This window comes from Mangifera indica, chromosome 1 (genome assembly GCF_011075055.1).
Source record: "Mangifera indica cultivar Alphonso chromosome 1, CATAS_Mindica_2.1, whole genome shotgun sequence".
Lineage (NCBI taxonomy): Eukaryota > Viridiplantae > Streptophyta > Magnoliopsida > Sapindales > Anacardiaceae > Mangifera > Mangifera indica.
The window spans coordinates 19,418,708-19,490,796 of NC_058137.1; the positions used below are offsets into that span (position 1 = coordinate 19,418,708).

The window sequence follows — 72,089 nt, forward strand, 5'->3', positions numbered from 1 at the left end:
TTCCAGATCGCAACAATATCTAGATATGAACACTTTTGCTAGGCAAAATCCAAAATATTAGAAGGCTACAGTAACAAGCGTGGTGACACCGAGGAAGAAAAACTTTGAAGTTGGAAATACTAGTAAAGGGAATTTTGATTCTCGCTTGAATTCCAACAAAATGAGCTTTCAAAGAAAAGGTGAAACTGTTGTAAAATAGGATACTGCAAAAAAGCAAGAGACTACCAAAGGGTAGGAAAAAGGAATGAAAGATTTACAAGAAAAGTTCATCTATATAGAGAAATTCGACATTCTTGAAAACTTGAAGTTTACTGAAGCTAGCAGAGCAATATTAGAAGACCTAAACATTTAATGCCATATAGCCCTAGCTATGGGACAAGGTGAAATGGAACTCGGGTAGATATTGCAAAAACTAGCCAATATACTAGTTTAGGATCTATTCTTCGAAAACAATTACTTTTAAAGTCTAGACTACTTACAGATATAGTAGACTTTGAAATGTCTTATCTTGAAATAGTCACTTTAAAATGATTAATAATATCCTTAAAAGAAGAAGACAGAAAAGATCTATAAGAAAGACTTTTTGTGTTCTCAAATGGACTTATAGAATTACATGTTCCATAGAAGCTTTTTTGAAAAGGATTCTACAGATCATTTCTAAAAAAAAAGGTGGATAGATGTAATTGAGATTGATGTACAAGAAGCGATGGTGAACCCCAAAATACCAGATGCTGTTATACAAGTATTTTGTGTATTTGATAGAAGAATTCATATGTTCACCCATGTGATAACTTCATCGGTTCAAGAAGATGACAACGTGCAACCTATACAAATTTGGGAATTTGTTGTAGGAGAACCATGGTATAACATAATAGTTCGTAAAAATGTCTTAATGGGACAAACAACACTGCAACAACTTCATGAACTTAACAAGGTAAATGGATATTAGATGAGACTACATATAGTAAAGTTACTAATGGTCTAATCCAGGTTAGAAGAACTCTTGAGAAAAAATGAAATAGTTCATATTGACAAGTGAGTAATAGTTATCTTGTCAAAGAAATACACAAGAGTTCCATACACTTTGTTTAGGGAAAATTGAGCCCAAATCCAAGATATGATTGAAGGGTTTAAACCTCATAATATATCTAACCAAACTCTAATTGAAAATACAAAGGACATACTTCGGCTTGTTATTACTCAAAAGGTTGAAGCTCAAGCCCAAATTTTAGAAGCCTAGCCGGAAGAAAAAGGAACCTTTGGAGACTTCATGGACTCATTAGATCAACCCATAGAATGAGCTCAAGAAGAGGGAGATCTGCTCAACCCAAAAGCAAAAAGAGCAGCACATATAAACGCAACATGTATCAAATATGTGAAAGACAAATGGAAAGTGAAGACAAAAGTTCAACGGAGGAGATCTTAACTACACTCTAAAGATCAACAACTGATAAAATGCCACTTGGATTTTACTATTGTAAAAGATCTAAAACATGACTAACATATGAGAGACTAAAACCCCAATGCTCGTAACACGTGATTGTCTTGTTGCGTCGGCTGGAGATAGCCAAGGACAATTATGTAATACTCTTACTGTTTACTTTTATTGTGCTGATGATAGATTCAAAATTAGTTGAAATCCGAACACTTTTCTTTTCTATAAATAGAAGAGACTTTGCTAAGTATTTGTAAGAGTGAATATATATATATATATATATATATATATATATATATATATATATATATATATATATATCTCTAAAACTTGCTCAAAACTTCGAAAGTAAGGTATTTTATAATTCAACTCTTTTAACTCTTCCTATTTATATTATGTTTATGCATTTAATAATATAAATAATTTGTTTTATGTTAATGGATGCATATCATTAATAAAACTTGATGTAACACCCCAGGTCCAATAACCCGGCCCACTGTTAAGATATTGTCCACTTTGGACACACAGTCCATCATGGGTTTGCTTCTGGGCTTTGCAACCTAAAACGCGTCTTAACAGTTAAGGAGCTCACAGGCTATTTAACCAATTCAATTCTCCCACCACTAACCAATGTGGGATCCAAAGATAGAGCACACACAGACCCAGCATCTCTCCCGTGCTTTGTCGATGTGGGATTCGCCTAGGGGTATCACATACACCCCCCCTTATGGGACTCAGCGTCCTCGCTGAGGTTTGCCCCACCATCGATCAAGAGGACACGTGGAGCTGCTCTGATACCATTTGTAACACCCCAGGTCCAATAACCCGGCCCACTGTTAAGATATTGTCCACTTTGGACACACAGTCCATCATGGGTTTGCTTCTGGGCTTTGCAACCCAAAACGCGTCTTAACAGTTAAGGAGCTCACAGGCTATTTAACCAATTCAATTCTCCCACCACTAACCAATGTGGGATCCAAAGACAGAGCACACACAGACCCAGCATCTCTCTCGTGCTTTGTCGATGTGGGATTCGCCTAGGGGTATCACACTTGACTAATATGTTATGATTGTTACTAATCATTGTTATTTTAATTAGGTCATAACATACGATAAATAGTGAAATTGGTGAGGGGATCATTATTTATAATATATAAATATAAATTCTAATTCTTATCTATATAATTTTTATTCATCTTCAAAGTTCAAATTCTTGAAATCTTTAAATATATCATTTGTTACCCAATTTTTTCAATTTGAATTCAGTAGTTACTTAATCTTTTATACATTTTATCATCTCGACCATATTAGAATGTAAGTTAGATTGTTTGTCATCCAATATACATCAATTTGCATTAAAAGCTAATTTCAATTGAATAGTAGACATCGGAGGCGTTAGTAAATCACGTCCTATGACAAAAAGTATAAGATAAATGAGTTGATGTGTTTTCCACCACGCTAGAATATGGAATGTGTTACCCTTTTGATTCATTATTTCTAGAAAATGCTCATTATTAATATAATTATAAAATTTACTATAATTTGAACTTTGACTTACATGTTGTTTACTTTTGTGTAAGATAGACCATGAATGTGAGATGAATTACTTGAACTTACCTTTGGTTTGAGTCATTCCATATTTATTTTCATAAATATTATAAATTTCAAGTAAAAATTATCAAATATTTTTTATTATATAAGGTAAACGTTCTAACAAATTTTCACTTGTAGCATACTAATAATTTTGTCCTAGAAACTAGAATGATGGTTATGGCAAATAGTAAAGGTATTTTTTTTTCTAATATTTTTTAACTTTTCCTCCATTTGTCTTGCAACATCTTGAAAAGTATTATAATACCTATATTTTTAAAGTATGACTGATTTCTATCATAGAATATAACATTAAAGTGGTGGTGGGATAATACACACTTGAACATTGATCAGTGGCAATTTTCAAGAGCTCCAACATGTTTATTATAGTCTTAGTGATGTCCCAATCATACTTATTCGGAAAAATTATGTACTTGGACTCTTTTAGTTGTATATTGAACAATTGTATTATAGTTACTTTATACCCTTTACATACTTTTAACATGAGATATATTGAATTTTATCTAGTTATAACATCAGTTTTTAATTTTTCATCTTAACCGTATTTGTTTACACATTTGATGATGCGTTTGCATTCGTGCTAGGAATGACGAATTGTGAGCAATGACATGCCTAATTCTGTTTAATTCTTTTACTAAATTCAAACTATCTTGAGTTATTAAATTCATGATATGACATACAAAAAAAAATCTTTCAACAGATGATAAATTTAAATGATTCATTATTAATTTAATTATTTTATTATTTTTTTTGACATTATCTAATGTAATTATAAAAATATAGTTATTAATTTTATATTAACTAGAAATAATTGTTAATACTTGATAAACAACAACACTAGAATAAGAATATTTTAGTGACCAAAATACAATAACTTTTTTATACAACTATTAATCAAGATTAATGTAATGAGTAGTTGCGTAAAGATATCCTATATCCTAATTAGAAATAGTTTATAAATAAAAAATAATAGAAATAACACAATAAAAATCATATATTTATGTCATAATTTTTAATTTTATTAATTCGTAATTTATAAAAATGTCAAACCTAACAATAGCCTTAAAAATTCTTCTAAATATAAGTTGAACATTGTTTTGCATCATTCATTCTAAAATTTCATCTTCAATATACGAAGAACGTTGGTCAAAATCAACAACATACTTGGCCAAACAGTCACACGTATTTTGTTAATTGTAAGTGAAGTTTGTTATTTCTCTAATGTCTGAACTGCGCAGATTATTTGTGTTGTGGAGTCGTCAACTAATCGTAATATAGTAAAGACAATTTATTATTGTCTTCTCAAGAAGTGTAGAATTTATTTACAATATTCAAAAATATGATGACAAAGATACTAATGTCATTGGCACATGTTAAATAGGAACTACAATGTTTACATATTGTCTCATCAAATTAATTTACTTTTGATTATTTCTTTGATTTAATTAAAGTGTTTCCATACTGTCAATTTTTGTTTTTTTTTTTTTCCAGCGATGGTGCTACACTTTCATGTGTCGATGCTCTAAATACACTGTCAACAACATATTGATTTTCAACATTTCTAAAGTATTCAAATAGATTGAACTCATTTGAGCTTAAATCTATTTGTAATTTTCTATTGAATGAAAAATATTGATTGATAAAATTATAAAATAAATGAAAACTAAGTTATTAAAAGAATTGAAAATTAATTGAGACTTAAGACTGTTTGAAAATGAGAGATTGATGGATTTTTTTTTTGTAGGGGGCAAGAGGAACTTTAAGATAATTAAAATTGTTGTAACCATTTTTTGATAGAGTAATAACTTGGTTGACAACAATTTTGACATTGAACACTTGGGTTGTGTTTCAAATATTTTACGTAAAACGACATCACTTTATCATTTGTGAAAAAAATTAAAAAATACAGTTGTTTAACATGCGTTAAAACAATAAACATATAAAAGATATATCTTATATCTTTTTGACCTAAAAATAATAAATTATGATAGATATGTATTATTTACTAAGTGTGAGATTCGTGGTTTCTAAGCATTTTTTTCTTTTCCAGCAAAACATATGTCTTACCTTCCTAGTGAGCCTCTTGTATGACTTATGCAAATATCAGTGTTTTTCATTTACATTTATGAAATTCATCATTGCTTTGAAACTAAATTGGTTATGAGTTGGTTGCTAAAGGTATCAACTCAATTTCAAAACAATAACAATTTTATGTTGATCCACCACAACCTGATATACTTCTTGATATAGTCAACAACAACCATATTGATAACCCTAACAAGAAGGCTACGATATGGTAGTGACAAACTAGATCAATTGGTGCACAAGATACTAATGTGATATCAAATCGAAGGATCACATTCACCATCATCTATTAAAAGATCTATTACACAAATATTATAGTTACAATCTATGTGAAATCCTCTAGTAGGTTAGTTTAGTAAATATGTAGTCAACATATACTCATGCATTACACTAGGTTGTCACAAACAACCTCGACATATGAGATTTATCAATACCTTTTAGTATAGTTATTTTCCATGATAAGAACGTTACTTCATTATTTACGCCTCTGACTAGAAAAATGTTAAGGCTACAAAAATTTCTATATCGGCCACCATATGTGCTTATAGAATCATTATGATCAAACTACACGTTAATCTCCTTGTTACTGTTTTACCAATCTAAAGGAATTCATCACATACATATATATTTCTCACATGTATAACTATATGAAGAATTTCCATTTATTAATTAAAACTATGATACAATGTTGAAATGAAATTACAATTTCAGCCTCAACAATTGACTTTAAAGTACCCACTCTAATAATTTTTCATTTGCACTATAGTTAATTACTCATTTGTCCAATATCAAATGATTTTATCATGTTTTTTTGTTATAGAGGTTTTATTTGTGGGTTAACTATATTATCATCCATATTAACTTTGCATACTATACATTTCTACATTGAACAATTTCACTAATTATGTGAAATTGTTTGAGAATAAGTTTAGACCATTTGGTGAGATCGTGACTTTTTAACTTGACTATGACATTATTGTTGTCATAATACAAATTTATTGGATCAATAATGTTTAGAACAACTCCAAGCTCTATAACGAACTTCTTAACTTCTGAATGAGACATGATTAGCCTCGTGGTATACACCATATAAACCATACGTTTCGAAACGAAGCACAACTGTGATATCTCAAGTCAAAGGATCTATACACTAGTATGATTTACGATGTGTCATTGACTACATATTAATGTCCATGTGATCATCGTTCAATAGTCACGTTCGATAAACAATATAATATAATAACCTTTGATTAGTTTTCTAACCATCAAACGGTTCTATTGTTTACCTATGTGTACATCCACCATGTCTAATATCATTCATTGATATACTGTGGTGATATAGCACACACTCATTATGCAATATTATTGCCCAAACAGATTACCTATGCGGGGAACGATTTGATGAGGTTTATTAAAACTCATCGGGACCTTTCACATGTCATATGCATGTAACTAATATGGATGTAATATACAACTACAATATAGATATAAAAGTGACGCAGAAAACATGTGAAATATTATTAATAATGTATATGCAAGATATACAACCCTTGAAACCAACAAAGCGATTGGTTTTTAGGGCATATTCTAACAATAAGTACTATTTGCAACTGCATGCATATTCTAAGATTAAAATTTTCCACATTATGTTGTTACCGAATTTGGATGAGAGATATATCTGGTACAGAAATAGGATGGCATAGGTAGTTTTTTTTTTTTTAAATATAAAATATAATGTATTTTTGTAAGGGTGTGTTTAATTCAGTTTAAATCGTAAAATTGAACCAAAATGTTTAAAAATTATGGTTTGGTTGAAAATTTTTAAACTGTTTTTTTCAGTTTAAACGATTTTCGAACTAAACTAAATCGTCAACTATATCTTCTTAATATATATATGACAAAATTTTTTAATAAACAATTAGATGTATAACTTGTTTTTTCATATTTCTTCTGTTATTTTCTTTACATTTATATTGTATATATATTTTATATTTATTTTACACACATATATTATGTTTTAGAAAACTATAATTCAATTAATTTTATTAAATAATATATATATTTAGAAATAAATTATTTTAAAAAATTCAAACTATGATAGTCGAATCGTGTATCATATCATATATTAAAAATCTAATTTATTATATCAAGTATCATATCGTATGATATTCCTTTTAAAAATTAAAATAATAAAATATAAATAAAATATTAAAATTGACATATTATCATTTTGAAAAATATCACAAACATTTTAATATTTTAAAATTTTTCATATAAACTTCTAATGCACTATTATTTTCTTTAAAAAGTGTATCAATATATATCAGTAATATATATCATATAATATGTTTACTATATCATATTAAGTTGATATACCTTATGATACATATCGTTTCTATTTATATCGTATTGTATTGTACGATAAGATATGTATCGTGTATCGTAAAATACTGATAACTATGATTTAAACTATAATCCAAACCAGACCAAGTTGTATTTTTCAATTTAGTTTGACTTGATTTGAAATCTAAAATGGTTTCGCTTGGTTTGAAATCTAAAATGGTTTAGTTTGGTTTGAAAATTTTTTTAAATCATTTTTTCAATTTGGTTTGAAAAAACTCTCAAACCGTACTAAATCGGACCATGCACACCCGTATATTTTTGTTTGAAAAAGCTCTCAAATAGCATATCGTATGATATGTCTTTTAAAAATTAAAATAATAAAATACTTATAAAATAATAAAATATTATAATGACACATTATCATTTTAAAAAAATATTACAAACACTTTTAACATTTAAAAAATTTTCATATACACCCTTAATGCACTATCATTTCTTTTTCTAAAAAGTGTATCAATTCATATCAGTAATATGTATTATATCATATGATTTGTATTGTATCGTATTAATATAATACACTTTATGATACATACAATTCAGAATATTTTTTAAAGTTTCTTTCCTTGTATTGCTGCTGTAGGAGCATATTTTAGGGATAAAATGTGGAGAAAGTTTTTTCTAACATATTTTTTTTAGTTATTTTTTCTTCACATAGTCTCATTCGGGAGACAATTCTAAATATGACAGAGTTATATTCACTTACAGATTTAAAATCTTGTAAGCGTAAATGAGTTAATTCATATTGGGCCATTGACAATTTTATTGATTTATGATGATTGAATCTTTCTTTTAGATTTCTCCATAATTCTAGTGGGTCCATAATATCCACGTATTCTGCTCATAACCCTTCGTGGATATGGTGATAAAGGAAAATAGTAGTTTTAGATTTATCTTGTTGGGATGTTTTATTTCCTTCTTTTATTGTTTCTCAAAGACTCATTGATTGTAGATGGAGAATCGTATCCAAGGCCCATTTAGTGTAATTTTCTCTATCCAATCAAAGGGCAACATATTGAAGTTGTACAAGATTTGTCATTTTCACCAGTTGTAGGTTTATGAAAGAAATTAAAATTAGTGATATGATGAGGGAAAAATTATGTGTGAACCTCAGGTTTGTGTTTGCTTTATATTCACAAAACTTCTACTTTTACGATTAATATTCATAATATTATAGTATGTAAAATTTACATAATATTTTAGACTTCTATTTCGTTATTTTAATCACTTATGCAATCTTCAGGTTGCAAATGAGATATAGTTATAATAAATATTTTAATGAAATTTATGACTTCAGGCCTATATATATCTTCTCATGATTTTGTAATCTTCAAGTTGCAAATCATATATTACAATCATATTTAAGACTTCAGGTCTATATTCATAATTTTGTAACTTCAGGTTACAAATAGTAGTCAAAACTTTGGGTCCAGATTCATGATTTTTGTAATCTTTGGGTTGCAAATATGATATCATTTTAAATAAAAAATTACATAGAAAATAATAGAAAATAAAATATATATAATAATTGAGAGAACGATATAATTGAAACATTATGAGGATATACCTGAGCAGATCATGTTGATAACATGTTATAAAAATAATAACCAAATATGTAAAAATAATGAGATTAAAGCAGAATTGAGAAAATAGGAGAAGAAGAGCAAAAACAATTAAGAGAAGTGATTTCTGGATGAAGAAAGTGTAGATCAAAATATGAGAGCTAAGAGGGGTATTTATACAAGAATTTTTCACCAACTCCCCTTGACATTTTCATACTTTAACTTACTCATATAAAGGGCATTAAATGCCCTTTTTTCAATTTTTCAATTTTCCATCTTCACCATACCTAGAATGTTTGTAAAGCTTCTGGCGTCTCCATCAGAAGCTTTTCGGGCGTCTTGAAATGAAATGTATAGCCTTAACTCGGGCGTTTTAATGTTCTATATCTTGTTATGAGCAGGGCCTAGTTATATTCTGAACAGTGTCGTTTTTTTATTTGTATGTAAAACTATGGCTTTACCATTGATCTTTATATAGGCCATTGACCATTTTAGTTTAAAATTATGGCCAGAGGATTACTTTCCACCTAAATTTTAATATATAAGTACATATTTATATTTATAGAGTTTTAAAAATCTAAACCTTAATTTACAACTCAATTTTTGTTAAAAATTTTAGTTAGAATTAGAATTAAAACCGTTATATATTAAAAAATTAAACTTTTATTATATTTTCCTTTTCAAATTTAAAAACCTCATAATTTTCTTTTTATCTAATGTTTTTAAGTTTTAAAAAATAAGTATTTCACTCTCAAATCTCTACGGTTTTTTTCTCTCTCATCGGTGATAGTAATCATTTGAAGACGAGACGAAGAGTTGACAACCATCTCTGACAATCGAAGAGAGGTCATCTTTGACGATGAATGTCTAGGAAGAGACAATAGAGATCTCCATCATCTCTTTCTAAATGTCAACAAAGAGATGACGCCTCTTCGTTTCTTCATGGATAGAAACAAAGAGATGATGCCTCTTTTGTTATTGAAGATGGTCATTAGCTCTCTATCTCATTTTCAAATACTCATCGTTATCAAAGATGGACGAAAAAAAATCTAGAGATTTACGGTTAAAATAATTATTTTTTAAAACTTAAAAATTTTTGATAAAAAGAAATTTTTAAATTTAAAAAAAATATAATAAAATTTCAAATAAATATATATTTACCTTTATATTGAAACTCGCATAGAAAATAGTTCTTTCCCCTTAATAATTTATTTAAAAGTTTTCAAAAGGTTTATAGACGAGTTCACTCAATCAAACTCGGCCTCGATCTCCAACTGAGCGGGCTGAAATTTGGGGTGCGCACTACGCTTAGCGGCGTATTATAGCAGAAATCCCCTCAGGTTCTGGGTCCTTCGGTTTGCACTCTCTTTAATCTATATCTCCCCCTACCCACACCACACTCATTAACGCAATTAGCCTCGGCAGAGGATAAAGAATCCAATTGAGGCCGTATACTTCTTCGTTCTCGTTTCGTTTCATCGAAGTCACGATCTCGATCTTTTCCGTGTTTGTCTCTTCAAAATCGCAGAGAAGTGCTTGATTTGGGTCAAAATTCACCCATTTTTGTAGTTTTTAGGTATTTCATATGATCCCGATTGATTTCTGAAATTGATTTTTCGTTTCATTTATTGTTTTACTATCTTTTTGACTCCTCAAACTTGATAGATTTGAATTCGATTGGATCGGATTAGTGCAACTGTGCGTGTTTTGTGAAACTTAAGATTTTAGGGTTTTTTTTCCAGATAAATTTCATTGGTTTAGCTACAAAATTCTCAGATTGTTGAGCTTGAGACTGTAATTATTTTTTTGTGATTTTGTTTTGAATGAAGGGATTTCTGTGAGGATTTGTAAATGCGGATTGTGCCGTAGAGTTATCGCAAGTAACAGATTTGTGATTTAAGCTTAATTTAATTGCAGAATCATTTCAAGTCAATTGATTCTGGCGAATTCGGATTTAAAGTTCGTGGTATTTGCAATTTGATTAAAGTTTTGAAATTTGTGGTACTCAGCGTGTACGTGAATTACGTTTTTTATTTTTAATTATCAAAATTTAAAATTTTCTCTATTTTTTTGTGGTACTTCAGGCAGCAACAGTGTTTGACCAATAAGCTTATCAGCGTAATTAAGCTGCAATGCGGGCATATGATCGATATGTAAGCCTCTTTTTTTTAAAGATATTTTCTAAGTTCTTTTTCTTCAAACATTTCAATAAAATTATCTGAAAATGGAATGGTGGTTGATATTCTTTTTATGTTTCCGGTGTTACTATAGGAAGCTGAAGATTATGATGAGTATGAGGATGAAGGAGAAGAGCAATATGAAGAAGATGGTGAAGAGGGAGAGGAGGAGGAATATGAAGAGGAAGAAGAACGAAAACCAACAGAAGAAGAATTGAAAATTCTTGAATATAGGCAAAAGCTAAAAGAACGTCACAGGAAAAATTTAAAAAGGGAAAATGGCTCTGATCGGGCTAGTTCCCAAGGCAAAAAGAATAGACTTCCATATGATAAGTAATGCAGTTTTCTTATTTACCTATTATTTATTTTGGTTTGCTTGGTTTGTCTTTATTCTTTCTCCATTCTTGGACTGTTATAAATCGTTGTTGGTATAAGTGTTTCATTCTTCAACATGGAACTCATATATGCAAGTTGGGAAATAGACATGATGGAGCAACATTGTTTCAGGGACTTGTATCTGGAAGAACACATATGCGGGTTTGGAAATAGACATGACTTTAATCTATCTTATATTTGTCCTAGTGAAAGCTGCAACAGTGCTGGCAGTCTACATTATAATATTGAAGTTATTCTGTATATGGTTGGAACTGTTTTTGAGCTGTTTCTTTTATAATTGGAAGAGGGCACTCTTGAGAGAACAAAAGCTGATCTTTCAACAATTGGAAGAAGCAAAATTGAGTCATCATAAGCTGTTATGGCTGTGATTATTTGTCTCTTTTCTATGCCATTGATGGATCAACAGAAGAAGAAAGATAGAGAAAATATAGAAAGCAAGGGAATGTAGAAGGATAGATAAGGTAGAACAACAGGAAAGGTAGAAAAAATCAGACAAATGAGAATCTTAAGAGAGAAATTAATATATCATAGGGGAGAAAAACCAATTTTTATATGCCATTTTTAATATAGCATGCCCATGATAATAAGTAGAGTCCCTATGTATAAGCTTAAGAAATAGAATCCTGAACCTAATCCTAATCGAACAGGAATTAAAAACTAAAACAACTCATAAATGGAAAACACTCTGAAAAGGCTCTGGGTAATTAATCTTGAAGATAATTAAGATACAGAGTGTACGTTTGAAGTTCATTGCTGTATGTTTTGTAACATTTGATTTTCATAATGGTTGATTTTTTCTTGCTCTTTTCTTGTTTCACTTTGTGTATTTAGGGATGTTGGAGTATCAAATCTGGATTTGCTGTTTTGAATTCTAATTCATATTTAATATTCCTGCAGTTTTGGATCCTTCTTTGGCCCTTCTCAGCCAGCAATTTCTCAGAGAGTACTCCAAGAAAGCAAGTCAATATTAGAGACCCAGCATTTGGCTTCCAGGCTTTCAAATTCCCATCGTAATGTATGTATAATAAACCTTTTGTTTTTTGGTTACTGAATAGCTGTAGTAAACTTTGATAATTGATATTTGTCTCAAGTTGCTAATGGACTTGTGAAGGTTATTGCTTAACATTGGTAGGCCAACTGATATAATAATGGTCAAATTTTTGTGTAAAGATGTTTAGGGCTTTAATTATCTAAGGATTGTTATACCCTCAAGGGATATATTTCTTTAGCCTATTTAGTTTTTTTGAGTGTTACAGAAATGATCTGGTTGGTAATTGAAAACTGGGTATTTGGGTTAATTTATCTTCTACTGTGTTGGTTGAGAGTTTGCACAAGAGAGTGGTTTGATTATCTTGGATTGTTGATAGATAGTTCAAGTTATCATGAATTTTGTTTCTTTTTAGTTTTTCTGGTATTTCATTTCATGTATTTTGTATCATACTTCTGAAATCTACCTCTTTTCTTTCTTTCTCTGAATAATGTTTGAAGACAAGATTATCTAAATGCATTCTCTTAGTTAAGTGAGAACTACTTTCTTATAAAACCTAAAAGTAGTTCAGCAACCTAATTTTAGGAGCAACCTTTTATAGTTGATTTGTTGTTTGGCTATCTCTCTCTTGGGTTTGTGGGCTGTTGTTCCCTATAGTAATCTGCTTGCAATGGCGTGAATCTAGTGGCAGTAAGAATGTACTAAATGCAGTTGCTATAGACCTTGTTTGTTTTAATTCTAAATTAATCGAGATAATTCTTTTTTAATGGTTTTGCTTCCCTTTGCAGATTGGAAAGACCTCTGCTTCAAATAATACAGGATCCAAGAATGGAGGACATCATCAGATACGTAAAGTCAATGAGGTACTGGAACCATTTTTTATAGATAGCTATTGCTTTGAAATGGATTTCTGTTCACAATAAATTAATTGATTTATATATCTCTGATAAGAAACCTCTTTTGTCGTGTAATGAATGTAATGTATTTCTGAAATACAGGTGCAAAGGAAAGTGGAAAGGATTAAGGTCTCAAGAGATTACTCCTTTCTGTCTGATGATTCTGTTCTTCCAGCACCTAAGAAGGAGCCTACAACTCGAAATGTCCCTGTTCCAAATTCTGGTGTGTTACTGCTTTGCTATATCAAATCTGAATACTGGTTCTTGTAATTTAAAATATGATGTTTTTATTGAGAAAACTTATACAGGTTTTTTACTTATGTTCAAGAGGCACGATCAACTAATGGACTGCCAAGGAGCAAACAGGCATTGGGCAGTAGTGGCAGAAACGTTCATGGTGCTCCAGAAAGGAAATTAACTTCCTCCAATGGCCATGTGCATTTAGCTCGTGATGACAGGAAATCAGTTTCTTCTAATAGTCAAATGCCATTGGCTCGTGGAGAAAGAAAAATAGTTTCTCCAAATGGCCAAATGCATTCTAAAGTGGGACCTTACAGGCCAACTTCTGCAAGTAAACCTAATTCGACACCAATGGATTCTAGGAGGCAGCATAGTAGTGGCAATGGCATTGGTCCTGGTCGGCCAGCAGGGCCAAAACCCCAATCTTCCAAAATGCCTGTAGCCTCCATGCAGAAGAGGGCTTCTGCCCCAGTTGCAAAGAATCACTTGCCCAATGCAAAGGTACCACCTTCAAAAATGCTACCATCTATTCAGAAGAAACATTTTGAACAGAGAAGGGGCTCTGAAGAACAAAGTAGGAGTAAAACATTACCAAGACAAATTGTTGCTTCGTCAAAGCCCCAGGTTTTAACCGTTATACTGGTTTCATATTGTTCAATTTGTTGCTTAATTTAAATGTAATAGCTTGTGTCAGAGTACTTTGTGTTTACTTCCTTTTCTGATATTTTTACAGATAAACAAGCCTTTCAAGCAAATTTCATCACGTGCTCAAGATCCTTGCCCCAAGAAAAGGCCAAGTTATTCTGATGACGAAGATGCAGAGGCTTTCAGTATGCTTAGGAGTATGTTGGGGTAAATCTTTCTCATTAAGCCTATATATATCGAAAGATGTCAATCTTGAATGTTGTGAACCATCTTTCTGCTTGAGGCATGGTATCTCTGATGGAGTAGATGGGTTTATTTATTGAAACAAGTACATTGAAAGGTTTATAATATCGTGGTTAGATTTCTGATAGAAGTTTGTTTTTTTTCTCAGTTTCTCCAAATGGAGTCTATAATAAGAATGTGCTTGTTTTTGTGTGTTTTGCAAATTTGACTGATGATGCAACTTTAAGTTGAGTGTCAACATGATACTAGAATTTGCCCATTTGGCTATACTTTGATTGTGACTTTGATGCTTGAGTTGGTGCATTTGGTATTATTATTTGCTTTCTATTTAAGGTTGTTGGTTAATTGAAGTTGTCGTTCTATTACAGACCCCGGAAGTATACCTCTTATGATGATGATGATAGTGACATGGAGGCAAATTTTGAGGATATCATGAAAGAGGAGAAAAGAAGGTATGTATAACTTCATTTTTGATGAGGATGCTGTTTAATTGTGTAGTCCGTTTGACTTTAATGTTTATTTGTTTCTATATGTAAAAGTGGGGCCATTTGACTTTGCATTGTTTTAGTTATTTGGTGTTCAATGTTGATTCTCTTCCATATCTTAAAAGTTGTCATCACAGTTGATGCTAATGGTGATGCTGAAAGTTCATGGAGAAATGGACTGGAAAAAAGGGGATTAGAGAAACCTCATTAAAAACATAGTAACTCTGGGAACCTACAGGAGAGATCAACCTCTCTTAAAAGTAGTGGTTCTGTATTTCTTTCTGCAGGGATACGAAACTCAAAGTGTCTCTATTTTTATTATTTCAAATTTTTATCTTGACGGGAACTTGTTGTAAGAAGACAAAGCAAGTCTCTACTCTCCTCTCCTCTTTTATTAACATAATTGTTATTTATATGGAGTGGCCCTTGTATTTTTATGGTTAAAGCCTATATTTTAGTGTTCATTAGTATTGTGCAAATTCGTTTGAATCATTTTAAAGTTCTGACGTTCATGTCTCTGTTTCATTGTGCCCTGATACAGTGCAAGAATTGCCCGAAAAGAGGATGAAGAACAGCTACGCCTGATTGAGGAAGAGGAGAAGCGTGAGCGAATGAGAAAGTTGGCAAAGAAGCGTAAGCTGAGCCATTAGCGTTGATTATACGGAAATTCAGCAATCAGAATCACAAACCCACATGTCCCCTTGGCTCTTTGTACCTCCATTCGTTGTAGTTCTGGCACTAATTTGTACATTTTCCTAGCCAAATGACGGGACATGGAATTTAATTTTTTCGTGTAGGAATCCTTTGTCAATGGTAGATTTAATTTGGTATAAATAATAATAAGGTTTTTGTGGGCATCATCTTAAGGAATATCACTCCTTTGTGAAGCCTAAAGATCTGGGGTATCGGTAAATTCTTGAGCTTATGAATTTTGTTTGAGGATATCACGGAGTCAAAGTCGAATTAGTGCATGCAGACTAAAATCTAATCAGATTATATATATATATATATATATAGAAAGATTGTCTTTACATTAGTAGAACCATGAGGGAGGAATCGATGTGCTACTTGATTGTGAGAACTGTATGAGTAAATATGATGACTAATATAAAAACGATCATAGACTTAGTATTATTCTTATTAAGGTTACGAAAAATATTATAAAACTATTATAATATTTAAGAATAAATCTTGCATATTAAAGTTATTGGTATCAATCTGGTGAAAGATATGAGTTTCTATTGATTGCATACCCAAACTCTAATGGATGGTAGTGTATGTGGAATAGATTCTTTAATAGATAATAGTGTATGTGATTTTTAGATTTAAGATTATTGAAACATATTGTATGTCAATCTATTTAGTTTGATACTAATTTAATATAGACTTTTTTTAGAGTTATCAGTATAGTAATGTTTGGGTATGTCAATAAGTGTAATAAGGTTATGGTATATTAATAAATAATTCATCATTTTCGAATACGAGAAAAATGTATTTTATAACATTGTTTGACTTTAAGTAGGATACATTTTCTTCTAGAACCATAAAAGGAAAACAGATTGTTAAAAAATCATCAAACATTAAATAATTGTTTCCTTGCTCCTCTATTATACGAGAGCACATTGAATTGGATACTTAACTCTGACTCCCACAACTATAAATTCCTAACAGTGGAGAGGGAAAAGACACATTGAATTGTAAAGCTAAACTAAGACGCATAGTCTTGATTGTTTTCAGTCTTACCATTATGTAATTTCTTATTATTGAGAGATAATAGTAATATTATGGGCGTAAACTTTTGAAATTTTAGATAGAGCCATACCCAAAACTGATTATCTTATTTTAATATTGTGTCTTCTCATATTCTTGTACTTGAATTTATTGTGTATGTCACATGCTGGCTCTATCACTTGATCTCAAGGCTATACAATTTCTGCAGACGATAAAAGTCTTTTAATCTCTAAATTTTTATTGGCTTCCCAAATATTTTAAACATCTCGACTATAATATTTTCTAAATAAAAACAATGAGTTTTGTTCACAAGAAAATAAAAGACCTAAATCTTAGATAAATTAGTTATACCAAGTGATTTCACATTTGAGTTCATCTTTATATTATGATCAAGGACTAATTTTTTTCAAGAAAAAAATTATAATATTAGGTTGTCAATTGACATGGTTTTTTTATTTTTTATTTTTTGTTAACAAAATCTCAAAATTGAATCAATCATATCAAAATGTGAAATCTTACTAATTGATTTTAAGTTCATGTTTTCTTGATTGATCACTGTCTCTTTTGTTATTTAAACTATCATTTGAGAGCAACATGATTTTAAGCTCATGTTTTCTCCTCTTTGATTTTTTTGTCAGGTTTCTCTTACTCCCATCTGTGTGTTTCTTAGTAGCTAAGAAACAAAAAAGGAGAATAAAAGAAAAATAAAAAAAATGTAAAATAGCTAGGGCAAAAATGTAATTTTCTTTTATACTATTAAGAATAAAATGATATTAATTAACATGTAACGTGACAAAATACCTTTTAATATTTAACTCGAATGGACAATTTAAAAAATAAAATCTTCGAATTTACATATGAAAAATACTTTTTAACATTTAACTTGGACGAACAACTGAAAAATGAGAATTTCAAACTTACATATGGAAAATGACCAAAGTAGAGTGTAAAATACCATTTTTTAGGACGCATCAAGCACTTCAATATCCTTGAATATAAAAAACAAAAATGAAAAACAAAAACAAATCAGAAAGGAAAAGAAAGAAAAATAATTGCAATAGAAAATAACAAAGTTAGAATACGAATATCATCTATCTAGTGCGTTGGACTTGAGAGGATGATTGCGTGACAGGCGATGACATTAACATCGAAACAAACCCAAAATAAAGAAAAAGAAAAATTCACCAACCCGTCAATGTCAACTAAGGCAAGTCATAAACTTGCAGAGGACGGGCAACATCTTCCAAATAATCCCACGCAACAAGGATTACAACTCGTCTCTCAAATGGCCACCACTCTATCCAAAGACTCTTGTCCAAATCCGTCATGGTTCACTCCCAAAAGGTATTATTTTCTGTTTTTGTATTTTTCTTTATTCTCCAATTTGTATGAACAGATTTTTAGCTAGAAATTTAAATTGAAGCGTCCTTTGATCGAATTCTTGTTTGATTGTTTTTACCTTTCTTATTTCGTGTAAATCATTGGAAATTGTTCAATTGAGAACTTTTATCGATTTCATACGTGCGGTCGTTTAGGGAGCAGATTAGAAATGAAGATGTTTGAATTTAGGTAATGAATGGATGTCTTATGGGCTTATGTTGTGCAATTAGGTTGGGTTTTTGGTAGAATTAGTGATTGAGTTTTAAGTTTGATTGGTAAATAGCTATGAATTTAGGAAGAGAAATCGGTTGGGATTTTATTGAATAATTTTCTGCATTTTATGAGTATAATCAGCAATTAGAGTCAAGTTTTAGGTTGTTGTTTGTGTTCTGATGTTAATATTAGTCTGTTATTTATTTTTTATTATTTCAAATAAATGTAGGCTCATTACCTTAGTTTTTCGGGTCCAGGCTGCTCTTCATGTTTTGTGTGATTAACATGGTAAATTACGTGGATCGTGGAGCAATAGCAAGCAATGGTGTGAATGGAAGCCTGAGAACTTGTGATGACGAAGGAATATGCACTTCTGGTAGCGGGATTCAGTTAAGATTTAATTCAGGTTTTTGTTTTGTATTGTTCCAATTTTTTGCTTCATATCCCTTTCATGGTTAAGATTGGAAGTTCTGTGTAATTGATCTGGGTACATAGCATAACCATTTTGAAATGATAGATAAATATGCCATGGCTCTTTTTAATTTGAACTAACACCTGTTTAGCAAAAGGAAGTCACGACCAGGCAACAAGGTTTGGCAGTCTTTATATTAAAGTGGCCTTATAGTGTATGCTTGTTTTTATATGAAGGGAGCAACCATCTTAGTGTATTGACTGATGAATTACCCTTTTGACCTTTAATCTTTTGGCTGGTGGTTACTTGAGTTTTTTATTGTCTTATTTTATTATCTTACCATATGAGGGTGTTGCAGGGGTGATTTTAACTTGAACAACTTCCAAGATGGTGTACTATCATCAGCTTTTATGGTTGGACTGCTTGTGGCTTCTCCAATATTTGCTTCCTTGGCAAAGAGGTGAACATCTTCGATACTTAATATTATTCATTTAGATGTAATTTATGAAGGATCTTCAGTTGTGTCATTCTGAGAGAGGGAGAGTTAAGTTTTTGGGCCGCAAAAAGTAGAAGGGAGTAATGATTAAAAAAAACTGTAAAAGGTGTGTGATGCTTTCAACAGGCTACTAACAGTTGAAAGGAATATTCTCTTTCCTTGTTTGTGTCTGTTACATAATTGTTGATTCTCCTTAATTCTGTGACAGTTGTGGTGCTCCAACGAACTTCCTAGAATACTATTGCATTCATATATTATAATGTCCTTGGAGCCTAATGCTTGAGAGAAGTATTAAAAGCTTAATCAACTTTGCACTCATTCATTTTTGTGGAAGTGGCACCTATTTCTAAATTTTTCAGAGTAACCTTGTTATGTTGTTTCCTCTTCAGCCATAATCCTTTTAGGCTTATTGGAGTTGGATTATCTGTTTGGACTTTTGCGGCGGCTGGTTGTGGTTTCTCAATTGATTTTTGGTCTATTGCAATATGCCGCATGTAAGTTAGTGCTCAAAAAGTTGTTCTTTCTCATATCATTTATACTATTAGTTATGTTGTTGATCTTGTCCTTCAGGCTGGTTGGTGTCGGTGAGGCTTCCTTCATAAGTCTTGCAGCTCCATTTATAGATGACAATGCTCCTCCTGCTCAGGTTTCTTTTCCTTTCCTTCTCTTTTCTTCTTGACGGACTTCTAAAGATTAGCTGAATTTTGCTACTTTTTCAAAAATGTTATAATTTTCTGATTGCACAATGATACCAATTAATTCTGTCATAATTCCAGAAAACAGCTTGGCTTGCAATGTTCTACATGTGCATTCCTACCGGAGTTGCTGTTGGCTATGTATACGGTGGATTAGTAAGTTGACATGATTTTCTGTTCTTTTTTCTTTGACTTGTTGTTTTTGGTTGAAATGTCCAACTTAATACTCCTGTCAATTTATTTTTCCACTGGAATGCTACACTGTATCCAGTTTATTACAAGTTTGATCTTTTACATTTTTTCTGCTTAATTGGATTTGGTTGATTTTGATGTCAAAAGTGATGTTGCAACTGTTTTTTTCCTTTTCTTTTTTTATTAACAACATACCTTGCTCTTGCAAGAATTTTGTTGGTTGTCCATAAAAAAATACAAAATTATTAAGGTTCTGAGTACTTGTTTATTTATATGCCTGTCTTATATAACTATTTATATGGTATTTTTCTCCTGTGAACTAGTGTTTGTTTTTGCAAATTTTCTAACATCTCTTGTCCAATAAGGTCAAATTGTGTGCATAATCCTGCTCTTGGTGATTTTAAACTGATAAACTTCTCATCTGTTATGTTGACTCAAACTATTTTTACTAATTAACTCAATAGCAGTCCTCTCAAATTTTTAAGAATTTATTTGGTTGTAAATTTTGCCAATAATTATTTCCTGCTATATTCTCATTCTTTTAGGTTGGAAACCATTTGAACTGGCGCGTTGCATTTCTGGGGGAGGCTATTTTGATGCTTCCATTTGCTATTTTGGGTTTTGTAATGAAACCTTTGCAATTAAAAGGTGCATATTTTGTGATGCACTTCTAAAAGTTATTATTATTATTATTATAATAATTTGTTTGCGGTTCTATTCCTTTATGGGACTTCAACCACAGGATTTGCTCCTGCTGACTCAAAAAAAGCTATGGCATCCGTTCAAACGGCTGCATCTGTATCAGAAGGTACTATATGTTGCTCATTTTTCTTCCCATAATTTTTGTTAGTACTTACTGTCATGATTTATTCTTCCAAACAAAGATGCTTTAGTTTTTTCATAAATGGAGATTAATTGAGCTGCTGCTATGTTGTAAATGGCCAGCACTCGCTATGAACTGCTATATGACTGTCAAATTTGTTCATCAGTCTGTATTAATTTGTATGAGGACTGCTTCTTATTCTTCTATTAAGTCATGAGGTTTGCTTCTTTTTTGCATCAACTGTTATGTAAAATCCCATGATGCATGACTAGCTTCTTTGGCTTAACCCAGAAGAAGACAAATAAGAAATTTAGTGTGATATTCATATCTACATTATTTAAGGGTTATCTTACTTCAAAAATGTTTTAGTGACAGGGTAGAATGTTATAGAACTCCATAAAGGCTCATAGCATTCCCTTTCTTGAATGTCTTTATTTCTCTGTATTTGTCTACTATGGTGAATGTGCAAAATTACATTTTAATGGCTAAACAGAGTATCAACTATGGGTATGTGTTTGCTTCTTCAAGTATTCACTTTTTTTGAGTTTTTTTTTTTCTTACAACAAACTCATTTGCTTGTGGAGTTTTCAATAATTTCAGTGTTAGAGATATCTGGCATAGGGTTAATGAAAATGGATTTAAAAATAGTATTCTTTCTGTATGATCATATTCGATATTAGAATTTTTTGATATCATAAGATAAAGTGAATTCAACCTTGCATCACACAGTATCTACCCAGTAGGAAACCCAAAATTTCTTTTTTTGTTTTCTCTTTGCAACGCAAGTAAATTTGCTATTGGACAGCCAACAGCCTATAGATTTAGCGATTTAATGTTATTTTTCTATTTTCTTGATATTTATATTTTATTTTTTTTCTTAATTTGAATGGAGTCAACTTCCTTGTTTTGGTTGATCTACTTTCATCTTAGGTATTCATTTCATTTCTTGTTTAGTTATTTTTACTTTCTAGATTAGGTCCTGCCAACTATGAGTACAGACCTAAGTTAATTATTATTTGGAAGTCTTTTATATGAACTGATCTTTGAGAATCATGATCAGTTTCTCCCACTTTTCTCCATCAATTTCCCTCCTTTCTTGTTCTTGTATGATCCGTATCTAAATGTTCACTTAATCTCTTTCTATATTATATGAGATCTGCAATTCAAAAATTCTGCTTATCACTGAGAAATAGAATATTCAATCTTTAGGGGCTTTGATTTAAGCACTGGTTTCTTTTGGTGCAGATTCAGAAGCTTCAGTTATTGGTGATGATGTGCCAATTGGAATAGAAGCTATCCATAATCAAGGCTCTGGCAAATTGTCAAAGTGAGTGGCTTTTGCCTCCATGTTTTTATGCCTCTTTTATGACTCATAAATGTATTGGCATCCCTAATATGGATAAACTTGTATTTTTAAGCAATTTTTGTTTTTAAATTTGAAAAAAATATTAAAATGAAGTAAAAGAAGTGTCTTCAGTCTGTTATGGCTTATTAATTGTCAAAGCATCTAATGTTTTGTTTTTCTTATCCAAATCTTTTTTCGTTGAATTCAAATTATAATAATGATATCTGAACATCAGTTGCCACCTACCTAGTGGTACCAAAAGGTTCATTGAGAAAATGCCAATGATTTTCAGATTGTAGGACTAAACAATCTATGTCATGATTCCCGATATCTGGAAGCAGGATAATGACAGAACTGGTTTTTTACAAGTTGAATAATTTAAGTACAACATTTAATTTCCCACCTTGAACAACCCAGTAAAAAAGGGCAAAAAAGAGTGCATGGTTGATATTACAGTGATACAGCTTTGATATCATTACATGAAAGCTCTTATGGTCTGAGCCAAATGGCTTTAGCCTATACATTTTTACTTTTGAACTTCCAATCATGATTCCCGATATCTGGAAGCAGGATAATGACAGAACTGGTTTTTTACAAGTTGAATAATTTAAGTACAACATTTAATTTCCCACCTTGAACAACCCAGTAAAAAAGGGCAAAAAAGAGTGCATGGTTGATATTACAGTGATACAGCTTTGATATCATTACATGAAAGCTCTTATGGTCTGAGCCAAATGGCTTTAGCCTATACATTTTTACTTTTGAACTTCCAATCTGAAATGTTTTGGATATAAAGAGGTGGTGCAGGCAAGGCAAGGACCACATTAATATTAGGGCAATTTAGACACTATAATGATGCTGGCTCATGTGAATATTGAGTCAAACCCTTATAAAATATTCTGGGCTATGGCACAACAGGTGACTGTGTTTTCTGTCTTGTGCAAAGCCATCTCTGTCAACATATTCTAAGGATTAGATATCCTCCTGCCTCTTGGTTTTCTAATGACCAATTTGATGAACATTGAATTACACATGATAAAATTAACCTGGAAGGGAGATTTCAAATTTAAACTCCATTATCATTTATCCTATTCTTCCTAACTATAACTCTCTTCCATATGGCAGGTTGACAGGTTTATCCATTTTGAATCAATTCTCTCGATTTGCAAAAGATATGAAAGTCCTTTTGTGCGATGAAGTTTATGTTGTAAATGTTCTAGGTATCTTCTGAATATTCTCTAGCTCGATGATTTGCCATTAATAAATATAGGCACCATCAATATTATACCATGCACTGTGATCTTGATCTTCTTGGGCTTTTCTTACCTCGTTGAAACCCTTATTATGGTTTGCATTTGTTGTGTATGTGTTTTCTTGATAATTCCTGTAACCTCCAACATGTAATGCATGGCCTTTTTGCAATTGCATTTGATGAAGTGGTTGTATTATAAATTTTGTGAATGTGGACATCTTTTAATTTGTTAATTGGTTGGCAGGCTACATATCCTACAACTTTGTGATTGGAGCATACTCATATTGGGGACCAAAGGCTGGTTATAATATCTATCACATGGTATGATAACCTGTAATTCTGATTTTGTTTCATTTACTATAATCTGATTACATCCTAAAGTATTTTTTTTTTGTATAAATTTCAATTTTATCTTTGAGATATGTAGTTGAACTGATTAAAATTTTGGTTATTTTAAAAGAGTAATGCAGATATGATGTTTGGAGGCATAACGATTGTTTGTGGAATTCTGGGAACAATAACTGGAGGCCTTATTCTTGATCGCATGAGTTCAACAATCTCAAATGCTTTCAAGGTAAGTTCTGTTCTCGAGCATCACAAAAATATGTTACATCTGTGCATCCTTTTAATGCATATCTGAAAAAATTTTATGGGAAAAAATTTCTCTTGCATTAATAGGATATTTTACCTTGGCAAAGAGTTAGTAAGTTGTTTTCTGGGTTTATTAAATATTGAACTTGTATCTCATATCTAGTTTCTGAGACATTACTCCGCTTCTTTTACAGCTTCTTTCTGCAGCAACGTTTCTTGGTGCAATTTTTTGCTTTTCTGCTTTTTGTCTAAAAGGCTTGTTTGGTTTCATAGCTCTATTTTCAGTGGGTGAACTACTAATCTTTGCCACACAGGTACTATTATGGTTGAGTTGGATTTAGAATTCTCTCTTTCCAGTGCATGCTCTGCATCCTTTAATGTTTGTTTTGGATTATTAATAAAGAGTCAAATGTAAGTTTCGAGTGGAAGCTTATCTTGTTAGTTGACAATTAGCACTCACTTATAAATTAATGACCATATTAAGAGTTTTGAATGATTATCAAGACAATGTCTGATCTGTGACTTGTGTTAAAAACAAATACATAGCAACGAACCCACCCTGTGTGGTTGCCATATTACCTTATTCAAATATGCACCAGATTGCTTTTTGTGCTAAATTTTGAAACTTGGAATTGGATGGAGAAGTGATATATCTGTATCATTGCTTGGTCTTCAGCAATAACACAGGTCCACAGCTGATTGAGAATAGGAAAAATACAAACAAGTTTAACTCTTTACATGCTGTAGCAAATTAATCATCTCTCCTTTAAACTGAAACTGAAAAGTCCTTTCCGATTAAGAAGCACAAAGAAAAAGAAAGTATTGAAATTCCTTAACAACCAAATTCAAAATGGAAGCAAAAAGGTGAACTCTACTCACAACTTGCTGTCCCTTTGTTCTTTTCTTTCCTTAAAAGCTGGTTATTTTGTTCCTACCCAAATCACTCAAATACTTGCTGAAACAATGCATCTCCGAAGAGTTTTGCCTGCTCTGTGTTTTATAGCAATAATTTAAATTAGCTGCTGAGCATATAGAAGGGAATGCACTTGGTGAAATCGCAATTTTCCATTTTATCTTTGTTGGAAGGCTTTATAGTGGTGTCTAATTTTTTGTTTTAGTTATTGGGTTAATCATTTATGCTTATTTACACTGTCATTGATTATGAGTTTTTACTCTTTTGGGCTATCATTAATATTATCTCCTCACTTTCAAATAATATCAATAACTCAGATTTTTTATCAACAATGTGGTATTGCTTTCGCAGGCTCCAGTTAATTATGTATGTCTCCATTGTGTCAAACCAAGTTTGAGACCATTATCTATGGCTATATCTACTGTTTCCATTCACATCTTTGGTGATGTGCCTTCCTCACCACTTGTTGGCGTCTTCCAGGTCTGCCTTCAAACTCCTGCTAACTTGTGCTTTTGAGAAAGTGAGAATAATATGTCTGATATCTGAGATATCTCTTTTATGCATCCGTGCTTTAATTAGGTTTTTGTTTTTAATGGATCTTTCGTGATAAATAATTTACTGCTGAAAGATATAATTTTATTTGTTTGCAACAAGTTTCTATGTGAGTGCATACTGTCCTCAAATTGTTTTGAAGTTCAACAGAATTAACTGAAGAAATGTTTTTTTTTTTTTGGTGGATGGTTGACTTTATGGTGCTTATAAAATGATGGTAACAACATTCAAGAATTCTCCTAGTAGAGATTTCCATGGATGATCAAACATTTATTTACTTTGTGCTCCTGTGTGAATAAATTTATTAAAAGATAACAGAGAAAATGAGCGAATCAGTATAAAAAAAAAATTGTTTATTGAGTAATTGAGTTAATGAAGGAAATGCACAACATGAAGAATGTGATCCTCATTTCTCAGTTCTCGTTATTTCCTACTTTCATGCTTGCGTATTCTGGTGTCACCAAATGATGTCTTTCTAAAGTTCACTCTCTGCTTGCTTTATGTCTTGATGGTCCCTATGGTTTTGCAAAGAAACATTATTAACATCAATGTCATAGGGACCACAATGTTTCTCTCTTCAGCCGGAGGATGATATATCCTGGCTTGGCTTATCTGCATAGCATCTTAGTCTACATTGCATATTTTCTGCCTTTATTTTATTTTTTTGCATTATCTTAACTTAAACAAATATCTTTTGTAGGATCATGTTAACAATTGGAGGAAAACTGCACTTGTTCTGACATCAGTATTTTTCCTTGCTGCTGGAATATGGTTTATTGGTGAGCAAAGTGACTATTGGTTATATTCATTGTTTGACTAGATCTCTTGATCCTTGTGAGAACATTTCATGTCTGAGTTAATTATTTATCACATATATAACTGGTGCTAAAATCAAATCTTCATTTCACAAAGAAATTTTTTTTTGGGGGCAAAAATGAAATCTTTGCCAATATATGGTAGGTTCAAATTACATAAGAGTTGAATATTTTAATTCACACTACTACATTTTCTCTTTTGATGTCAGTTTTATACACCCAAAAATTGAATCAATCACGTTTCTACAATTAGAGTGCTACCACTCAATTATCATTATAATTGAATATTTAATGGTAGATCCATAAAAACATATATTTTGAACAGGTAAACTTTCTTTTAACACAATTGCCTCAAAATAGCTCCAGTGGATATGTAAACTTTGCTTTAAACACATGAACAACTGCTATGATAAATTTTTGGCCTGTGAATTTTGATGGTGCTTGCCCATTGATGATAGTTTAAGAAGGATTTTCTTACTTGGACACTATTACAGGAATTTTTCTGAAGAGTGTGGACAGGTTTGATGAAGATGGTGAAAATCAAGCATCCGCACATTCAAAGGCCAACTTGAAGCCATTGCTCAGTGGAGAGGACCAATGTGTTGAGGCATAAATTCTTCATTCATGATTTCAGTTGCAACTTTGCCTACAACTTTATAACATGCATAATCTGAAAGGAATGACGTGTTTTTATTTTGTTGCCAGTGCCTTAACTGGTTAATGAAGTTGGGAATTCGATTGAGGTTAGTTTCTTTAGGCTTTATACCAGTTTGTAACAGAGTCAAATGTACAATGATATGATCTTGTTGGGAAGCAACCTCTGCTCATGTAATTAGTTGAATAGAATATGTTCCCGCTTAGAAGAGCTTCAAAACTCTTTGATCTTACTGGTATGAGTTCTGGTGCTGCTTTGAAGTGTTGTGATGTGAAGCCCCTTTGTCAATCATCTTGTTGGAACGATAAAGATTGGCTTACTCCCACATGTGAATATTACTGATATGTAAGACTATTTGTACAAATCCATGTGAAGTCAGAAAATGGGAGTTAAAGTTGTAGGGTTTTCAGATATAGTATGTTATGTATCTGATATAATTCAGCACTTTTTTCTGGGTTTTTATTTTATTTTTTTTAAATTGTCCCAAACAACATTGTACATATGCATTAGTTTCTATGACAAATCACCGTTCATCATGAAATGCTGTTTGAAAAATGTTAGCATTGTTTATTACAATTATGCTTAGGGGTAGGCTACATGGGAGTTAGGCTAAATGGCATGGTTTCTATCATATACGTTATTCTTTTCATAGTTGTCGTATGCTAATTAAAAGCCCCTTGTTTATTGAATAATTATGGAAATCTGTTGTCAAGCACAACAAGATATAGTTTAGTTGAGTAAAGCAATATTTTTAGTAGCTACGCAATATTTAGCTTTGATTCACAACTTGATCGCAAAAATGGTTTGTCTGAGTTTAGTTTAAATTTGGTTTGAAAAACTATATTTTTTAATTTTTAAAAATTGTATTTAAAATTCATAACATATATTTATTAATTACCTGTTATATTTAAAGATAAAAAATATATAATTATAACAGTATAAGTACAAAATTTAAAAATTTTGGAAAGTTTATTTAATATTTGACTTTACCCGAGTGATGAGTCCTCGCATCTTATTGGCTTGTTTGCAGACCTACCTGAGAATCCGTTTACATTTTTTACGAGCGCGAGTGATTTAACATACACCCCAGTAATTTTGGGCTTAACCGCTAAGTTAAACAAGGGAGACTAAATTAAATGATCATTTTACTTTTTTATTAATAAAAATGTCTATTTTTTTAATTCTTAAGCAAACATATCCATTTTCCCTATTCTTAAGCAAAAATGCTCTAAATTTTTTTAAAATACCAAAATTACCCTTAATCACATTTATATAAACTTTCTCACTCTCACTCTTATTATATACACCTCTCATATCACTTAAACACTCACTCTCACTTTTATTTTACTCGATATCAATTACTACAGGTTCGTTTGAAAGGAAGAAATTCGTATTTTTGAATTCAAATCGAAACAAGTTATTTGTGAAAAAAATGTATTTATACGAATTTTAATTCAAAACTTAATTTTATTTGTTAAATCTAGTTTATATGTCATGTAAAAAAGGTATTTAAATATTAGATAATAATTTTATGGTTAAATGAAGTGTTTGAAAAATATGTCATGTAAAGGATTTAAATAACATATTAAGAATAAATATGTATACTTTGATACAAGAGTGCTAAATAAAGTGTTAGATAATTATGAGGGCTAAAAAAATATTAAAAAAATATGAGACGTATTTTGATATTAAACATTGTAAGAACGTTTTAAATGAAATGTTAGGAATAGATAAATGTATTTTGTTATAAGACAACATATAAGGGTGTTAAATAAAATGTTAGATAATTATGAAGGGTAAAATAAAATTTTAGAAAAATATGGGGGTATTATGATATTACATAATATATGAAGGATTTAAATAATATGTTAAGAATAGATAGATGCATTTTGATATAAGACAACATACAAGGGTGTTAAATGAAAGATTAGATAAGTATGGGAGCTAAATGAAATGGTACAAAAATATGGGGTATGTTGATATTACACAATATATGAAGGATTTCAAAAACATGTTAAGAATAGATAAATGCATTTTGATACAAGATAACATACAAGGGTGTTAAATGAAATGTTAGATAATTATAGGGGGGAAATATGAAATGTTAGAAAAATATGGGAGAATTTTGATATTAATCATTATACGACGATTTTAAATGATATATTAAGAATAGATAGATTCTTTTTTATATAAGACAACATACAAGAGTATAAAATTAAATGTTAGATAATTATATGGGTAAATAAAATATTTAAAAGATATGAGAGGTATTTTAATATTAAACATTATAAGAACATTTTAAATGAAATGTTAAGAACAGATAGATGCATTTTGATACAAGATAATATATAAGAGTGTTAAATAAAATGTTAGATTATTATAGGGGTTAACGAAATATTAGAAAAATATTAGGGGTATTTTGATATTAATCATTGTAAAACTGTTTCAAATGGTTATTGTGGACTTTTTCTTATAAATGATTAATTTTTTTCCAAAAGTTTGTCATTGTAGATTGATAATTAAATGACTAGTTGTGTATTGATTCGTTACTGAGGAGAATGGATTCAAGGTGATGACAACACAATGAAATATGTTGGAGGATCTAAAGAATTGATTCAAATTCCCTCTGGAATAATATTTGAGGGATTTATTCAGCTTTTGAAGGAGTCTTGCGGTCTTGATCTAACAAAAAACTACCTTTAACTATCTATGAAGTCAAGAAAAATTGAGCTCGACTATCCTGTACAGATCCAAAATGATAAAGATGTCCAAGGTCTTATTGATATGTCTTAATACTTACAGGAATGTATTCCTGTTTTTGTTACATATACCCTGATTGAAGGATAGGAGGAAGAAGAAGAAGAAGTAGAAGATGAAGATGAAGAAATTAATAAAGTGAAAAAAGAATACGATTTGGAAAACTTTATTGATTTTAGTAATGATGCATTGTATATTGCAAACTCATGGGCTTATGGAGAGAAAAATAGGGTTTCCAATTGGAGTGACTTTGATGAAAATGACATGACTGATAATCCTTTTGAAGAGGCAGAGACCGAACATAAGCTATCTGTTACTAAGGGTATAAATAGTGTGCATCTTGAAGATCCTATTTCGGGTGGTGAAAATTATTCTGAGCTATTTTTTGACAATGTCCCCACTGACCTGTTTAGTTGGCTTCTTGATTTTCTTTCATAGCCATCAACATCATCAAGTGATACCAGATTGATCCGAAAGAATAATATTATAAAGTTTGGTGATATTTTTCATAATAAAGAACAATTGAAAGATGTTATGAAACAATTTGCCCTACAGAAAGAATTTTAATACAAGGTAAAAAAGTTTGACATGGGGTGATGAAATTTTAAGTACGAGATTGAAAACTGTCAGTGGTATATATGTACATCCAAATCTAAGGTTGGTGAAGTCTTTCAAATCATTAAAATGAATCTAACCCACACATGTTCAATTGATCAAATAATGCCACATCACCGACAAGCTGAGGCCCGAGCTTTAGGCTAATTAATGAGGTCAAAGTTTATATTGATTCATCGAATTTATTGACCTAAAGAAATAATTATGGACATTGCTGACAGGTATAAAATTGACATTTTATATTTACTGGTTTGGCAAGCAAGAAATTGAGTTTTAAATTCACTGAGGGGCTTATTAGAAGAGTCATTTCTGCTCTTATCAGATTATTGCTATAATTTATAGCATACTAATCCGGGAACCGTTATCACTATTGAAATGGACGATGACCATTAATTTAAGTATTTTTTTCATGACATTAGGATGTTCTGTTTGTGCATTTAGAGAATATCTTCGACTTGTTATTTGCATTGACACTGTTTTCCTTAAAGGTAGATATCTAGGTCATTTATTCCTTGCGGTGGGCTTTGATGGTAATAACCAGTTATACCTCTTTAGTTTCGGTGTTAGTAAAAAAAAAGACCATGATACGTGGTGTTGGTTTTTCCTAAAGATTAAAAAATGCATCAATGACATCCCTAAGTTGGCAATAATCTTAGATTGACATTATGTTATATACTTTGCAATGGCTGAAGTCTTTCTAGATGTCTACCATGGATGTCGTTGTCATCACCTTTTGTGTAACATGCAGACAAAGTACAAACGAGACTCAAAGGTAATGTGTTTAAATATGTATACAATTTTTATTTTGTTTAATATAATGATAACTAATATTGTGGAGTCATTTAATGGCTTTGAGCGATTGAGTAGAGCACACTTTCCGGGGCATCGGTACAACATAATGACAACTAATATTGTGGAGTCATTTAATGGCTTTGTCAGACACGTATGGGGTTTGCCAATCACAATGCTCGTCAAGTTCATTTGTTGCACCTTGCAACGATAGTTTTATGAGAGAAGAAACCATGCAAGTACGTACCCAATTGTTAATAATTATGTATTTGAGCATGTATTTCTTCCCTTCTGTTTGTTGTTAACAGATGTGTTGTTAATATTTTTTCAAATTACAGATGAATGCCCTAATTTTGTCACCCCTTGGACGGAGAAGAAGATCAGTTGTCGTTTGTCAAAGTCTGCATGCTTGGAAGTTTTGTTAATTACACCTCTTTGGTATCAAGTTGTTGGTTTTGGTAGATACATGATTATTGTGGACTTCTATGAAATGTCTTGTACATGTATAAAGTTTCAGCTTTCACGTATTCTATGCAAGCATGTCATTGCTGTTGCAAGACACATGAGACTCACAAATGTTAATACATGGGTTCATCCATTCTTCTGAACTGAGTTCTACTGTGCAATATATGAGGAACTTGTCAATCCTCTTGGAAACCAATCAAAATGGTTGATGCACCAGAAGAAAGAGTTATCCTATCCTCCATTCTCGATAGTCATTGACCAGGTCACCCTTCTAACAAAAGAAAGAAATGCATGCACTAACACTCCAAAAAATTTGATATCTAGTAGACGAAGGACATGCCCAAAATATGTCCTCTCAAATAGTCGAAGCTAATTCGGGGTCAGTGTTGACCTAATCTTGGACAACGTGGTGCGCTGTGCACGACATATAACCTCTGCCCCAAAGTGTCTCAACTAGTTAGAGATTCGTAGCTCGCCTTCCACAAGTTTTTTTTTTATGAGAAGTATCCTGCAAAAAATTTTGAAATTTGTAAGACATTCATAAAAAATAGATACATAAACAAATGTGGAAATAAAAAATAAAAAAAATATAGAAAGATAAAAAATAGAAAAACAATCAAAACAAAAATGACAAAAATCTGAAAAATGAAACTGAAATTTTTATTCTACTCGTTGAAATATCATAGAATATTAATAATCCAAAAACCACTTAGAAATCTGAAGAACACGAATTGATACATCCTAAAATGGGGAACATTGAAAAAAAATGGAAATGAAATTCAAATTGTATATGTCAAAATATCCTAGAATGCCAACATTTGAGAAATCGATTGAAAATCTGAAAAATATGAGTTAATCTATCTTAAAATGGCGAAAATAAAAAAGACGCAACTAAAATTTGAATTCTATATGTTGAAATACCTTAGAATGTCAATAATTAAAATATCATTTGAAAATCTAAAAATACGAGTTGATATATCGTAAAATAACAAAATTTAAAAAAAAAACAGAACTAAAATTCGAATTCTATACATTGAAATATCTTAGAATATCAAAAATAAAAAAATCATTCAAAAATCTAAAAAATATGTGTCGATCTAGCCTAAAATGGCAAAAATAAAAAAAATGGAACTAAAATTTGAATTCTATACGTTGAAATACCCTAGAATGTCAACAATTAAAAAATCATTTGAAAATTTGAAAAATACGAGTCGATTTATCCTAAAATGGCGAAAATAAAAAAACAATAACTGAAATTCAAATTCTATATATTGAAATATCCTGAAATGTCAACAATAAAAAAATCATACAAAAATTTGAAAATACGAGTCGATATATAGAAAAATGATGAAATTCAAAAAAATGAAACTGAAATTCGAATTCTATACGTTAAAATATCCTAGAATGTCAACAATTAAAAAATCGTTCGAAAATCTAAAAAATACAAGTTGATTATCCTAAAATGGTGAAATTCGAAATAACAGAATTGAAATTCAAATTCTATGAGTTGAAATACCTTAGAATGCCAACAATAGAGAAATTATTCGAAAATTTGAAAAATACGAGTTGATCTATCCTAAAATGGTAAAAATAAAAAAAAAAGAACTGAAATTCGAATTCTATACGTTGAAATACCTTAGAATGTCAATAATAAAAAAATCGTTTGAAAATCTGAAAAATACGAGTCTAGATATCTTAAAACGGTGAAAATTGAAAAAACGGAACTGAAATTCGAAAATAAGAGTCAAAATATCCTAAAATGATAAAAATTGAAAAACGAAACTGAAATTCGAAAATATATCCTAAAATGGCAAGAAACAAAAAAACTGAAATATCAATAAAAAATTTTGTCATTACATCGTAAAATATGCCTAAAAAAGCATACAAATGAAAAATCGAATGTCAAATTCGAATACTATATATCGAAAAACCCTAAAACATGAAAAATAGATATAAAATTCGAAACTATACATTAAAAAACCCTAGATATGGAAAATATCAATTTATCCTCTTAGAAAATTTCTACTAAGAACAAATCTAATTTTTACCGTTGCCCCCTCAATAATTTTCTAATTTGTTAGAACCTCTACAGTTTAAAAAAAAATAAATTTCTTCCCAACCTATGGTTTTATGTAAAATTTTTGAAGACCTCCAAAGGACTACCCCCTCTTCTCCAACTCCCTAATATTTTGAAAAAGCTACTTCCCCTTCAACCCATGGTCAATCTCTCCTGGCCGTGGGAGAATTCATTCGGTCCATAGGAGCTACTGTTCTCACGGATAGGAGCACTGATGATTCTAACCCCTTTTCCAGCCCAAAAATTATCGTTTTTACCTCCAATTTCAACACAAGTCAAATCTACATATCCTATAACACAAAACCCTTCAAGAAATTCAACTAAAACAATTAAGAATCAAAACATTTTATGCATTGTTCAAAATCAGAATCCTAAAATTTCAAACCTCAAAAGCTCCCTTAAATCTCAATAATCTTAACAATAAATTGATTCAAACAACAGTAAAGAAGATGTACTAAACCTTTTTGTCATTTTTAGTTGTCGAAAAACATGAAAGTCGATGAAAATTGCTTTGCCCATGGAAAGCCAATGGGAGATGCAAATTCTTTGAATTTGCATAGTGAAACTGTGGGAAAATAACAGAAAAAATATGTAAAATTCTTAGTTTATATATAGGGGCAGTTTGGTCATTTCACAAAAAAGGGCATTTTTGCTTAATCCTAATTGTTTTTGATAATTTTGCTTAGACCTCCTTAATTTAAGACATTTAATATAATTCCCCTATTTTTAATCATAGTTTAAGTATACAAAAATATATAATAACTCAATTAATGGATTAGTGTCATCTCATAATTAAAGTCTCTTATCTTGTAATGTTTAGACATTTTGTTGTGATAAGATATTATTAATGATATTATTATTATTTAATATACATATTTTTACATATACAATCAGATATATAAATGATATGTTATTTGTGATTGAATATTATTTTATCTTTAATTTAAAATTATCTAATCACATAATAATACATTATATAATTACTTAATTTTTTGCAAAATATGTAAATATAGTACGTTTCACATTTCTTTCATTTTTTCTTTTTAAGTTTATAAACACAAATAAAACATGAAAAAGAAAAAAGAAATGGTTCATGTGTTTTCATTATCTACCTATGACAATTTTTTTTATATTTATCCTATTCCTAAGTTTACTATAACAAACGCGTTTTAGTTTTACATTTTCAAATACAACTTTAAAAAATTTTGATGAAGGCTTGTAAATTTTGAAAATACATAACCAAAGTTATTGTTTTCGTTTACAATTTATTTATAAAAATATTAAAAGCAATAATGAACACCACTAATACCATGCAACAACGGCCACTAGGCTGATATTGTCGGAGTGATGACAAAAGTAGGATCCACTCATTCATGAGAGGAAGGTCCTCAAGAAAGGTGACAAACCAAAGAGGCACCTGCCGCCATTGGCCATTAATGATCAGGAATTGATAGAATTTAAAAAAAAAAAGGGCCAAAAAAACTAATTCGCCCCTATGGTTTAATTCATTATTATACTTTCACATGCTAAATTTAAAAAAAAATTAAATAGTCATTTCTCAATTATTAAAATTAATAAAATCTATTAGAATTAAGGTTTTAGTTGTCATTTAATCAATAAAATTAAAATTAATAAAATTCTATTTTATTTTCCTACCTTAGTTTAAAAACTCACAATTTCTCTCTAACTAAGTTTTATAAAGTTACATTTTCCCTTCTAAGGTTTATTTTTATTTTTATATTTTTTAGCTACCAAAATCTCTCTCTATCTTTTTTAGTCTAACCTCTTCCCCTATAGGGCTTTTGTTGTGCATTATTGGCTGACGAATTGGCTGTGATTAAAATGAACCTAGGGTTTCGTTGTTGTGAGACAAAGATGCAAGCAAATTTGTGAGATGAAGATGTAGCCTTCTTTAGCCCAGTCGATGACAAAATTGCATGAAGATGCCGATTCGTGAGAGGAGTATGGAGTCGATTGCATGTAGAAGAATGATGAAGGTGGTTTTGGCATGCTTCAGTTCATGTCGAAATAGGACAAATCATGGGAGAGATTTCATCACTTAGCATTGGGAGGGAGAGAGAGTGCTAGTAGGGAGAGAGATCTAGTTGAAGAAGGCGACCATAAACGAATTCCGATGGCCAAAAATGTAGAAAGAAAAATAAACCTTAGGGAAAAAATGAAACTTTTCAAAGCTTTGGTTGCAGGAAAATTATGAGTTTTTAAAAATAATGTGGATAAATAAAATAAAATTTTATTTTTTTAATTTTATTTGTTAAATGATAATTATACTTTTAATACTAACAAATTTTATTAATTTTGATAGCTGACAGGTGGGTCTTTAGATTTTTGAAATTTTGTAAGTAGGAGTTTAACAATGGACTAAATCTTGGGTAGGAGTAAGTTTTTTGGCCTAAAAAAAATAGAAGAGTAAACTGAATTTTCCTACCAAACTAAATGTGCTATGAATTGACCATAAACAACATAATTCTATTTATGTAGAGGAGACAAGTTTATTGAATTGAACATTCCCATAGCTCAACTTTTACTCAATTGTTTATTTCAATGTGAAAAAAGTTGAGTTGATAATCAAACTCATCTAAGTTAGATTCGAATCCATCCCTTTGAATCCATCTCCACCAACTAAGGTGTAATTCAAAGTCCGAATCACACTTATTAAAATGCCATCTTACAAGATCTTACTTGTTCTAGTGCAATTAATATCAAATTACACTGTTTAGGTGCAAGTGCCAACTAACCATTTTTTTTTTTCTAAATTTTGGATCTTTTATTTTCAATTTTTTGAAGCTAAAATAACTTTCATCCACTTCTATCATTTGTTTTGCAATTTGTTCAAAATAAAAAAAGAATGAAAACACAAAGCACGGACCATTTCCTTTTTCTAATTGATTTGAGAGACAAAGTCAGAACAGTGAATGAACCATGTGTCTTTTGTCTCATTTATCAAATTATACTTTTTAGTTGAATGAGTTGACTTTTCCACCCTTCATATAAGAAACTATAGTTTCACCCTTTAGCTTTTATCTCTGATTTTTGGCATTTTCAGTAGTCTAGATAATGCATTTAACAATAGATGTTTTCACTTTTTGAATTTAAGGTGTGGCCAAATAACCATTGGCACCCGCCACCTACCCGCCCCCACAACCATCCCCTTCCCCCCCAAATGGTTTGATGAATAACAATTTTAACCATTTAAGTTTTAAAAAGCCAAATTTCTCTCCATCATCTATTTCTATTAATGAATCTGTTAAATTTTCCTAAAAATGATTGTTTTACCATTTTATGAAAATTGCAAAATTGCTATTAACTTTTAATATAAATATTCAATTACCAATATATTCTTACTATTTTAAAAAATTTAACATTTAAACTCATAAAAAACATCAAAACTCTAACTAATTTAAAATATTGCATTTTGGTCTATTCTTTAGGGTGTAACGATTATTTTCCAAACTAGTGAGGGGCACATTGAAATATTTAGTTATGACATTTATTTTTGTATTTATGCATCTTTTGTTACTTTTGTTGTTAATAAAATTCCATTGGAAGGTATTTTAGTAATATATTATGTCTTTTTTTTTTTTTTTAAATTTTCACCTTTAAGTAAATCATGCTTATATAGTCAAGTGTAACAACGCTTCCATAACACCTCCTTCTGAAAGTACTGTTTTTCAAAGAAAAATGTCATTAACTTTAACTAATTGAGCATGCATTCACTTAACAACTTTAAACCATCAATATACACATATAATGAAATTACATAAATACCTTTTATTGAATAATAAATTGGAAGCGTATAAATGATGTCCAAACACGTAATAATAATAGATCTCAAATTATGAAACATAATGTGTAGCATAACATGATTACATAGGCACAAATCTCAAATACATAAACTGGATATAAACATAATGACAAAAATTCCCTCAACTGCTCTGTGCCTACTAATTGTCACTCACCCTGTAGCCATCATGATTACCTGTATTTGTACATATGAAAAGTAAAGGAGTGAGTGAAACATCACTTAGTAAGTAAGCGACTCTACTACTATCTTTTTCATATTCCCTAAAATACCTTTGGCTCGACCTACCATAACTCTTTATTCCGAAGTCTATCTCTAAACTCTTATCAAGATGATTGTGGGCCTTATATATATTATTTGTAACTCATAACTAAGCTTGAGAACCTCTAAGCTACATAGAATTTCCCTTGGGTCAACTATGTCTCGTTTGGTTACTAAGGAATCACTTCGAACCCCGAACTGGTGTGACCATATTATCACTTGATGAAATCATTATCATTTGTAAGTTATGTCCTATTATTATATGTTAGACTGATCAGACTGGATCAAATACATGAATTTGACACCTTGGCCATATGGGCACTTGTTGTGTAGTCTACTTTCTATACCACTATTAGATTATTGAATCATAACTATAACTATGCTCTACTATGAGCTAGTCTCCTACTGGGACGTGCCCTATTGAGGGTGATGTAAGAAGTATGTACTTATGGTGTTCCCTCATAACAGTCCTATGACGTCTAACATGTATGCATGTTAAGCCTTAGATCATCTTGGGCTCATCTCAACTTTCACCCTAATCATAACTTGTACCGTATCTTAACTCATCTCTTGAGAACATAAACTATTACTACATACTCAGATATCTTTGCTATCACTTGGGACGGCCCGATAAACATCTAGCTTATTTCAATTTTAACTTTCTTTACTTTGCCAATATGAATGGACATCCTTCATTGGGATACATAAGCATTCATTTCCTTATGCATGAGGCACGACTATCCCTTCAAAGGCGTGTTACCTTGGTACTTCAGAGATGATATTGTTTCATTGGGAACACGGGTACCTTTTTATTTAACTTATGAATAACCCTCAAGGACGGGCATGTGCCTTGTTTTAAACTTAAACTTTTCAACACTTAGTCGTATTTTTACTTGTTTACTTTCAAGGGGTAATCTTGTCATTTCACCTCATACATGGTTGTGCTTAAAACATGGACAAGTAAACCTAGTTGACCATCTATTGATCAATAACATTTAGCGATTGTTGAAAAAACCTAACTTTAAAACTGAATTTTACATGCACAGACGTGTCTCCCATACCATAGGGTTATGCATAACCTTAAAAAAAGGCCTTGAAGTGTAACATGATTGTCCATATGACAAGAATCATGTATGACGTTTGGCCAACATAAAATGACCTAATTTTTTTCCTTACTTGATCTTTACACCTTTCCTTCAAATCTACACTTCGCCTAAGGTGTTTCTAACCACCTAATGCACCTTTTAAACATAATATCTATGTCAAATTGGCACAAATAACACATATACATATGCAATATCCATAAAAATTAGTTTAATGTAGTCCAACATTAAAATCATCATAACCATAATCTGTTTAACACCATTTAACACCGACCATGGCTGACCATATCGACTTTCAATTAGAAATCTAAAAAGCATGAACATATTGCAAACACAATGATCACCATTCAATCATAACACTAACTTATAAAATTCAACGTGAAATCTTTTTTCTGTGACAATCCTTAACATCATCAACAAAGATTTGATATCAAACAACTCCTTAATCCACCATAAATTGTGTAATAACCAAAGTAGAGGAAGATTTATTTTCTTGTCTTCTAATTACTCGAAGATTTGGGTTGCCTTACTTCCCTTCACCCTTGCCACTAGGAAACTTGATTGAAAAATCACGCCAAAGTTGTTGCAATAATCATAGGAGATTTGTCTTACTCTTTTTGTATATTTTGTAATACTATGTACTATTGGATAGAGAAAATGATCCCTAAAATGTAGCTAACGTGTCAAATGTAAACTGCCAATTCGTAACATCATGAATGAGAATGTGCCTTCCACACACGACTGTTCATCACTTAAGCTTATCTTGATGTGTATGCTTATTGTATATTATTTGAATGAAATGTGAATGATTGTTATTAATTGAGAATGCATTTACATTCACATTGCATAAATGCTTAATGCAGATTTGTATCGAATGGATTTGAACTTGTGTTCAAAGTTCATTGAATCTTGAATCACACCAAATGTCCTTAAATTGGTCAAAATATTCAAGACTCATGTTTTGAAGTTTTTTGATCATGCAAAATTGAATTATTTTCATTAAAATCTTTATTTTCAAAACTTGCACAGACGTGCAAGTGAATGGCTTGACCGAATTTGTTAAAATTGCTTTCAAAATCATGTTGGGAACAATGTCAACTTAATGAAACACAACCAATTCCACCTTTTCTAAATTAAAATAATAATAATAATAATACTATATGACACCAACTTGCACAAATTGTGTTGCCCATGCAATCATGGGTATTAAAAAGAAAAATTACTTTTCCAAGTCGACATCTTCTTCTAGTTGTTCACATCCCTCTTTTTCTAAATCTCTAACTTTTTCTCTTGTCACTAACACACTCCTCTACCCGAAATCAACCTATTTTTGCTTAAAAATCCCACAAAGGACAACACTTACTCACGTTTGTGCATCATTATCCATTTTTCTCCATAGTTTATGCATCACTCACGCCTCAAGGGGTCTTCATCCTATGGGTTTTCAAAGCTTCATGGGCTTTTCAAGTTTTTGTGCTTCAATAGGTCCAAGAACTTAGAGAATAATAATCGTAGGTACTTTTCAAAATACTCGTGTTAGAGTTTTACACTATGACATTGTTATAGGAAATAATGATCAAACATTGTTTGAAAGTGATTAGACATAAAAATGTTCATATGGGAAGATTTGTATATATGCCTATTTTGGAACAAATCAGGATTGCTAATGAATTTATGGAGATAGTAAATAGAATGAAATGGAGGAGTTTATTTTTAATGAAATATGATGCTTATAAAAATTTGGTCTATGAGTTCTATAGTTCTTTGAAGTTGAGAACAAATGAAAAGGATAATATTTTGGATTATATGATGAAATTTAGATTACGTAGAGAGCCCTCTATGGTTACTTCAGAAGAGCTCGCTCAATGGTTAAAGTGTGATTATAAAGGCATGTTGAATACTTATGCAAACTTTAATCAGTATGATGTTTGGAATGAATTGGGTGGAAGTTAGACATACCATTTGTATCTTCCAAAATCAACAAATTTAGACAACTTGATTTATAGAGTGCTTCACAAAATTATCACTTATACTTTAAATGCCAAAACTGATTTAAATAGACAAGTTTTGGTTCAAGATTTAAAGTTGATGTTTGCAGCTTGCCATGGGATTCAGGTTGACATGACAAGATAGTTGATTCATAAACTATACTCGATTAAGAATGATAATCACACCATTTCGTTTGGGATGCTTACATCATTCATTACTGAGAAATTTGAGTTAAAAAATAAAGTATTCGAGGTACTGTTTTCAATTCAAAGAATTTAACTACTTCACTGCTCAGTCCTTGGTGAAGTTGGAATTGTTAGAAAAGGAAAGACAAGGTGGTCACAAATTTAAAGAATATCATCCAAGGCGTTAAAAAAAAATTATTTATGGTCAAGAAGAATGATTTCCTCCTGTTCAACAAGATGAAGATCAAGTGGATGTTCCTCCTCTTGCTGCTCAAAATCAACCAAATAATATCTCTAGATCGAGATTTTGACCTGATAAATGATTGAGAATGGAAGAAAAAGAATTTGAAACTCTTTCCAAGATCAATTTGCCTATATGATGAACTTTATGAGTAAAGCATTCCAAGTAATACAACTTCATATAGATAACATGCATAGTCAACATTTTGCAATCCTTCAAAAGCAAGATGAGATTCCGTAAGACAAAATCAAATTATGCAAGAGTAATAATGTTTAAGACATGATCATGAGAGCTTTCAACAAGAATTCCGTGGATGGAAGGATAAAAATCAATGATCATGCATTTTATTCTCATTTTGCATATAATGACATCTTTTGATTATCTTGCATATGTTTAGTTATTTCGAAACTTTAGTTATCTTTGTTTAATTTCCTTATTTAGTTTCAAACTTTGGATGTTGCTTGACTTTTGTCATCACATTTTAGCAATGTATATGTTTAGATGTCATTTTGATATTGGTTGATTTTTCTTGGCTATTGATATATTTGATATTGGATTTTTTTTTTGATGATTGGTTGGAAGAAGTTGTTGAGAAGGGAGTGTTATTTATAGACTTTTTATTAATAACAAAAAAGGGGAAAAAAGAAATATAGGAGAAATTATGTCAAAATTTTAAACTTGTTTAGCCTTTTAGAATTTATGCTGAGTTTTAAAGAAAATGTTGGATGCCAAAATGTTTCATCTTGTCTAGCCATTCCATCATTGTATCAAAGTAAGGTCCAATCATGCTACTTCATTTGATGCCAATTATTCTTTCATTGTACAAAACAAAGTCCAGCCATGCTCTTTCAGGATTTTCAACTATTCTCTTTTAGAATGTCCAATTATGCTTTTCATACTTGTCTAACCATGCAAGAGCAATACAAGTCACGCATGACCATGGTTCACCCGACACCAATCAAACTCATGTCTAACCATGCTCCAAATATGCCACCCGTTCTTTGTGTAATTTCAAGTTAGTTTACATGTCGTGCTAAAGTCAAGATGGATACCATGCAAGCTTTTGGAATTTTACAAAAGCAAGTGTTGAAATGTAAGCCACATTTTTCAAGAACATGTTACCTATTCCATCTGTGGCACCAACATTTAAAACTATTTGTTGAGAACTGAAACCGAAGTTGACTTAGTTGTAAAACCTAAGTGCCAGTTGTGCCCAAGCATTTTCAAGAGCAAAACATTATTTTCAATAGAAAAATGGCTAGTTTCCATCTCCAACAGAAATATTGCATATTACAACCACTTGAACTCTATAAATATACCATATTTGAAGTAAAGAAAGGTTAGAAAAAATCATTGTGATCATATTAAGCTATTATTCTTTGTTTGCTTCAAATTTCTTTCTCTCGCTAAGCCTAAACTCATATACTTGAGAAAACATATATGCTAAACTTGTATTTTCAATGTTTATGAGGCATTTAATACCCAAAAATCTGTATTTCAAATACTTGTGGAAGAAATTCAGTATCAACTAGTGTATTGACACAATCCAAGATAAACTAAGTGTAAATAAATTGTTCAAGTAATAGTGGAACTCTAAGACAGTTTGCTTAGAGAAATGACTATAATGCCTTTCAGATATACTTGTAGGTGTTATAACTTCCCTCCGAAGAACAACACTTTTGGAGGGAGATGCTACATATATACCTAATTATTAGTAATAGGTGGAAGATAGAAAAAAGAGGAAGAAACAAATGATTTTTTAAAAGGGAAAATGACTATTTCCCACCCAAAATTTAACCCAATCTCAATCTCACACTCACGAGAGATGAAAAACCCAAACTCCCACCTATGACCAAACTTCTGTTAATTTCTTTCTGTTAAAGGAAGGGTAAAATAGTTATTTTACTATTTATATTAAAAGTTACAAAGTTTATTACTTCCCCCCTCCAGGTTTTAGAAACTAACATTTTATCTTTACCTAAAGTTTTTAAACTTTGATAAGTAACATTTTCACCCCCAAACCTAGGGTTTTCATATTTTTTCAAACTCAATCGCTCCTTATAACTTTCAAAAATAGCAGTTTCACCCCTACTTTTCAATTTCATCTTTCGACATCATCTTTGACCTTATCTTTCTCTTAGTATGATGATGGTGGTGTGATGAAAAGATTTTCATCTCCTTATCGGTGTGACCAAGAGACAAAGATCTCTTCCTTGCACCACCCAGAAGACGAAAAATGACCTCATCCTTTGTCTGTTCTTCAAGATCTAGACGACGTTTTGTCATCCAAATCTAGATGAGGAAAGGTTGTCCTTCATCGTCCTTTATAGCTAAAGATAGGAGATCAATAGAAAGCGTCCACCGTCGGTGGTGGCCGAAGAAGAAAGCAAACCCTAGGAGTAAAATCTAAACTTTTCAAATTTTGAAGATAGGTTGAGGTGTTAGTTTTTAAAACTTGGAAGGGGGAATGATAAAATTTTAAAGTTTTAAAGTTTATAGGCAAAATGATGATTTTACACTTGTCTCTAACTAAAAATTTGGACCACAATTTGGCCATAGGTGAGAGTTTGAGTTTTTCATCTCCCGTAGGTATACGTTTAAGAGTGGGCTAAAATTTGGGTGGAAAATAGTCCTTTTCCCTTTTTTAAAATTATCTTAATACCTTTTTAAAGTTAAAGATGATGAAAAAATTTGGATAGAAAATAAGAATATATCATTTTTCAAGTTAAAATTTTTCAACTTTAAAAGTGATAACTTCTTATTCAATCATAGTTTGAGAGAAAAATAGTCATTCTCCCATTTAAAGATGTGTAATTTAAAAAAATTTGATAATAACACTACACTTACTATTCTTTTTATAGTGGGTTTACTCAATTTACAAAATTAAAATTACGTCTCTTCCCATTAATTTTTTCAATGAAATCAATTTTTGGCTGATCTTATCACATTAATTTCTTAAAAGTTTTCCATTCAACATCAATTTAATATAACTTTCATAAACGATAAAAAAGTGATCAATGGATAAATCTTTTTATTTAATTTAAGGTACTAAAAAAGTTTAAAACCTTAAATATTGAAAATTACAAGGAATTAACAAGGATAAGTACATTGACATTCCGAGGTAGAAAGGCATTGCCCTTTAGCATATACTCCAAAATCTGCCAAACAATCATCCTTACAATCATTAGGAGTGCAATCGTTTTCCTCGTAAATTGATTTTACACAATCTTTAGCATCCACCATCACTATCTCATTGCCTGCAATTATTATATTGACAACAACAAAATATTAATAAATAATTAAAAAACTTTAATATATATATATCTTAATTTATTAAAATAAAAACTTGATTTAAATAAAAAGGAATAATCATCTCAATTTATTTAAAAAAACTTGTTTCGAATTAAAATGAATTAAAATTTACACTTACCAGATGAATAGAGAAGAGCAAATAAAATAACCATGCAGATTGAGAAAATTTTCATTTTTTCTTTATGTTTTTTTGAGAGAATTTTAAATTAATTTAATGTTTGTGAGGTGTGGCTACTAGTATTTATAATCTAATAACCATCATATTTATGGCAAGACAATCAATTTGGATTTTCAAAGATAGAAATATGATGGTATACATGGTATAATATTTATTCAACTACTTAGCAATTGGTTATACATAGTATAGTATTTACTCCAATACTTCACAATTTGTTATATATAGTATAATAGTTATTCCACTTATTCACAATTTGTAATAATTTAATGTTTTGTATATATTATGATTATGTATTAAAATATTGAGTAATAGTATTTTCATAACCTTCACTAGACTTGGTCAAAAATGGATATGAGTTTTAAGTTTTTGAACTTGCATCAGTTTTCACTGGTACCTATTAGTAATAAGATTTTTGCAGACAGTTTGGGTGTACTAGCAATTTAAAAAAAAAAAAATCATAGCTTTCACTTATTTCTTTTATATTAGCAACCAAACTTAAAACCCATCTCTTCTCATTCCAATCTCTCTTGACTCCGTCCACTCAAAATACAACTTTTTATCATCAATGATGCATGACCATCCTTCTTCATCATGGTTGTCCCTAAGCCCTAAGGGTATTTTCATCATTAACACTAATCATGGTTGTTCATCTAGATTAATGAGCATTCATGTTGTTTTTTTCCAATGATGATGAATGGCCAACAACAAGTATGCACGTTTGTCCATTATCATATGGAAACTTTATAGGCCATGACCAAATGTGTGCTTGGGCTATGAATAGGTGTGCACGATTACATGTACAAGCATTCTTGGTGTACGAGACTATTATTCCAAGCATGTGATAGTTGTGCATGACTGATGCATGGTCGTTCATGACATCTAGAATGCTAAAAACATGTTATTTTCTTATCTCAATTTCAACAAACACATTGTTCGACAAATAACATATAATTTAACAATTGACATTATATCAAAATACATCAAAGCATATCAAGGTTGTCCATAATAGCACCATCAACACTCCAAGAGCTCAAATTGGCACACAAACCCTAGTTTATGCTCTTAATTATTGAAATAACTATTCTAGCATGATCAACATAACATAAAACATTTATATCCTCATATAATCATCATAAGAATGCGAAGTACACATGAACATACATGTGTTCTCCAATTGATACAATAGCAAAAATTATCCTACAACACACATATACATAAAGTAAAATAATAATCATCAACCAGATGATGCTAAATCAAACATCATACATCAATCAATCTATGCGCAAGTTACATCACTGAGGTAAAAATTTGTGCTTCTACTTACTTGGTTACCTGTGCTGTTTTAAAATGTAATTTCTACAACCATATGAACAAATGTACATCATACAGTTGCACGGTCTTTTGTCATGTTTAAAATTAGAGATGTGACCTTTATCCAATTGGTTGATGTAAGAGGCTATGTACAAATGTCTACGGACTCATGAATGATCATGTATAAGCAAAAATTAAATACTGCTATTTGATTTCAACCTATTTCCAGTCTATGATCAATTGATGTAAAAATATATATTTAAAAATAACTATTTTACCCTTAATCATATATGTAGGTGTTATAATGTCCTTGTGCACGATTGTACATGATCGTAAATAAAACTATTTTAGGTATGTCATGGTTGTGTCTGTCCTTGGTACATGACATCTAGTAGACATATTTATAGGTTATATCACACTATCATGCATTTCTTTTAAATCTAAAAGTGATCCTAACATTTCATCTCATAAATAAACACGTTTCTAATGTCTTATAAAACATAAAAATAAGTCTCTACACTAGCCAATCTTATCAGCACCTTATCAAACATAACATCATAAACTTATCACACAACCTATGAGTTTTCTACTTATATAACTTTACTAGCAAACATCATAACATATATCATTATAACGTTGTAACATATATCCAAGATCATCATCAAATTCATGCAATATCTATTGTATCACCTCACCCTGAATATCCTATCATTTGGGGTAAAGTGCTATTAAAATTTCTATGTGCATGAATGACATATCATTTTAAAATCAAATGTTCCCAATTCAAACATGTATAATTTTCATTAATATATGAATAACATCACAAGTCTTTACTATAAAAATAAAAACTAATAGTCTAATAAACACGAAATAATCCCAAGCATAATAATAATATATCTAAAACCATAATCCATGTATTAGAATATAAATCAAATCCATCAAAGTCATATCATATCATAATCATGTTTATCTACACCTATGAGTCCGTTTCTTGTATGTTGCTCCATCATTTAGTTGTTGTCATCACATCTAATTCAGTCATTTGTAAAATGCAAAAGAATAAGATAAATATAAAACTCAGTAAGCAGAGATGATCTATTCTACAATCTCAAACCTTAATCTATTCCTTTCCTTTTCTACCCAAGTTATCTTGATCTCGATCTTAGGTTGTCGATCTAACTTGAATCTTAAGGAATCAATATGCCCATTCTAGTGACCACTCTTAAGGTAATCTCTCTCTAGTCTGGGTTGTCCATTCACTCATCACTATTTGACAGACTTATAATCTTGACTAAATTAATTGATAGACCCCCAATCAATAGACTCTCTATATCTTGGTAAGTCTTGGATCTTTCAATCAATGAACTATCTACATACCATGGAGTTCTAACAAATTGACAGACTTATAGTCTTGGCAATAATGTATCTCTCAATCTAACGATACCAATTGATGAATTTTACCCTATCTACAAGTATACCTTGGTCATGTGTATTTCTTTACTGACCTAATAATCTCAATTTTTATGTCTTATATGTATCAAATAATCTCAAATCTCAATGGGCTATCTGGTATCTATTGAGGCCTTATCTTTTAGAACACTTTTGGACTTATCTCAAGTCTAATATATTCTCTACCTAAGATTTTCTTTCTCCTTGATCATATCTATTCTTTCCCTCGAGTGTCTAACCCTTAGGTATCTTTCTCATATTTGTATAAACTTTTTCCCTTGGGTATCTAATAAAAGAAAAAAAGGGAAGGAAGATGCCAAATTAACATGCATGAAGAAAAGAACATGAATCAATGCATGTAAGACAAAAATGTGAGAATGCCATGGATTTATACCTACTCCTTTGCTTCCTATATTGGTATAGAATGATGAAATTAGTCTTCCAAATGTAAGACCTCCAAAGAAAGTCCACCATGAAACTTCAATTCTTCTTCAATCAAGAGGCTTGAAGAATGAAGGGAAAGGATTGCTTTTTTGCTTTAGTCAGAGAAACTAAATGGCAAAATAAGTTAGTTCATTAAAAAAATGAACTAAACCTTTCTTTTTATAATGGTGGCCAATTTGTATATTAATTCTCTTTTAGCCCATAAAATTCTTTATTTAAATTATTGTCATGCATGTATATCACTTATATACCTTGGCCATCCTAATTTCATCTCACTAACATCTTGATTTTTAAAATGTTACTTTTTGTTATAAACAGCCTGAACGATATTGTCAGCTTTGGGCTTCAAGCTTGCACGGTTTTGTTTCTCTTATGAAAATGTGTCATTCAAGTTAAGGGCTTCTGGCCTCTACCTATATACACGCTCAGTAGACTGTACGAGAGCGATGTGGGACTTCAGGTCACAACACACCCCCTATCGTGAATCATGTTGATAACGTGTTATAAACAGTCTGAACGATATTCTCTACTTTGGGCTTCAGGCCCACACAGTTTTGTTTCTCTTATGAAAACGCGTAATTCAAGTTAAAGGCTTCTGGCCCTGCCTATATACACGCTCAGTGGACTACACGAAAGAGATGTGGGACTTCAAGTCACAACACTTTTGTACTTATATAAAGTTTTATATGATTTTTATTATCCTTTGGAAAGTGCTAACCAACCCTAGATAATTATTCCTCATTCTTAAAAATTTGATTTACTTGCATGATTTTTTAGGTTCATTATGATGTAGCCATAAGTCCCTTTTCGAATGATCTCATCTTGATCATCAATCATTTTTTAATACAAACAACATAAGACCAACATGGCTTCATGTATAAAATATGGTTATCTCCATATTTATACACCTCATAAATCACACGTATCTATATTAGATTCAACCATGATGTCTCTGGTCAAAAGATTATTTTGTATACTAGTACAATCATATGATAAGTCATTGACTATGATTTAATGATCATGTGACTTATTGTTATTGGTCACATTTTAAAAATAATTCTCTAACTATTAATCCATACTAATGCCCTAATGACGTGAGCATCATTGTTACCCATAATAATGTCATCTTATGACAGTCAATGATGACATTCAGTATGTCTACTATGTTATATTATTGTCCAACATATATCACATCTATAGGGAATAATTTGATGATTCAGTTTATATATTAAATGAGTCATCCAGATAATCCATACATATTAAATTAATGCAAATTAAGAAAGTAGTTTATGCATATGAATAAAAGAACTATTTCTTTTATTAATAAATTATCACAAAATTATATACAAAATAAAATGTCTTGAAACCAACAACACAAATAGTTCCTAGGGCATACACTAAAAAAAACTCCTATTGCACTAGAGTCATTTAGTGTTATATCGCATACCCATCTTCTCAAGATAATGGTCCAACTGCTTAAATGTTATCGCCTTAGTCAATGAGTCAGTAACATTATTTGCTAATGATGTCTTCTGTATTATTATCTCTTTAGGTCCAATGAATTATCTCAAAATGTGATATTTTTGTTGAATATTTTTATACTTCTTATATGCCCTTGGTTCCTTTGCTTGTATAATAGTGCCAGTATTGTCACAGAGCATGGTTATTAGATAAGCCATGTTTGGAACAACACCAAGTTTAGATACGACTTACGCATCCATATAATCTCTTTTGTTGCTTTTGAAACAATAATATATTCAACCTCTATAGTGGAGTTAGTTGTGGTTGATTATTTGAAACTCTTCCAACTAATTAGGTTCTCATTACATATGAAAATGAACCCTGACGTTAGTGTTAGACTTGAAGTAAGCTTGTTCAAGCTAAAAACAAGCCTAAAACCAACTTAACCAAAACGAGTACGAGCATAAACACGAGCTTAGGGCTAAAGCGAAAAACAAACACGAGCATGAACCTAAAACCAAACATGGGTTGTGCTCTACTCGCTTGTGTTGAAAATTGAAAAATATGTTACACTATGTTAAGGGAGCTACTTTACCGTATTTTTTTGATAGAATAAGGGAAGTTTCCAGTTAATGCTTTAAGAAGATTATTATAGCATTAAAAAAAATCCAATTAAAAATTATGGAAACTTTCCACAGTTTGAACGCCTATTCTTGAAATGTGATTCAACTGAAAAAATAAAATCTAAAACTAAAGTCACTGCCATGCGAATCCAAATGTTCAAGTTCAAGCTTCATCAATCACCACTAACACCATACATCATATACACTGCTCCAAGCCTTCAACTTTCTTTAGCATTCGTTGTTCCTGCTGTTCAACAGTTTTATACTGTCGACTATTATATCAAGAGTCTTTCATGGGACGTTTTTCACTCATTAGATGTTTTTCACTTATTGTATTACTCAAGAGTTTTGTTTTGCTAACTGTCACATCAAAAGCCTTTAACTTTCTTTGGCACCATCGCTTTCTTCTACTCAATCATTCGCCCATATCAAAGTCATACCAAAGGTATGTAACTTTGATGTTTTTTTTTTTTTTGCATTTAAAATTTAAATTTATTAATAATTTTTTTGGTGTCATTTGTTTTGCTAAATATTGTGTTTAAGTCATGTTCTTGTTTCATGTTTAATTTTTTGTTTTTCAATCTCGATGTGTCAATCGCAAATAGTAAAATTACCAAGTGAGCTAAATGTGAACATATGTTCTAGTAAGCTCGATGAGTCTAAGTTGAGTCTAGGGCTCGATTATTCAAAAATGAGTCGAACCTTGTTATGGTTCAGTTTGGCTCAAATCCAACCCTATTATCATCAACATTTGATTAGGAATTAGAGTCTAAGTATCATTGAATGTTTAACTCAGAACATGATCCTTAGTTCTTCTTAAGTACTTAATGATTGATTTCACAATTAACCAATTTTTTTCTTTTAGGTTAACCTGATATTTGCTTGTAACATTTACAATGAATGTTATATTAGGTATTGTACATAGCATTGTGTACATGAGTTCACCCACAACTGAAGCATAAGACATTACGCATCCATTATCATTCTTCATTGGTCTTTTGACTTAAATCTTTAGAAAGATGAAGACTATGAGTGAAAGGCAAAAGTCCTCTTTTTGAGTTTTTTACGTTGAAGCTTTTCAACAACTTTTCTATGTACAATTTTTGAGATAATCCAATTATCTTTTTTGTTTTATCTCTATAGATACGAATTCTAAAAACATAAGCTGTATCTTCTAAGTCTTTGATTGGAAAGGTTCTAAATAACTAGATTTTAATCTAATTCATTATGTCAATATCATACCCATCAAAGTATGTGATCCACATATAATATGAGATATGTGATGGCATAATCGATAACCATTTGTAGAAATAGGATTAATTTGGATTCTTTTGGAAACTAAATGATTTGACTATTTTATTAAATTGGGTGTTCTAACTTGTTAAACCTTTCTTTAATCCATAAATGGATCGATACAACTTATATATTTTTTGTCTTTTGGAAGTTGATACCAAACCTATGATTTGTTCCATATAAATGTTTTTCTCTTAATGAATCTGTTGAGGAATGTCATCTTGACATCTATCTGCCAAATTTCATAATCATAGTATGCTACAATAACGAACATTATTCAGATAGATTTAATCATAACTATCGGTGAAAAGGTTTCCTCATAAACAAATCCTTATTTTGAGTAGAACCTTTTTCTGTTAGTCGAGCTTTATAGGTCTTCACTTGTCCATCTTTGCCAATATTTATCTTGAAGACCCACTTACAACCTATAAGTTCAGTTCCTTCCGGTGGATCAATAAGTGTCTATATTTGATTAGCGTCCATTGATTTTATTTCAAAATTCATTGCTTCTAGCCATTTGCTTGAATTAGTATCTTGTATAACTTTTTTATAACTTCTAAGATCGTCACTATGATCTATTTCTTCCACTAAGTAGGATTCAAAATTCTACTCATGAAGAAATCCCTTTTAGAAGTCTAGATACCCTAGAAGATCTTCATTTGGAACTATAATATCTGATACTGAGGTTCACTGAAGGAATTGTCCAATCTCAATAATATCAATTTGAGGCTCTTTAGAATCTTCCTCGAGCTTTATGTTTCTTCCTACACCACTTTCTTCCAAGAACCCTTTTCCAAGAAAGTGTGTATTTCTATTGACTGTTATCCTTTGATCAGTCAAAAAGTAAAAATAATACCTTAAATAATTTTTAAGATATCCTATGAACCACTCTTTCTCTAATTTGACTTCAAACTTATTTGTTTTAATTACTTTGATATAAGTTGGACATCCTTAAATTTTCATATAATTAAGGTTGGGCATTTGGAATACCAAAACTCATATGGTGTTTTATGGACAAATTTTGATGATACCTAGTTCAAGATGTACACAGCGGTTTCGAAGACATATCTCCACAATGACATTGGTAACCTTGTAAAGCTTACCATTGGATTTCTTCTTTTAGATACACAATTATGATATAGTGTATATGGATAAGTCATTTGGGAAATTATTCCATTATCTGTCAAGAATTTCGAAAGTTTTATACTCAAGTATTCTCTTCCATGATCTAATCATATAATTATAGTACTCTTTTTAGTTTGTTTTTCTACTTTATTCTAAATTCTCTAAACTTTTCAAAGAAGTCTGATTTGTATTTCATCAAATACAGATACTCGTACTGAGAATAATTATCGGTAAAGATAATGAAGTTGTGAAAACCTCTTCTAGCCATATTATTAAATAGTCCACATACATTTATATGTATTCTCTCTAATATTTCTTTGGCATGTTTCCCTTTACTTTTAAAGAGAAATTTGGTCATCTTTCCTTGGAGACATGATTCACATGTCGAATAGGGTTCTAAACCCAATAAACATAAAAGCTCACTTTCTCTAGGTCGAATCAATCTTCTTTCTCTTATGTGACTTAATCTATGATAACATAGAATCTTAGGGTTTGTTTCACTTCAAATTCTTTTATTAGTAACAAAATTTATTAATGATAATTATTCAATTATAATACATACAAACTATTTGTATTTATAGCTTTGCCCAATAAAACATTTTCATAAAATATCAAACATTTATTTCCATTAAATTGGCTATTGTCACCAAGTTTACATAATGTAGAAAAAAGAAATAATATTTTTAATGGCTTTTACAAAATATAAAACTTTATACAGTCTCAAAACATGCCCTGATGATAGTCATATGTGGTAAGTCCCTATGGCCTCAGCTGCAACTTTTACCCTTTCGCCATCTTCAAAATGATCTTACATTATGACAAAACAAAACTATTTTGAAGTTGAAAATGGATTTTCTAAATCCAAACTTAACTCAAATTCAATAACTTGAGATGTTGCTGCTAAATATAAAATCCAAGAATGATTATCTAAATCCAAACTTAACTCAAATTCAATAACTTGAGAATGGATTATACTTGTTTTGTTCTTTTTAAGACTCTCCAAGTACTGTGGATAGTTTCTCTTCTAATGTCTTTCTTGCTAATAATATAAACACTTCCCTTTAGCTTTTGCCTTTTTCACCTTGGGTGGCACCCTTTTTAAAATTCCCTTTTTTAGGTCCAATATTTAGACTCTTTTTCTATTGTTTCTTAGACCTTTTGTTTGCCCTTCTAGTAAAAGCCATGTAGACATCCGCATGTCTTGTATCTTTCTTCCTTTGGCTATAAAATTCTTGAAGCTTATTAAGCAACTCGGGAAGTGTTTGCTTTATTTGATTCAGATTGTGATTAGTTATAAATAGTTTATAACTTAGTAGGAGGGATTGCAAAATCAAATTCACTTTGACATGGTCTAGTAAGCTCTTTGTCTTCTCGACGAAGCTTTTTGTTTTTTCGAAGAAACTCTCTATCTTCTTAGATGAGATCTTCTTCGGTCGTTGTTTCAGAGGAGGGGAAAGAGGCCGCCAAAGCATAGTGATGCATTGAGGACTCTTTGTAGTCAGTAATGGCATTGGATTTGATGCTGGAGATTGAAAACTAAACCCTAGGGGGAAAAAGTTGTTTTGTAAAACTTGGCCTTTGAGACAAACTTTTAGTTTTTAGGGTTTAGGGGGGAAAAATTATTAAATTTTAATTTATTTTTAATATTATGGATAAAATTATATTTTTTCCCTTGAAACTAATAGACTTAACTTCCCATGGGCGATATTTAAGATTTTTATAGTTAGAAGGGGAATATTGGGAAAACATGATACTTTAGGTGGGAATAAGTCCTTTGGCCTTTTAATTTAGGGAGATTTAGGTTTAACTTATGTTTAATTAAGTTCATTTACATGACATACATACATATCATATATGCATAGTATAAAACATGGTGGGATGATGGCAAACTATTTGCCTAAGTCTAGATCTTTATATGGATCGTCATCTAGATTACCTTCAGGTATGTATCTAACTACTCTGATTACATCTAAAACTTAAGCACATACACCTAATAAAATAAAATTATATAAATTGGGGAAGGGGGGTTATCTAATACAAACCCTTTAATTAAAAGAATATTAAAACTAGTTATTTAAAATTTGAAAAATGAGAAATTACACCCATAATCATCCTTAAATCATACATCTGTTATCTAAATTAACATTTAACATAATTATAAAGTCATTCACAATCAATTAAATATTAATCTACTATATATCATAGAATAAAATATAAAATTAACATCATGCAATGATATAAGCACAAGTGACATAATATATGCACGTGTGTGTGTATATAAAGCAAATATTCATTTTCAATTAAAATCCATGAATAAAAGAAAATGACAACATTTTACATTACTAATCTTTATTTTATGAATATATTCAATGTCTTGTCAATTTTAAATCAAGAATTTAATTATATTATGATTATATAAACGTATATGCAACATTTTAGATACCACCACTTACATAATATGAATTTATTCTATTTTTATATCAACTTTGATTATCTAATATTTAATCACATTAAATGTAAGTTGACATATATGCAATATTTACCAATTAATCAAATTAAACAAAATAATGCATTAACCATTCATGGCACACATACATCCATTACCATTCAACATATCATGCATCATAATTTTAGTTCATACGGAATTACATAATCTCATATATCATAATCTTTACCCAAAAACCTTAATCAACATTAAAACTATTATTTAGCATATTCAAACTAAAGCTTGAAAAATTCAGAATTTTTAATATGAACCATTCAATATGTATATGCACATACATTAACACATTACCATATATTAATCTCTTTAATGCATATATTATACATGCATGCCTCTAATTCATGTATTCCATGTACAATACACAAAATAACATCAAGAAAAATCACAATGTATATTAAAAACACATGGAGGCCAAGACATGCATCATATTCATCAAGCTTCAAACTTAAATTTTTAAGCCAAAATCACATAACATACCTTCCATGCATGCCCTTAATTAATGTATTTTATGTACCTTGCATAAAATAAACATAAAAACAGAATGTATATCCATATATACATGATTTCCAAGACATGCATCCACATTCCATGACTTAAAAAAATTCATTCCATAAGCTTAAATGCAAATGCATGCCTAAAACAAGCACATTTACATGCATCCTATGAACATTTTAACATATACATGCCTTATATCACATATTCTTCATCTTAAAGTTGTTAAATATGTAAAAGAAACAAAAACCCAGATTATATGTTAAGTCCAAGAGCTTTAAGGAACCAATGTACTTGAAAAACTTGATTTCAAAGTAAATCAAAAACATGCATGTACACATATGAGACATATACAAACATTTATGCACAAAATCATATATTTGGCTTCAAAAGCAACATGTAAGGAGCCATTTTGGTTTTGATACCATTTAAAAGAAAAATGAGGAAGGAATGCAAAATCAACATGTATGAAGAGAAGAGCATGAATCAATGCATGGAAAACAAACATGAAAGAAAACCATGGATTTATACCTACTCTTTTTTGCTTCCTATGTTGGTATAGATGATAGAAATAGTCCTCAAAGTGTAACACCTCCAAAGAAAGTGCACCACAAAGCTTTAATTCTTCCTTGGCCGAGAGGCTTGAAGAGAGAAGGGAGAGGATTGCTTTTTTGCTTTAGTGAGAGAAATGAAATGGCTAAACGAGTTAGTTCATTCAAAAATGAACTAAACCCTTCTTTTTATAATTGTGGCTAATTTGTAATTTAGAAATTCTCATCTGGCCTACAAAATTCTCAATTTAAATTACTGTCATATATGTATATCAATTATATACTTTAGCCACCTTAATTTCATCTCACTGACATCTTAATTTTTAAAATGTTACTTTTGCACCCATATAACATTTTATATAATTTTTATTAAGCCAAAGGACTATTTCCCACCCAAGTTTAGGTCATTCTTAAAGTCATACCCATGACGTAATTGCCGTTAAAATTCTCTGTTAGAGACATGGTTAAAATTATCATTTTACTAATAATATTAAAAAAACATAAAATTCATTTTATTTTCTCCCCTAAATTTTAAAAATTAACAACTTTACCCATACCTAAAGTTTTCTACCAAACTTTATAATTTTATTGGTTAAAAATAAGGTGGATAAATAAAATAAAATTTTATTTTTTTAATTTTAATGGTTAAATGACAATTATACTTTCAATACTAACAAATTTTATTAATTTTGATAGCTGACAGGTGGGTCTTTAGATTTGTGAAATTTTGTAGGTAGGAGTTTAACAATGGACTAAATCTTTGGTGGGAGTAAGTTTTTTGGCTTAAAAAAAATAGAATAGTAAACTAAATTTTCCTACCAAACTAAATGTGCTATGAATTGACCATAAACAACACAATTCTATTTATATATAGGAGACACAAGTTTATTGAATCGAAGATTCCCATAGCTCAACTTTTACCTATGATTGTTTATTTCAATGTGAAAAAGGTTGAGTTGATAATCAAACTCATCTAAGTTAGATTTGAATCCATCCCTTTGAATCCATCTCCACCAACCAAAGTGTAATTCAAAGTCGGATCACACTTATTAAAATGCAATCTTACAAGATCTTACTTGTTCTAGTACAATTAATATCAAATTACACTTTTTGAGTGCAAGTGCTAACTAACCCTTTTTTTTTTTTTTAAAATTTTGGATCTTTTATTTTCAATTTTTTGAAGCTAAAATAACTATGATCCACTTCTATCCTTTGTTTTGCAAAATAAAAAAAGAATGAAAACTATTGGATCCGGTCCACCCATGATGGGTTGACCCGATCCATTAGGGTTATAGGTTAACCCATTATTGGCATTTTACTATTTTGCCCTTGGCAGTTATTTGTAATAACTGCCACTCCCTCCTTTATTTAAATGGCATGTAACTTCCATTGGGAAGTTAACAGAAGAAAACTAAAGCATAATTTACAGAGAACAGAAATTGCATCACATTACTCTTCAAAAATCAATTCTCTGGGGAGAATTCTTGCAGAAACAAAAGAGATAATCAGCAAATCGTGTTGTGGACATTTCCAGGAGTGCATCGAATCACCGAATCATCTTCAATTGTCAGATTTAGTGAAACCGGGTATGCTTTCTGTGATCCTGAAATTAATTTGATTATGCTAACATTGGTATCAGAGCCACTTATATCTGTTCAATTGTGATGCTGGTGATATAAACATGATTGAGAAGCATGTTTAGGGATTGAATTACGTGAACAGTATTTTATTCATTAAATAATGCGTACGGACGATTTTGCTTAATGATGGATTTGTTGCAATTTTGTGAAATTAATGCTTAGAATCATGTTAGGATGAATCCTGGATATGAGTTTCATGATTAATTAGAAAAAAAATTGCACGAAATCGCATGAAATTGGACGAAATTCAGAGGACTATGCTTCACCCAAAAACCGTAACATTCATGCATTTAATTCGCCAAATTCCGGTGACTTAGTCGCCTGAAAATTGATGCATTCTCATCGTCGTGTCACGGGCTTCAAAAGCCCTATGGAATTGTTGCCGGAGGATGGCCGGAAGACGGCCAATTTTGCCGTCAAAGAATTAGGGTTCATACTGCGTCGCGGGTCAAAATCGGGTTGGGAAAACCCAATTGCCCGACCCGAATAGTCAACGGGTTAGTCAAACCCGATGGTCAACGGTCCAACCCGTTTAGTCAACCGGGTCGATCCAACCCGAATCCTGACCCAAGGCAACCCGGTCAACGAAGGTCAACTATTGACCGGTCAACGATCAAACTATTTGACCAGTCAACGGTCAGTGCTTTGACCGCGCGTGAGACCTAATCACGGCGCGTGGAAGCGCGTGACGGCGCGTGAGCTGAGTTGTTCGGCGCGTGGAAGCGCGTGAGACATTATTTTGGCGAGTGGAAGCGTGTGCATGCTTCTATTAATGCTCAGAAGCTTATATTAGCTTAGATTCAGTTCTGTGTAATCTGTTTATGCATGAATTAAACACTTATTGGTGTTATTTTGATCATGGTTTTGAATTATACTTTGCTAAACATGTGAACATGTGTTGTTTATATTGTTATGCATGTATAATTTATTATTGTCCATTTGTTGGTCATATATAGGGTGAACATGTTGACTAAGGACTACTATCTGAACTATAAGATGAATCCAGTGCACAATCTTTACACTCACATTGGTGTCATGCATGAGAGATATAACGATTTAAAAGACAAGGGCATAAAATTAACTGGAAAAGAGAGGATATCTGGATTACTAAGATCATTGCCAGATTATTGGACTTCAATAATTTCTAATCTTGTTCGGGGCAAGAAATTCAAGAATTATTGGCAATATGTGGATGAATTACAGCTCGCTGAAGAACGCAGAATTGTAATGAATATAAGAAAATCTACATCACTCTCAATTTTTCCAAATCAACGTAGTGCGAGGCATGTAGGCTATCGCAAGTATGATAATAACTTTATCTTAGATAAAGTTACTCCTAGTATTGTTAGAGATAGAGAAAATGTTTTTTCTCAATCTGATTGGTGGAGATCAAATCCCTATAAATATGGAGAGCGTTTGATTAACAAGATGCCCTGTTTTAAATTGTACAAATCTCAAACCAAGGATAGTTCAGAAGTTAGTCATAGTCGTTGAATTTTATGTCCATATTTATTTCATGCATATTTGTTTATTTTTGAATTATAATTATGTTAAACTTTCAATGTTGATATAATATATATGTTTTATGGATTATTTGTGGGAATTCTGAGACTGATAGAATTAAATTATTCTCGTCTGGAATATACATTGACGTGATTGGATTAATTATTAAAATGTGAAACATTTGTGTTATAGACGATGATTGGGAACATAGTGAACTTTCGACTCTATGCCTTATGTGACATATTTTAATCTTTAATGTTCAATTGCGACAATAAAATGTGTATATATCTTATTGTTGGTGTTGTGTTGCGTATCTCTGTAGTTATATATTGAAATGGCTTCGAAAAACATAATTGCCGATTTGAATAAGGGAGAAAGATTGAATGGAGACAATTATAAAATATGGAGAATGAGAATGCACTATATCCTAGATGAACAGGATGCCTTGGAAGCTGTTAATCAGGTTATGGATGAGCCCCAACTGGCTGAGGGGCAGAATCCTAATAATGCCCAACATAGGCGTAATATGGACGCTTATAATTCCTGGAAAAAGAAAGATTCGACTGCCAGAGGAATACTCATTAGCTCAATGAATGATGATATTGCTTATCAGTATGAGCAATTTAAAACTGCAAATGCTATGTGGATAGCATTAACAGAAAAGTTTGGAGGAACGACCGTCTCTAAACTGCGGCAGTTGACCATCAAGTTCGACACATATAAGAAAGTTCCCAATAAGCCAATGAAGCAACATCTGAGGGAAATGTCGAACATGATAATTGAGCTGAAGAAAGCTGGGCATGATTTGACTGATGAACAGCAAGTACAAGCTGTGATACGATCTCTTCCTGATAGTTGGGAGCATATGAAAGTGAACATGACCCATAATGACAATATAAGGACTTTTGATGATATTGCTCGCCATCTTGAACTGGAAGCTGAGCGCCTAGAGGCTGCTGGACTAAATGCTCAAGCATATGTTGCTGAGTCCAGTTCGAAGAAATTTTCTGGCTATAAGAGAAAATGGCGAAAATCAGGAAAAGGAAAAGAGATCGTCCAGGGACCTGTGAACAAGAACAAACGGTTCAAGCGCAAAAGAGGCAAGCGCTATGGGAAAAGAGATAAGTCTAAACTGACCTGTTATAACTGTGGTAACAAGGGTCATTTCGCCCGTGAATGCACGGAGCCGAAAAAGGTATTGTCTTATCTTGTCTCAAATTGTGAGATTTATGTTTCCAGTACCGTTTTCTTAACTGAATCTCATCCTATGTGGACTGTAGACTCAGGAGCAACAGACCATGTAGCTCGTGACAGAGACACTTTCGTAGAATTTCGTCGAATACCGAGAGAAACACGGTGGATATATGTAGGTAATAATACCAAAGTTGAAGTGAAAGGAATGGGCACATGCAAATTAGTTTTGCGCGGTGGTCAAACCTTGTACCTACATGATGTTTTATATGCTCCAGAAATTCGACGAAATCTGGTCTCTGTAATGGTTCTGTTAAAATTAGGATATTGTTTTATTTTCTCTGAGAACTTGGTTAAGCTTTTTTATAACAATATGTTTTATGGATGTGGATTTATGTCTGAAGGTTTTATGGTGCTGGACACCTTAAATTGTATTAATGATAATACTGTTAGTTTTTCTTTATTTGCAACTCCTAATAGTCTAGATATGGATGTAAATAAATGGCATGCTAGATTAGGGCATATTGGCCAAGAGAGAATGAACAGATTGGCCCGTGAAGGTTTATTAGGACCTGTCACGAAAATAGATTTGCCTATTTGTGAGCATTGTCTAGCAGGAAAAACTACTAGAAAACCTTTTGGCAAAGCTATTAGAGCTGAAGTTCCTCTGCAACTTGTGCACTCAGATATTTGTGGACCTATGAATGTTAGAGCTAGAAAAGGAGCATTCTATTTCATCACTTTCATAGATGATTATTCACGCTTTGGTTATGTCTATTTGATCTCTCATAAGTCAGAAGCAATAGATTGCTTTAGACATTATATGAATGAGGTTGAGAATCAGTTAGACAAAAGAATAAAAGCCTTGAGAACTGATCGAGGTCGTGAATATTTATCTACCGAATTTAAGGAATTATGTAGTGAAAAAGGAATTATGAGGCAATTGACGATTCCTAGAACTCCGCAACAAAATGGTGTAGCAGAGAGACGGAATCGAACACTGTTGGAAATGGTTAGGTCTATGATGGCGCAAGCAAATCTTCCAATTTCGTATTGGGGAGATGCTTTAATGACTGCGACTTATATACTTAACCGTGTGCCTACTAAGTCAGTAATTTCTACACCTTATGAGTTATGGACAGGTAGGAAACCTGAATTAAATATGATGCGCCCTTGGGGGTCTGCTGCATATATCCATGACACATTCCATAAATTCGGAAAATTGGGTCCAAGAGGTAAGAAATGTATCTTCATAAGATACTCTGAGCACTCCAAAGGGTACGTGTTCATAGGAGAGGACTTTGATGGAAGAGTGACTGAAATAGAATCTCGAGATGTGACATTCATAGAAAATGAATTTCCTGAAAAGGGTGATATCGATAAAAGTCTTCATCTGTATGAAACGGAAGAGGAATGTGGAGAAGGTTCGTCCCAGCGACCATTAGTTGTGTCACAAGAGACGATGTCTCTACCTATTACAGATAGTGGGAGCAATGAGGTTATGCTCCAACCTATTTCGGATAGTGGGAGCGAAGATCCTCAATTGCGAAGGAGCGAACGTTCTCGAATCCCCAAGAGACGTTTTGAAATTGAAAATGAAGTTTTCATAACTGCTCCTCCGGAAGACGATGAGCCTAAAAATATCAAAGAAGCTCTATCATCCCTTAATAAGGAAAAGTGGCAAGAAGCATTAGAGGAAGAAATGAGATCCATGGAACTTAACCAAGTTTGGAGTCTAGTGGACATACCGCCGGGTCGAAAACCCATTGGGAATAAATGGATTCTTAAAATTAAACGAAAGGCGGATGGCTCAATAGATAGATACAAAGCTCGGCTAGTGGCAAAAGGCTATACTCAACAAGAAGGTATAGATTATGAAGAAACCTTTTCGCCCGTTGTGAGATTTACTTCAATCCGTGTCATTCTAGCTATAGTAGCACACTTAGATTTAGAATTGCATCAGATGGATGTCAAAACAGCTTTTCTTAATGGAGAGCTTGACGAAGAAATCTACATGGATCAGCCTGTAGGTTTCGTGGTAAAAGGCCAAGAGCGTAAAGTATGCAAGCTCCAAAAATCTATATATGGCCTAAAACAGTCATCAAGACAATGGTACTTAAAATTTCATAAGGCAATATTGTCTTATAATTTTAAGATGTTAGAACAAGATCATTGTGTTTATGTGAAAAGATCTGATGACAAGTTTGCAATTCTATCTCTTTATGTGGATGATGTGCTGATAGCTGGGAGTGATTTGGAATATGTGATGATCATTAAAAATTGGTTATCTGCAAATTTTGACATGAAGGATATGGGTGAAGCAGATTATATTTTAGGTATAAAAATCAAAAGGGATCGTTCAAAAAGACTTTTGGCTCTGTCACAAGAGCGTTATATCCAAAAGATTCTAGAACGATTCAACATGGGAAACTGCAAGCCCGTAGATAATCCTGTGTCAAAAGGCGATTTATTGAGCCAAAACTTGTGTCCAAAGACTCAAAACGAAATAAATGAAATGTCTCTTGTACCTTATTCAAATGCGGTTGGAAGTCTTATGTACGCGATGATGTGCACTTGTCCCGATATATGCTTCGCTGTCGGATTGGTTAGTCGATATCAATCAAATCCAGGAAGGGAGCACTGGAAGGCTGTAAAGAGGATATTGAGATATCTGAAAGGCACTGTGGATTATTGTTTATGCTACCAAGGAAAAAATTTACGTATTGTTGGCTATTCGGATGCTGACTGGGGTGGTGACTTAGACCAACGCAAATCAACTTCAGGTTATGCTTTCTTACTCCAAAATGGCGCTATATCTTGGAGCAGTAAGAAACAAACGTGCATAGCCTTATCCACAATGGAAGCAGAATTTGTAGCATGTTCTGCTGCTGTGCAAGAAGCTGTTTGGTTGAAAAGATTTTTTGAAAATTTGGGTGTAATGGATGCATCAGTTGGTCCTATAGTTATGCATTGTGATAATCAAGCTGCAATAGCTTTCACAAAGGATCCCATATTTCATAATAGAACCAAACATATCGACACCAGATATAACTTTGTCAGAGACATCATTTCGAAGAAGGAAGTGATCGTACAATATATTTCTACACATAACATGATTGCTGATCCTTTAACAAAACCGATCTCAAGAGATGTATATCTTGCTCATGTTAAGTCCCTTGGCTTGCGTAGAATATGATAGATGACTTGTTGAGTATATATTGTACTTGTAACACAACATTAGAACATCAAAGAGTTTGAATTTATTTTATGTGTTTTAAATTCATGGTGTTTATAGATATACACATTGTTTATTTTTGAAATCTCAACAAGATGATAATGTCACACAAGTTTGATTGGCTCTCTCACACGAGCAATCGCCTTTGACGCTGAGGAGAGCGTGCAAAGATGAGACATATTTCTTGAGGTTGATGCGGTTTGAAGAACGCACTTAGAAAATGAGAATTGTTCAAGAAATGAATTATTTGATATGTCGCTTTGATGATTAATCAAGATGAGGTCATGACTTGATAGATTTGAAAATGACCGATTTGGATTCCCCACGTCCAAATAACTTGTGAATGCCAGATGTGAGTTCTTAATAGATAAAGACACCTGCAAGATTGGAGAGATGATTAAGAACTCAGGTTAGGCGCTGAGTGCAGCGACTGAACTAAGATCTGTACAATGTTGGTAATGACATTTTGAAAAGATACACATTGTAGCACATGATTCATACCATGTGTGCATGAATAAGACGACTGCTTGAAGTAGTGGAAGGATGAATCCCTGCTCCTTCACTGTGTGAGACTTTATGAGGATTACCTTATGATGGTACCCTTTGACTCTTTACTGTTATTTGATGTTTATTCTTAGTGTTGCTATCTTAGCTTGGAACCTATGGCTATGAATGATTCAGTCTATGGAACATGACTAGAAAAGCAGCTAAGTTTAAATTGAGAATTCCGAGTAGATGAAGAAGACTTATATATTACGTGTGTCCATTGGCCGGTCGGTCATGTCACTCATACAGGAGATTGGACTTGATCATGGATACATAGGAATATAACACTATAATGAATGAGGGATTAAAGGGAGCTAGTGTTATCGAGTAAGTCTGGGGTGCTGCGAGACTAACGCTTTATTTTATTTTGGGTTGAAGCGACTATGTTATTCCTAACAGATGCATAGTATATTAGCTCCCAAGTGCAGGTTGCTCGCAAGGTCGCACGACACGTTTGCTAGTATGAATTGCTCTGTTCTGTAAGATTTCTGTAGAAGAGTATTGTGAATCGGAATACCCATCATGTGTGAGTGGGAGATATTGGATCCGGTCCACCCATGATGGGTTGACCCGATCCATTAGGGTTATAGGTTAACCCATTACTGGCATTTTACTATTTTGCCCTTGGCAGTTATTTGTAATAACTGCCACTCCCTCCTTTATTTAAATGGCATGTAACTTCCATTGGGAAGTTAACAGAAGAAAACTAAAGCATAATTTACAGAGAACAGAAATTGCATCACATTACTCTTCAAAAATCAATTCTCTGGGGAGAATTCTTGCAGAAACAAAAGAGATAATCAGCAAATCGTGTTGTGGACATTTCCAGGAGTGCATCGAATCACCGAATCATCTTCAATTGTCAAATTTAGTGAAACCGGGTATGCTTTCTGTGATCCTGAAATTAATTTGATTATGCTAACAAAAACACAAAGCACGAACCATTTCTATTCTCTAATTGATTTGAGAGACAAAGTCAGAACAATCAACGAACCATGTGTCTTTTGTCTTATTTATCAAATTATACTTTTTAGTTGAAAGAGTTGACCTTTTCCACCCTTCATATTAGAAACTATAGTTTCACCCTTTTTAGTTTTCATCTATGATTTCTGGCATTTTACAGTGGTTCAGATAATGCATTTAACAACAGATGTTTTTCGCATTTTGAATTTAAGGTGTGGCCAAATAACCATTGGCGCCCACCACCCCCCCCCCCCCCCCCCCCTCCAAATGGTTTGATGAATAACAATTTTAACCATTTAAGTTTTAAAAAGCCAAAGTTTTACCCATTATCTACTTCTATTAATGAATTTGTTAAATTTTCCCAAAAATGATTGTTTTACCATTTTATGAAAATTACAAAATTGCTATTGACTTTTAATGTATATATTCAATTACCAATATATTCTTACTATTTTAAAAAATTGATCATTTAAACTCATAAAAAACATCAAAAATCTAACTAATTTAAAATACTGCATTTTGATCTATTTTTTATGGTGTAACTATCATTTTCTAAACTAATGAGGGGCACATTGAAATATTTAGTTATGACTTTTATTTTTGTATTTATACATCTTTTGTCACTTTTGTTGTTAATAAAATTCCATTGGAAGGTATTTTAGTAATATATTATGTGTGTTTTTTTTTTTTTTTCACCTTTAAGTGAATCATGCTTATATAGTCAAGTTTAGTAGCACTTCTGTAACACCTCCTTCTAGAAGTACTGTTTTTCAATGAAAAATGTCATTAACTTTAACTAATTGAGCATGCATTCACTTAACAACTTTAAACCATCAATCTACACATATGATGAAATTACACAAATACCTTTTATTGAATAATAAATTAGAAGTGTATAAATGATGTCCAAACACGTAATAATAGTAGATCTCAAATTATGAAACATAGTGTGTAGCATAACATGATTACATAGTCATAAATCTCAAATACATAAACTGGATATAAACATAATGACAAAAATGCCCTCAACTACTTTGTGCCTACTAATTGTCGCTCGCCCTGTAGCCATCACGATCACTTGTATCTGTACATATAAAAAGTAAAAGAGTGAGTGAAACATCACTCAGTAAATAGAATACTCTACTACAATCTTTTTCATATTCCTTAAAATACCTTTGGCCCGACCTACCATAACTCTTTCATCCGAAGTCTATCTCTAAACTCCCATCAAGATGATTATGGACCTTACATCTATTATTTGTAACTCATAACTAAGCTTGAGAACCTTTAAGCTATATAACATTTCCCTTGGGTCAACTATGTCTCGTTTGGTTACTAAGGAATCACTCTGAACCTCGAACTGGTATGACTATATTATCTCTCGATGAAATCACTATTATTTGTAAGTTATGTCCTATTATTGTATGTTAGACTAATTGAACTGGATCAAATATATGAATTTGACACCTTGGCCATGTGAGCACTTGTTGTGCAGTCCACTTGTCTACATCACTATTGGACGACTGAATCATAACTATAACTATGCTCTACTATGAGCTAGTCCCCTATTGTGGGTACAATGTCTTACTACAGACGTGCTCTATTGAGGGTGATGTATAAAGTATTTACTTATGGTGTCCCCTCATAACAATCCTATGACGTCTAACATGCATGTACCTTAAGCCTTAGATCATCTTAGGCTCATCTCAACTTTCACCCTAATCATAACTTGTACCCTATCTTAACTCATCTCTTAAGAACATAAACTATTACTGCGTACCCATATATCTTTACTATCACTTGGGATGGCCACGTAAACATCTAGCTTGTTTTTATTTTAACTTTCTTTACTTTGCCCATATGAATGGACATCCTCATTAGGATACATGGGCATTCATTTCCTTATGCATAAGGCACGACCATCCCTTCAAGGGCTTGTTACCTAGGTATTTCAAGGATGAAAGTGTTTCATTGGCAACACAGGCACCTCTTTTTATTTATGTAATGAATTGCCCTTAAGGATGGGTATATACCTTGTTTTGAACTTAAACTTTTCAACATTTAGTGACATTTTGACTTGTTTACTTTCGAGAGGTAGTCTCGTCATTTCACCTTGTGCTTAAAACATGGATAAACGAACCTAGTTGATCATCTATTGATCAATGACATTTAATGGTTGTTGAAAAAACCTCACTTTAAAACTGAATTTTGCATGCACAAATGTATGTCCCATACCACAAGGTTATGTATAACCTAAAAAAAGGCGTCTAAGTGTAACATGATTGTCCCTACGACAAGAATCATGTATGATATTTGGCCAATATAAAATGACCTAATTTTATTCGTTATTTGATCTTTACGCCTTTCCTTCAAATCTACACTTTACCTAAGGTGTTTCTAACCACCTAATGCACCTTTTAAACATAATATCCATGTCAAATTAGCATAAACAACACATATACATATGCAATATCCATAAAAATTAGTTTAATGCATTCTAACATTAAAACTTTCATAACCATCATCTGTTTAACATCATTTAACACCAACTATTGCTAACCACATCAACTTTCAATTAGAAATCTAAAAAACATGAACATATTGCAAACACAATGATCACCATTCAATCATAGCACTAACTTATAAAATTCAATGTTAAATCTTTTTTCTATGACAATCTTTAACATCATCAACAAAGATTTGATATAGGACAACTCCTCAATCTGCCATGAATTGTGTAATAACCAAAGTAAAGAAAGATTTATTTTCTTGTCTTCTAACTACTTGAAGATTTGGGTTGACTTACTTTCCTTTACCCTTGCCACTAGGAAACTTGATTGAAAATCATGCCTAAATTGTTGCAACAATCATAGGAGATTTGTCTTACTCTTTCTCTATATTTTGTAATACTGTGTACTGTTAGATAGAGATAATGATCCCTAAAATGTAGCTAACCTGTCAAATATAAACTGCCAATTCATAACATCATGAATGAGAGTCTGTCTTGCACACACGACTATTCATCACTTAAACTTACTTGATGTGTCATTAATCAACTCTGACTGATGCAACAATCAACACATAAACATGTTTATCTTGTGCATGATTATCTCTCATTTAAATTTCACAATTCCTTATTTGTTTCGTATTAACTCAATCAAATTGTTAAACCATTAGTGTTTTACAAAATTGATAAAGTGTGAAATTTATAAAGTAAAAGTGCTAACTTATCCAAAGAATGTGTCAAAGCATTACAAAATAGATAAAATGTGAAATTTATAGAGTAAAAATCAGGAATGAATTAGACTTCATATGGAATGTCTGATGTATGAAGAAAATGAAGCTGGACATGAAACCGTGCCTTTGCCATGCACCACCCATTCAGCCTTCTAGAATTTGTTTTAAAAAAAATTTTGTATGCCAACCGTGCTTCATCTTTTCTAATTGTTCCATCTTTGTATCAAAACAAGGTCTAATTATGCTACTTCATTTGATGCCAACCATTCTTTCCTTATGCAAAATAATGTCTAATCATGGTCCTTCAACATGTCTAGTCATGCTTTTTATAGTTGTCCAACTGTGCCATCACTTGTTTAGCCATGCAAGAGCAATGCAAGTCATGCAAGACCATGGTTCACCCCGCACCGATCAAACTCATGTCCAGCAGTGCTCCAAATATGCCTCATGTTCTCTATGTAATTTCAAGTCAATCTACATATCGTGCGCAAGGCAGGATTGACACCGTGCAAGATTTGGGAATTTTACAAAAATAAGAGTTGATGTGTAAGCCACCTATTCCAAGCACATACCAGATGTTCCATTTGTGGCACTAATGTTTAAAGCTATCCATTGGGAACTCTAATCAAGGTTGACTTAACTATAAAACTCAAGTGTCAGTCGTGCCTTTTGAACCTAACAACCATGCCAACGCATTTTCAAGAGCAAAATGTCATTTTCAGTAGACAAACAACTAGTTTCCATCTCCAATGGAAATTTTGTATATTACAACCCCTTAAACTCTATAAATAGACCATATTTGAAGTGAAGAAAGGTTAGAAACAATTAGTGTGATCATATCAAGCTATTCTTCTTCATTTGCTTCAAATTTCCTTCTCTTACTAAGCCTAGAGAACACTTATGCTAAACTTGTATTTCCAGCCTTTGTGATGCATCAAATACCCAAAAATTTGTATTTCAACCAATCAAGCTAGGTATGGATAAGAGAGGTAAAAGTGTCAATATTAAAGTATATAGAATTTGGAGAGGTGCATTATTATATTTAAAGACATGTAAACTCAATATCATGTTTAGTGTATGCATATGTGCTAGATTTCAAGTTAATCCCAAAAAATCTTACTTAAATGTTGTAAAACGAATTTTAAGATACCTTAAAGGTACCCTAAACATTGCTTTAAGGTGTCCTAAGGGATCTTCATTCCAATTAAGGGTATTTTCAGATGCTGATTTTAAGGGATGTGAGATTGATAAAAAAAACACAAGTGATGCTTGTCAATTTTTAGAAAACTTGTTAGTCTTATGGTTTTCAAAGAAACAAAACTTGGTGGCAACTTATACTATGAAAGTTAAATACGTTTTTGTGGCTAGTTGTTGTGCGCAACTTTCATAGATAAGACAACAATTAATAGATTTTAGTTTTGAAATGAAAAATATTTCAGTATATTTTTTTTACAATACAAGTGTTGTCCAACTTTCTAAAAGTTCTATCTTGCATTCTAAAAAAAAAAAAATACATAGACATTAGATATCATTTTTTACGTGATCATATTAGCAATGGTAATATTAAAGTTGAATTTATTGATATTATTAATCAATTTGTTGGTATTTTTACTAAACCATTTGGTAAAGATAGATTTTGCTTTATAAGAAGAAGCTTAGAATGATCAATGCAAACCAAGTAAGTGCAAAAATTTTGAATGATTTAAAACTTATTTGCAATGAAAATTTGTGCTATCTTGATTGATTTTATGATGTATATGCTTATTGTATATTATTTGAATGAAATGTGAATGATTGTTATTAATTAAGAATGCATTTACATTCACACTGCATAAATGCTTAATGCGTATTCGAGTTGAATTGATTTGATCTTGTGTTCAAAGTTCATTGAATCTTGAATCACATCAAATGTCCTTAAATTGGTCAAAATAGTCAAGATTCATGTTTTAAAGTGTTTTGATCATTGCAAAATTGAATTATTTTTATTAAAATCTTTATTTTTACAACTTGCACATGGCTTGACTGAATTTGTTAAAATTGTTTTCAAAATCATGTTCGGAATAATGTCAATTTAATGAAACACGACCAACTCTACCTTTTCTAAATTTAAAAATAATAATAATAATATTATATGACACGACCAGTTTGCATAAATTGTGCTGCCTGTGCCATCACGGGTGTTAAAAAGAAAAAATACTTTTCAAAGTTTACATCTTCTTCTAGTTCACATCCCTCTTTTTCTAAATCCCTAACCTTTTCTCTTGTCACCGACATACTCCTCTACCCGAAATCAACCTATTTTTGCTTAAAAATCGCACAAAGGACAACACTTACTCACATTTGTGCATCATTATCCATTTTTCTCTATAGTTTGTGCATCACTCACACCTCAAGAAGTCTTCATCCTATGGGTTTTCAAAGCTTCATGGGTTTTTCAAGTTTTTGTGCATCAATGGTTCTAAGAACTAAAAGAACAATAACCGTAGGTACTTTTCAAAATACTCGTGCTAGAGTTTCACACTATGACATTGTTATAGGAAATAATTATTAAAATGACTGTTTGAAAGTGATTAGACATAGAAATGTTCATACGAGAAGATGTGTATATATGCCTATTTTGGAACAAATAAGGATTGCTAATGAATTTATGGAGATAGTAAATAGAATGAAATGGAAGAATTTATTTTTCACGAAATATGATGCTTATAAAAATTTGGTCTATGAGTTCTATAGTTCTTTAAAGTTAAGAACGAATGAAAAGGTTAATATTTTGGATTATATGATGAAATTTAGATTGTGTGGTTAAAGTGTGATTATAAAGGCATGTTGAATACTTATGCAAACTTTAATCAGTATGATGTTTGGAACGAATTAGGTAGAAATTAGATATTCCATTTGCATCTTCCAAAATCAACAAATTTGGACAGCTTGATTTATAGAGTGTTTTACAGGATTATCACTTATACTTTAAATGCCAAAACTGATTTAAATAGACAAGTTTTGGTTCAAGATTTAAAGTTGATGTTTGCAGCTCGCCATGGGATTCAGGTTGACATGACAAGATAGTTGATTCATAAACTATATTTGATTAAGAATAACAATCATACCATTTCATTTGGGATGCTTATATCATTCATTGCTGAGAAACTTGAGTTAAAAAACAGAGGATCCAAAGTATTGTTTTCAATTCAAAGAGTTTAACTACTTTATTGCTCAATCCTTGGTAAAGATGGAATTGTTAGAAAAGGAAAGACAAGGTGGTCACAAATTTAGAGAATACCATCCAAGGCGTTAAAAAAATTATTTATGGTCAAGAAGACTGATTTCCTCATGTTCAACATGTTAGTTAAGGAGTAATTTTGGGCCAATTATCAGCAACAGTTTAGGAGTAATTTTGTGTTTGTTAAGGAGTAATTTTGGACCAATTATCAGTAGCAGTTTAAGAGTAATTTTGTCCATAAGTTTAGGCTTCAGTTTCTCTTTTTACAGATTTGTAAAATAA

At 31.5% G+C, this 72,089-nt stretch overlaps 2 protein-coding genes and 1 long non-coding RNA gene across 7 annotated transcripts; 2 read left to right on the forward strand and 1 right to left on the reverse strand.

The window, feature by feature from the left end:
- Positions 1-10,318: 10,318 nt before the first annotated feature.
- LOC123225957 (protein spt2-like) lies at positions 10,319-16,057 on the forward strand. 4 transcript variants are annotated; one of them, XM_044650372.1, is made up of 11 exons: positions 10,319-10,669; positions 11,011-11,094; positions 11,178-11,246; positions 11,365-11,603; positions 12,564-12,681; positions 13,443-13,517; positions 13,653-13,773; positions 13,879-14,414; positions 14,524-14,642; positions 15,047-15,130; positions 15,705-16,057. In XM_044650372.1, exons 3-11 carry the CDS (start codon positions 11,226-11,228, stop codon positions 15,811-15,813), a joined length of 1,422 nt encoding a protein of 473 aa, XP_044506307.1. In that variant the 5' UTR covers positions 10,319-10,669; positions 11,011-11,094; positions 11,178-11,225; the 3' UTR covers positions 15,814-16,057. The 4 variants fall into 4 exon arrangements, with proteins under 4 accessions (XP_044506307.1, XP_044506284.1, XP_044506300.1 ...); XM_044650349.1 differs by having other exon boundaries at positions 11,011-11,059; XM_044650365.1 differs by having other exon boundaries at positions 11,011-11,052.
- A 1,923-nt stretch (positions 16,058-17,980) lies between these two features.
- LOC123225731 (probable sphingolipid transporter spinster homolog 2) lies at positions 17,981-27,769 on the forward strand. 2 transcript variants are annotated; one of them, XM_044649864.1, is made up of 16 exons: positions 17,981-18,238; positions 18,717-18,876; positions 19,258-19,359; positions 19,785-19,889; positions 19,966-20,041; positions 20,172-20,246; positions 20,828-20,930; positions 21,025-21,090; positions 22,351-22,432; positions 23,576-23,670; positions 23,947-24,023; positions 24,163-24,276; positions 24,488-24,607; positions 25,558-25,686; positions 26,459-26,537; positions 27,068-27,769. In XM_044649864.1, exons 2-16 carry the CDS (start codon positions 18,755-18,757, stop codon positions 27,184-27,186), a joined length of 1,464 nt encoding a protein of 487 aa, XP_044505799.1. In that variant the 5' UTR covers positions 17,981-18,238; positions 18,717-18,754; the 3' UTR covers positions 27,187-27,769. The 2 variants fall into 2 exon arrangements, with proteins under 2 accessions (XP_044505799.1, XP_044505789.1); XM_044649854.1 differs by having other exon boundaries at positions 18,745-18,876.
- A 16,772-nt stretch (positions 27,770-44,541) lies between these two features.
- On the reverse strand, positions 44,542-45,074 carry LOC123200968. The gene is made up of 2 exons (XR_006498697.1): positions 44,961-45,074; positions 44,542-44,787 (listed from the first exon to the last, which is right to left on the reverse strand). It is a non-coding gene; the product is annotated as an uncharacterized LOC123200968 (long non-coding RNA).
- Positions 45,075-72,089: the final 27,015 nt, after the last annotated feature.

What these genes read in the sequence shown, in the direction of transcription:
- LOC123225731 (XM_044649854.1), top strand. Translation starts at nt 18,030, where the DNA reads ATGACATTAACATCGAAACAAACCCAAAATAAAGAAAAAGAAAAATTC. An exon ending in TCATGGTTCACTCCCAAAAG is followed by an intron (nt 18,239 to 18,744) that starts GTATTATTTTCT and finishes TTTCGGGTCCAG; the next exon opens with GCTGCTCTTCATGTTTTGTG. An exon ending in TGCTGGAATATGGTTTATTG is followed by an intron (nt 26,538 to 27,067) that starts GTGAGCAAAGTG and finishes ACACTATTACAG; the next exon opens with GAATTTTTCTGAAGAGTGTG.
- LOC123225957 (XM_044650372.1), top strand. Translation starts at nt 11,226, where the DNA reads ATGCGGGCATATGATCGATAT. An exon ending in AGATACGTAAAGTCAATGAG is followed by an intron (nt 13,518 to 13,652) that starts GTACTGGAACCA and finishes TCTGAAATACAG; the next exon opens with GTGCAAAGGAAAGTGGAAAG. An exon ending in TTGCTTCGTCAAAGCCCCAG is followed by an intron (nt 14,415 to 14,523) that starts GTTTTAACCGTT and finishes ATATTTTTACAG; the next exon opens with ATAAACAAGCCTTTCAAGCA.